The 62,371-nt window shown below is 44.1% G+C and overlaps 1 protein-coding gene across 3 annotated transcripts; it reads right to left on the minus strand.

The window, feature by feature from the left end:
* Window positions 1-16,014: 16,014 nt before the first annotated feature.
* LOC109550730 (liver carboxylesterase-like) lies at window positions 16,015-57,094 on the minus strand. 3 transcript variants are annotated; one of them, XM_073795565.1, is made up of 15 exons: window positions 54,899-57,094; window positions 54,748-54,793; window positions 47,997-48,204; window positions 44,894-45,045; window positions 44,459-44,603; window positions 36,450-36,554; window positions 35,558-35,679; window positions 34,498-34,602; window positions 31,437-31,475; window positions 26,110-26,250; window positions 24,418-24,498; window positions 23,998-24,145; window positions 18,026-18,157; window positions 17,011-17,083; window positions 16,015-16,733 (listed from the first exon to the last, which is right to left on the minus strand). In XM_073795565.1, exons 8-15 carry the CDS (start codon window positions 34,498-34,500, stop codon window positions 16,550-16,552), a joined length of 801 nt encoding a protein of 266 aa, XP_073651666.1. In that variant the 5' UTR covers window positions 34,501-34,602; window positions 35,558-35,679; window positions 36,450-36,554; window positions 44,459-44,603; window positions 44,894-45,045; window positions 47,997-48,204; window positions 54,748-54,793; window positions 54,899-57,094; the 3' UTR covers window positions 16,015-16,549. The 3 variants fall into 3 exon arrangements, with proteins under 3 accessions (XP_073651666.1, XP_073651668.1, XP_073651667.1); XM_073795567.1 differs by lacking the exon at window positions 54,748-54,793 and having other exon boundaries at window positions 47,997-48,201; XM_073795566.1 differs by lacking the exon at window positions 54,748-54,793.
* Window positions 57,095-62,371: the final 5,277 nt, after the last annotated feature.

The raw sequence follows: 62,371 nt of genomic DNA on the forward strand, positions 1-62,371 counted from the left end.
TCACCGAGGGCAGCGGCATGACATGTTCCTCTTTATGTCCACCAGGGGGCGCTCAGTGAATGTTAGTTGAAAAAGGACCAGCCTGACCCCCCCAGAGTCCGGACTCTCAGAATGGAGGCTCCAGCACTCACAACTGATCAACTCTGCCGGAACTCACAGAGTCTGAATTTCTCAAATAGAACGGGCATCCTCAGCATTTGGTCCAAACTAGGGCTAACAGTGGCATCTGTGGCATAGTGAGGCAGAGCCAGCTCCTACCTGTGGCCCTATCTTGGTGGCCTGTGGTTCTGTAACATTCTTGGGCACTGGAAGCATTTCCTGAAGCAGCGACGTGGCCAGACCTTATCTTGCCTTGAGACAGAAGAGTGCTGAACACTTAGACTTCAGTGAAGCAATGCTAGAGTTTACCCTTATGAAAACCATTTCACACACACTCACCAGGCTACAGCCCCTGACTGAAGTCTGTCTTAGATGTCTCATTCTTTTTTAGAGCAGAAAATAAAAATTAGTTCTCAAAAAGTCAGGGAAGAGGGCATTTAGGGAAGAACAAAACTTTCTTTATCCATCTGGTTGATAATGTAATTTTAATGGAAAATATGTTTGTTTACCTTTTTAATCTGTAAGTGTCTTCACAGCATTTACTTTTTGTAATACATTTGATTTTAAATGATGAGAAGGCTGCTCTTCAGTTTCACGGTTCAGTTTAAACTGGAAGATTTGAAGGGAGAGTTTTTATCCAATATGGTCTCAGTTTTTAAAATCATCCATCAATTTCTATGATGTTTTTGTAAAAATCTATCCTGGCAAGAATCAACGTTTCTGTTTGTTTTTTTCTGAAATTAATTCCTGCAAGTAAAATTAAAATATGTTCATTTCAATGCAAGGCTTTGTATAGAATAAGTACGTAATAAATGTGTCAAGTGAATGAAAGAAATACAATGACCTGAGAAGAAGCGGGATAACTTCTGTGTTGTGGATTTGACTGGGCAGGACTCAGCACATTGTTTCATTTTACCCACAAAGATCTATCAGGATCTGTTGGCAAAGAGGGCTCTTTGTTCTCTGTCTTCCATTCAGCAAGCCAGGAATGGGTGTTTGAAAACCAGAAAACTCCTTACTTGATAGCTGGATCAGGGTTGCTTTATCTCTACCTGATGAATAATCTTAGCACCATACTTTATACCCAGAAGGTGTGTAATTGATAATGATATCAATTATCATTATAATGAATTAACAGTTTCTCGATTCTCTGGGACTATGAAGCCGGGGAACCCAATTATCATAAGGGGAAGTTTAGGGGAAAGGAACTCATATGACAGACACTTGAGTTATGCTGTTTAATTTAATCCTTCCAACAACTCTTTCAAAGTATCCTTGTGTTTTAGAGCAGACAGGAAGCTGAGCAGAGGAAATTGTCTAAGGTCATGTAGCTAAGGAACCAGAAAAGGATTTGAACCCAGGTTGGTCTAATGCCACAGCCCAGAGTCTTGCCACTGTACCATTCTCTTTGTAGAGGAACAAGGGGCTGCTGTTTAGAGAGAAAGAATTGAGCTGCACATCCCACAGCAGGGACTCAGAGGAGGCAAGAGAGGGATGGAGCGTCATGCCTGTGGCACCTGAAGTGGGCACCCCCTTGCTTCACCCGAGCCCTAGCCCTGGCATACCCCACTGTCACTGGGGGAACAGGATTTCACCCTGCCCTCTGAGATGCTTCATGTCCTGGCCTCCCTGTACCATCATGGTTCTCAGACATTCCCACAGTGCCCTGGGCAAAAAGTCAGGGGATCCCAATGCTGCCTGTGGCCTGTTTGGGTCATGAAGGGGGGGTGGGCAAATCACTTGCCTTCTGAATCTGAGCCCCATCATGTGTCAGGGCAGTCAATAATGCTTGTCTAAGTCCAACCCACCTGGCAGGATGCGATGAGACTCCATGGAAAGATGTGCATGGAAGTGCTTCGAAAACATCAGAGGCCATAGAAATGTTCCAGATTCCTCAACTTCTTTCCAAACAAGATGTGATAGGGTGAGTTCCTGAGAAATTAATTCGTGTCTGTTTTTTTTGTTGTTTTGCTTTGCTTTTTTTTTTTTTAAATTTGTCAGCATCCACTAACAAAGGATGAAAAGATGATTTGTTCCTTCTCCCTCAAAGGAAAACAGCGACGTGTAGAAGTTTGTATTCAATTCAGCTGCATAAAACAAACAAAAGCCAATAATGATAACAACACCAACACCTAGTGGCCTCAACAAGCTAAGACATTATTTCTCTGTCACGTAAGAAAAGTCTGAAGGGAGCCCATCCAGACAAGGTAGTGGTTCCTGAGTCATCAAGGACCCAGGCTCCTTCTACACTGTTGCTCCACCATCCTTAGCACCCTGCCTCACTGTTCAAGGTGGTTGCTTAAGATCTAGCTGTTATGCCCAGGTTCCAGCTAGCAGAAAGGAAGTCAGGGACCTGAAGCAGCTCCTCATTCCCTTTAAAGATATATTCCTACAGTTTTATATCCACTTCCACTTACAGTCATTGGACAAAATTTGGTTACCTGGCCATCACTGGCTGCAAAGTAGGCTGGGAAATGTCTTAGCTGGATGTCCATGTCCCAGATAATTGCTGGGTTCTTATTACTAAGAGGAAGAGGGTGGATATTGGGGGCAAACCCATTGTCTCTGACCCATCATATCTTGGGTTCTTAAGTTCCAGATTCCTTGTCCAGGTGTCAGGTGTGTGTGTGTGTGTGTGTGTGTGTGTGTACATGCATGCATGTATTAGGAGGAAGGGTGCCAGCAGGGGAAAACACCCAACAGTGTACCATTATCTGAGACCAGTGGACCTCAAATTTTAGTGCAAAACAGAACCACCTGAGAAACTTGCTAAAACTAGTCAGTAGGCAAAGATTCTCGGGCAGAAAACTAGCACTGATCAAAAAGGACAAAACAAACTGGTTTTCATCGAAAATTAAAATTTCTGATCATCAAAAGATACCATAAGAAAATGAAAAGGCAAGCCATAGACTGAAAGGAAATTTTCCTAATAGTTATTTAGGACAAAGGACATATGTCCAGAATTGTGCACTGGTCTCAGACTATCAATAACCAGTGCTGTGGATGGACCAGCCCTTATGGTTCTTATTATGATTGAAGACACCCTTCAGCTATAAGCGTCAGAAAACTTTGAAAAAAAGAGGGTTTTTTTACTTACAAGATCTAGAAATTACACAGCACATCTGGGGCCACACAGAAATTACACAGCACATCTAAAATCAAGGTTAGAGAGAGAGAGAGCATGCATGGGCCTGGGGTTCTGCTTTTACTGGGCTTGGGGGTTGGGGGATCTAGGTTTTCTTGAACTCACTCTTTATTGGTGAATTTAAAATATGCAGGCGGGAATTTTAAAGCACAAGAAGAGAAAAAAAACAAGTAACCCAAAGGTCAGTTGTTGAAATCAACCAAGATCTCTAAATATAAAGGCACCTTGGTGGGGGGAGGCAGCCTGGCCGTTTATCTTGCCGTGGGGCTGGCAGTGTGTTTACTCTAAATAGTTGCCTTCGAAGAGGTTGCCTCTTTTTTTAAATTTATTTAATTTATTTTTTTTTTTTTTTTTTTTTTGGCTGTGTTGGGTCTTCGTTGCTGTGCACGGGATTTTCTCTGGTTGTGGTGCGCGGGGGCTACTCTTCATTGTGGTGCGCGGGCTTCTCACTGAGTTGGCTTCTTTTGTTTGCGGAGCGCGGACTCTAGGCGTGCGGGCTTCAGTAGTTGTGGCACGTGGGTCAGTAGTTGTGGCTTGCAGGCTCTAGAGCGCAGGCTCAGTAGTTGTGGTGCACGGGCTTAGTTGCTCCGTGGCATGTGGGATCTTCCTGGACCAGGGCTTGAACCCGTGTCCCCTGCATTGGCAGGTGGCTTCTTAACCACTGCACCACCAGGGAAGCCGAGGATACCTCTTTGAAACGGATGCCTCAGCGATCAAAGTTTGTCAGGCACTGTGTTACAAAAAAGAAAAAATTGTCAGGGCTTACACTACAAGAATATATAAAAGAACTTCTGAAAATTAATAATTATGAATAATAATTAAAAAGATAATCCAATGTTTCTAAATGGTCAAAAGACTTCAATAGGCACTTCATGAAAGAGCATATAAAAATACCAATAAACATGAAAAAATAGTCAATATCCTTAGTCATCAGGGAAATCTAAATTTAAACCACAATGATCCACTTCTTCATACCCACTAGAATGACTACAGTTTAAAAGCCTGATAATACCAAGTGTTGACAGAAATGTGAAGCAACTGGAACTCTCGTATTCTGCTGGATGGAATCTTAAAGGCTACAACCATTTTAGAAAAGTTTGGTGGACTCTAATAAAGACACAGCAATTCCACTGCTAGGTATCTACCCAAGAGAAATGAAAGCATATTGTCCACAAAAAGACTTATGTAAGAATGCCCATAGCAGCCCCAAACTGGGAACAACCTGAATGTCCATCCAAGAAGAATGGATAACCCAACAGTGGGGCATGCATACCATGGAATACTAGTCAGAGATGTGAAGGAATAAACTATTGATATACACAACAATACGAATGAATTTCAGAAACAGTGGGCTGAGTAAAAGAAGCCAGAACAAAGTATTGATATTTACCATAGGACTCCATTTAAACGAAGTTCATGAATAGATGAAACCAACATGGGATAGAAATCAAACAGTGGTTGTGGGTGGGTGAGAGGTACGGACTTGGGGGGGCCGGGAACTGCTAGGGTGATGTACATGTTCTGTGTCTTGACTGGGGTGTGGGTTACATGGGGTTGTACATCTGTCAAAACTCATCAAACTCTGCAGTGAGGTTTTGCTCATTTTACTGAATGTAAATGTAATTTAATCTCAAAAACTGAGTGTGTTTATGAATTGCCAGCCCTAGTCTCAGAGATTTTGATTCATGGGATCTAGGAAATTGACACTTTTCAGCTTAGGAATTGGCATTTTTATCACCCCCCTTCCTCAGGGTGTCCTGATGCTGGTGGACAGGATAGATATGAGTTCTGGAACTGGAGAGGGAGGCATGAAGGCCGTGTGGCTTGGAAGGGATTGGCTCCCTGAGTTCCAGAGGACCATAAGGTATGGGGTGGAGGTGGGAAGAGGGGCCTGGGTCCACTGCACACAGTGCCCTGCCAGGGGGGCCCTCGGGTGGGTAGGTGCAAGAATGCTCGGGACGTTGGTGCCTACTGCAGGGGCTCTGGGGGAGCAGGCAGGGCCCCATCACAGAGGCCTGTGGTCAGGGGTGAGGGTAGCTGGGAGAATATCTTTGTAGCTGATGGCCAGTGGAAGCACAACCCAGGGCTAGTGTTACCAAACCAAACTTGGGTCTGCTCACCTGCACGCAGTAAAGCCCATCTACTGACACCAGGCTGTGGTGAAGGAAAGTGCAGCGTTTATTTCAGGGTCAAGCAAAGAGTCCAGGGCAGCAAGTGCTTAAAAGACCCAAACTCCCCATGGCTTTCAGGGAAAGGTGTTTAAAGACAGGGTGAGGGAGAGGGAGCTGTGGGGTGTGTGATCAGCTCATGGACATTCTTCTGATTGGTTGGTGGTGAGGTAATCAGGAGTCAACATCATCAATCTTCTGGTTCCAGCTGGTCTGGGGTCTACCTGCTTGTGGGCAGCACGCAGTTAACTATTCCCACCTGATGGGGGGTTTCAGTATCTACAAAACAGCTCAAAGGATTTGGCTCAGAAGATTATCTATAGCCCTTGAAGAGGAATTGAAGGTCCTTGACTTTAATGACTAAACGATTATTTTGTCTTGCTTGCTTTGTTTCTGCATTTTCTCACTTCTCTGATTAAATTTATTCTTTGGGGCTTCCCTGGTGGCGCAGTGGTTGGGAGTCCGCCTGCCGATGCAGGGGACGCGGGTTCGTGCCCCGGTCCGGGAGGATCCCACATGCCGTGGAGCGGCTGGGCCCGTGAGCCATGGCCACTGAGCCTGCGCGTCTGGAGCCTGTGCTCCTCAACGGGAGAGGCCACAGCAGTGAGAGGCCCGCGTACCGAAAAAAAAAAAATTATTCTTTGGAGCTCGGGGGAGGCCAAGGAGGCTAAAGTTTTTCTACAAACAGGAGGCAGGTAGAGGACATGGGGGTTCTGTCCCAGGAAGGCCCCATAGAGTCCTGCTTGGTTACAGTTTCTTCAGTTGAGGAGGAAAAATTACTCCTCAATCCTGAGGAGGAACAGGTGTGGAATAAGAAGGGGAATAACGTTTTAAATAAATAAATAATAGAGAGGTTAATCATAAACTCGGCAGAGGAACTCAGTTTTAGGGAGACTCTGTTTCACTAGGAATCACAGTAATAGTTAGGATATACTGAGCGCTTTGCAAGTGCTAAGAGCTTTATATGCATCTATTCATTTTGTTTTCCCCATATTATAGATGAGAAAACTGAGACATCAGGGGAGTCAGGATTTGAACCCAGATAACCTGGTTCCAGGGCTCACATCCTGACCCTCCGTGCTGGTCTCCGCCTTCCACTGAGCCCCACCCCCACCCCACCTCTGTATCATTGCTTTCCTGGGCATCAGATAAATTGCTGTAGTCATAGGTAGAAATATGGAGCCTCAAAAAATGACTGAGGAAAAGAAAAAGATAACTGAGGTTGGACTCCTCAAAGCCTTGGTGAGTGGGAAGCCACAAGCCGCTGTAGGGCCAGGCAGGTCTTGCAAATGAGTGAAAGGGGCAGGTTGACACATTAGGGAGTGGTGGGGATGGTGGCACGACCACTTTAAAGGGGGCAGCCATTACTGAGATGGTCCCATCGGGGCCATGCAGGAGCACTGGTCCCTGGAGACCCAGAGTTTTAAAGATTTTGATCATTCACATTCCAGTCAAGTGAAATGTGTGTGGGTGTGATGCAGCCCCGGGGGTGAGGACTGCAACGTCTGCTCTCCCCTGCCTCCTGGGTCTCCTGGAGCAGGATGGACGGCAGGCCAGTGACCTTCAGAAGGTCAGGCCTCGGTCTTCTAAGGATGAGGATATTTAACTCCCTAAAAGCCCACCCTCGCCTGCATACTGAACCTGAACTTTCTGAGGCAGCCAGGAGAGTCCCACACTGCCCTCCTGTCTGCGTCCACCCTTCCTTCCTGACAGTCAGTAGCTCCATCCCAGGATCTAACCACCCCCTCCTCAGTACTCCTTTGCCCCCCGCCAGCTTTTCCAAAGGCCCGCACGTCTGCCAAATCTTAGGATTATCTGCCTCCCACTTTGTCCCCCCATGTCCCCCGCTGCCTCCTGCTCCATTTATTGGCTGATACTTTTTTTTGTTCCTTTCTTAAATTCCATTTGCGCCATTGCGTGGCCCAATCTTTCACCTCGTTCCATATCTAGCTGCAGTCTGAGCTTGGGCGTCTGTGGGCTTTGCAGCCAGATATGAAAAGAGGAGAGTTTAGCAGCAGTTTAGATTATATACTAACTTAAAGAAAACCAGGTCTCTGCATCTCCACATACATTTCCTGCCCCCTGCCTCTCCAACTCCAAGTCTTCCAGTTTAATCCAAGAGCTCTGGAGATTTTTTTCTTTCTGGCATAAACAACAGACATTTATTTTCTCACGGTTCTGGAGGCCACAAGTCCAAAATCAAGGTGTTGGCAGGGTTGATTTTTTTCTGACTCCTTTCTCCTTCGTTTGTCGATGGCTGTCTTCTCCTCTGTGCGTGTCTGTGTCCTAATCTTGTCTTATAAGGACACTGGTCATATTGGATGAGGGCCCACCTTCATGACTTCATGTTAACTGAATTATCTCTTTGAAGACTATCTCCAAATACAATCACCTTCTGAGGTGTTGGGGGTTAGATTTGCTTTAACCTCACACATGCTTCTTATAAAACCTCGCTCATCAGTAGGTGTGAGCCGGGGTCTCACGATGCAGGATGTGGGCGTGTGGGTGTTCCAGACCCCCCTACAGGCTGTCACCATCCTCCACCTGACCCTGGGGCCTCCGCCTCCCCCTAAGATGCCTGGCACATTGCACCCCACCCCTGGGCAGATGTGAGGGAAAAAAGCCCATCTCCTTGCTCATAGCAGGACAATTCAGTGGTATGAGCTTTGCCCCAGAGCACCCCAGGGGGAGAGGTCAAGGATAGAGAGTCCCTGACAACACATCAGGGCTGGGCCCCCTCCTTCCCTGTTCTGTTTCCCTCTCGCCTTCAAAAAGTCACGGGCACAGAGTTCTTGTCTCCAGCTTTTAATCAGAGAAGCCTGTGGGCAGAAGAGGGTCAGTGCTGGACTGAGCAAGGAGCAGGGCAATGCCTAAAACAGGTTGACAAGAAACCCCTCTACTCCCAGCACTAAATTCAAGATACTAAAATCCCATTATCATGGTGAAAAAATAGTCTTAATTGTCCAACAATAGAGACTAGGCTTGATAAATTACAGCACACACTTACAATGCATATTACGCCATCGTTAGCAGTGTCATACAGAGTCTGGCAAAATGCTGACATTTGTTGAAGCTGGGGGATGGGTACATTTCATTTTACTATACGCTCTACTTTTATGTATGTTTGAAATTTTCCATAATAAAACGTTTATAAAAAGGTGGATAAAGAAAATGCTGTTGTACTTGGAAATTATTCACTATGTAGTTAAGTGAAAAAAAACTGGCTACAACTGCTAATCCAACTATTTAAAACAATAAATCTATACATACATTTTTAAATATTAAGAAATTGATAATTAAGAGAATTATATTTACAAAACAAATTGAAATGTACATACCCAATGACCCAGCAATTCCACTTCTGGGTAGAGAAACACACATGAGAAAGGAAATGGGTAAACAGCCTAAGTGTCTATTAATAGAAAAATGGCTTTTAAAATGGTACTATATTTGCAAACAAAGCAACTGACAAAGGATTAATGTCCAAAATATACAAGCAGCTCATGCAGTTCAACACCATAAAAGCAAACAACCCAATCAAAAATTGGGCAGAAGACCTAAATAGACATTTCTCCAAAGAAGACATACAGGTGGCCAAGAAGCACATGAAAAGCTGCTCAACATCACTAATTATTAGAGACATGCAAATCAAAACTACAATGAGGTATCATCTCACACCAGTTAGAATGGGCATCATCAGAAAATCTACAAACAGCAAATGCTGGAGAGGGTGTGGAGAAAAGGGAACCCTCCTGCACTGTTGGTGGGAATGTAAATTGATATAGCCACTATGGAGAACTGTACGGAGGTTCCTTAAAGAACTAAAAATAGAATTACCATATGACCCAGCAATCCCACTACTGGGCATATACTCAGAGAAAACCATAATTCAAAAAGACACATGCACCCCAATGTTCACAGCAGCACTATTTACAATAGCCAGCTCATGGAAGCAACCTAAATGCCCATCAACAGAGAAATGGATAAAGAAGTTGTGGTACATATATACAATGGAATATTACTCAACCATAAAAAGGAATGAAATTAGGTCATTTGTAGAGACGTGGATGGACCTAGAGACTGTCATACAGAGTGAAGTAAGTCAGAAAGAGAAAAACAAATATTGTATATTATCACATATATGTGGGATCTAGAAAAATGGTATAGATGACCTTAACTGCCAAGCAGAAATAGAGACACAGATGTACAGAACAAATGTATGGACACCAAGGGGGAAAGGGGTCGGGTGGGAGGAATCGGGAGATTAGGACTGACATATATACACTATTGATACTACGTATAAAGTAGACAACTGATGGGAACATACCATATAACACAGGTAACTCTACTTAATGCACTGTTGTGTCCTAAATGGAGGGAATATATGTATATGTATGGCTGATTCATTTTGCTGTGCAGTAGAAGCTAACACAACATTGTAAAGGAACTATACTCCAATAAAAATTAATTAATAAAAAAAATGGTACTATAATCATTCTTTGAAATATTTGGCAGCAGACAAAAAGAAAATTATCAGAACACTTAAGTGCAGGTACCCTTCTAAATACTTAGGCACATTTACGTAATTCTCACCCTATAAAGAAGGTATTGTCGTCAAGCCATTTTATAGATAAAGAATAGAAAAATTAAGAAACGTGCCCAAAGTTCATTGGGCCAATGGTGATCCTGGGGCTTGAACCCAGGGAGCAGTCATCCTGGCTGCAGAGCCCATGCTCTAAGTCATTATGCTATTTCACCACTTGATGATGAGATGGTCCTATAAATATCAACAAATTTATCAGACCTAACATTTAGTTGCAGCCCTTCACATGGCAGGCACTGTTTTTAATAGGTGACGTGTTATCTCATTTTGTCCTCATGACAACTTTTTTAGGAAGGGAGATACTAACTTCTAAAATCTCCCTTTTACAAAGGAGACAATCAAAGCACTGAGAAGTTAAGTAACCTGCCCAAGGTCACACAGCTAAGAAGCAGTAGAGACAAGATTCAAACCTATGTAATCAGGTTCCAGAGCCCGTGCTCTCAACGCCTCTGTCCTAAGTCAATAAATCACAACAGTATGAGAAATACAGTTCAAACAAATTAAAAAACCCACAAAATAATGTGTTTTCTAGAAGTACATGTGTAAGCATATATTAGAATAAGTACTCAATGTGAAGAAGAAAAATGAAACCACAAAGCTGAATTTGTGATATGAAATATATACTAACTTAAAGAAAACCAGGTCTCTGCATCTCCACATACATAGAGAACTGTCTGGAATGATATTTATTACCCTGATGAGTCGTCATCTGGAAGGCAAGGGCTGGAGCCAGCTCCAGGAGTGGGGCTGGCTGTCTAAGGGGACTTGAGACCTATCTGTAATGTTCTAATTCTTTTTACAAGAAGAGTATATTCGTGTATTATGCATAATTAAAAATTAATAATGCCCCGAATAGTCTACATGGACATATACTAAAATGGTACCAAGGACCATCTCTGGGTGGTGAGATTTTCTTAGTTCTTTTCTATAATTTATAAATTTTCTACCAAGAGAAAATATATGACTTCAGAAATCAAGGCGGGGGAGGAAGGAAGGGAGCAAAAAGAAACAAATGTATCGTTATTGCCTCAAGATGATGCCCCCACCTTCTCCTCCTGGTCGTCTCCCGTTCGTTCTCCCAGACCCACCAGGATGTCCTGGTCCCCAGCCCCTTCCCCCAGAACAGCTTACTCCCCACTCACTGCACTCTGAGCCCCACAGTGGTGCAGATTACCTTGCCCCGTTTTGGATGGATATGTGGGCTTGGCCATGAACTTCTCCAGGGTGGGCCCTCCGTGCTGGCCTCTGACCTCCCTGCAGGCTTCACTCCAAGCCCTGGTCCATGGGCATCAATCAGTGTTGATGGAATTTACATTGTTCAGAGTCCTTCAAAATAGAAGAGGAGAGGATCCTTCATGTCCACCTTTCCCTCCCCACCTGGGACCCCCTCTGAGTTCCAAGGGTCTTCTGACTACCCGTCCCACCCCCATGTGCCTCCAAGGGTGCATTGCCAAGTCCACTGAGCACCTACTATGTGCCAGACACTGTTCTTGACACTGGGATTGGCCCACAGTGACATGCCCAGTAAATGGCAAAGACAAGGATTGACCCCAGCCTTCAGATGCCATATCTGATACTGACCCCAGATCCTCAGACCCCAGACCCATCAGTGATTAAATTCATGGTTTTGTTAGAGTCCCCACAGCACTCACAGTTAATTTCTCCAATGTGGTTATTCTAAAGTCTACAGCAATTTACTTCACAGCCGCCGTTCACTGTTCTTGGGTCTTCCTTGACCGAATAAACACTTAAGGTAACAAGCAGAAGAAATGAGGGAATGTAGGTCAGATTTCATCTGAACCTATAAAGCCAATAAGGGGATTATTATATTACTTCATGGGCTAAGTAAAAAAAATTATGCATTTTAAACTATAATTATAAGGCATCTTTCATGATAAATATATAATGGCTTATGAATGGTTTCCTTCAAATAATGTCCCTGTTTCCAAAGAGATAGAACTTTAATTCACAAGTTTGCTTGTCTGACTTTCTCATGTACACACCCTGCCAATTAACATCTGCAGAAAGCAAGGATTTTTCCGTTAGTAAAGTCCCTGGCCCCATGGAATGTGCATTCTGTTAGGGGAAGTTAGAAAATGACAGGTGCTCAGGAAAAAAATAAAGCTGGGAAGGGGAATGGGGTAAGTTTCTGAGGGGGGGACAATGAGACTTGAAGGAGATGATGGAGGGAGCCACTGACAAAGCATCCCAGGCACAGGGGACCAGAAGTGCAAAGGCCCTGAGGCAGAACATTTTTGACAGTCCTGAGGTACAGGACTAGGCAAATGGACCTGGTGGGAGGGAGTCATGTAGGGCCTTGTAAGCCAACATAAGTACTTTGGTTTCTACTCCAAGAGAAGTGGTGAGCTATTGGAGGGTTTGGAACAGAAGATGAGATGTTCTACCAGGATTAGTCCGGCCGCTGTGTTAGGAACAGACCAAGGTTCTAGCTGCACTCACTTGAATTCTCTTGAAGCCTCTTGAAACATTGTTGTTATTGCTATTAAGTATTATTCATATTAATAACAGTTGTGGAACTTGGCTTCTGTCCAAGACTGAGCTCTGAATAACCATTTTATCTGGGCCCAGAGGGACAGGGAGGTGGCACAAACCTGGAAACCGAGTTTTGGGATTATTCACCATCCTCAAGGTCAGCCAGCATTCAAGGTCACCATAGCAACAGCTCCGACACTTCCGGACACTGAGGTCCACAGCTGTCCTTGCTGCTAACAGTCGCTGGAGGGCCCTGCCTTGGGCTTAGTGTATCGCTTTGTTTTTTCTGTCAGACAAATTTGGAAAATACTGCTTTAATACAAGATGTTCCCATTTTATGGCATCCTAAATATGTCTAATTATCTCCAATTGTACTATGAAATTCTCAAAAAAATCTTCACGAAATGAATTTAACTGTGCCTGACTATAACTTATAAATGCATTGCAAATAGGACTTTTGGTAGTAGGGAAATTGGGGACAAAGTTAATGTCCTAAAAATTCAAACTAAGGCTTTAGAAAGAAGGGGGGGGTCACTGCTTATAGCAGTTTATGCTAACTCCGAATTGTTTTCCCAAGGGCCTGTCATCTGTGAACTTAGAACTACTTTCTAAGATCTGAGCAAAGCAAATCTGATTGTCTTAACTTTTTGAAGCGCTGGTTGGTTGACCAGTAAGACTAAATTGGGATTTCCCGCAGAGTGCAATGAACTAAATTACCACCAGGTGGCAGCAGACATCCATTAAAAGTCAATCCCTTTTTAAACTGTAGTCCTCAGACTTGCAGATATGAACCAAAGAGCTATGGCATTGCGAGGGGGAGTACTTAGAATTCTGGGTAACCATAGCTAAATTATGTTGCTGATTTTTAAAAAACATATCCAGCTTTCAATGTACCTACGACCCCCTGCCCCCCAACCCCTTCCCCCGGGGACTTACTAGATAAATGAACCAGTTCTCAAATGGGTATTATTTTGCACCCCAGGGGACGTTTGGCAATATCTGAAAATATTTTTGGTTGTCACTCTAGGGGAGTGCTACTGGCATAGGGTAGGTGGAGGCCAGGGATGCTGCTAAACACCCTGCAATGCACAGGACGGCTCCCACAACGAAGAATCTTCTGACCCGAAATGTCAGTACTGAGCTTGAGACACCCTGGATTACATAACAAAGTCCTGCTTCTGATGAAGTGAGACTGGGCTCCCTGGGTCTCTACTTTTCTGTAGCCTGGCCCCCTGTCCAGGGAGGAATCACTCAGTGATGCTGCAGCACTGAATTGTGTGAGGACACTGGAAAATAGATCCCATCGCTGCCTGACTGTCTGATCTCCTTGGATCTTTGTCTTTCATTGTTTTGGAAAATTCTCAGCTATCTTTTTTTCAAATATCTTTTCTATCCATTTTTTTTCTCTCTTCTCCTTCTGGGATTCCAGGTACACATATATTGGACATGAGATATTGTCACACATCTCTTGGATCCTCTGTACTCTTGTTCTTTTTTCTCCACTACTTTTTCTTCTTATTTAACTTGGGTAATTTATATGGCCCTCTCTTAAAGTTCACTCATTCTCTCCTCAACTGCCTCAAATCTACTGAGGAACCCATTGGAGTTATTCTTTTTTTGGACAGTCCTATTTTTATTTATTTATTTTAAAAACTTTTATTAAAGTATAGTTGATTTACAAAGTTGTGTTAATTTCTGCTGTACAGCAAAATGACTCACTTATACATATATATATATTCTTTTTCATATTCCTTTCCATTATGGTTTGTCACAGTATATTGAATATAGTTCCCTGTGCTATACAGTAGGACCTTGTTGTTTATCCATCCTATATATAATAGTTTGCATCTGTTTATCCCAAACTCCCAATCCATCCCTCCCCCACTGCCCCTCCCCGTTGGCAACCAAAAATCTGTTCCCGTTGGAGGTATTCTTCATATCTTAACTATTCTTTTTAATTTCTAATATTTCCATTTGCTTCTTTCTTAGAGCTTCTCTCTCTCTCCAGAAATTACCCATCTGCTCTTGTAAGTTTTTCATAGAGTTATTTAGATTCCTACTTTTGTAGTTCTAACACCTGGGTTATCTCTGAATCTGGTACTACTGACTGCTTTGCCCTTTTAGTGTGTTTTTTCCTCTCTCCTTTTTTTGTGTGTGTTTATAATTTTAGATGAAATGCTTGACACCCTGTGCAGGGGGGAAGAAACTGAAGTAAATAGTGTTTATGACTGGGGATGGACATGCCTCTTCTACTAGACTGGGGCTTGTGCGTGCGTGTGTGTGTGTGTGCATGTGACTGTGTGTTGGGGGACTTGAGGCAATTTAGTCAGGAGTTGAGCAGAGCTTGGGTTCTGCTATGGTTCTCTTAAGTGCACCACCTGCTTCAAATTCTTTTTGTACTACCTTGTGCTGAGGGGGAGGGCTTGCTGAAAGGTTTCACTCAGTGTTCCTGTTTTGCCCTCAGTTTGGGGCCTGCCCTGTGCTCCTGCCCCTCAGGGAGTCTCTCTCCACACGTTCTTCCTCCCCCAGTGGTGGATTTCTGCTGCTCAGTACTTACTGCTTGATAACTTGGTGGTGGAATCCAGGGGCGGGTTCTTGTGTCCTGGTCCAGCCGCAATCTTAGGCAGTCCCTTGGTCATGGACACGGGGTTTTCTCAGTGATTCTCCCCTCCCCTGCAGTAAAAGACCTTTAATGATTGGGACCCAGGTTAGTTTCCTGTCCCTTTCCCAGTAGTAGAGGGTTTTTAAATTTTCCTTTCCCTCAGCTTCAATAGGTCTTCCCCAGGGCCCAAAGGGGAATGGGTTTGCTGCCTTTTCCCAGTGGTTAAGGGATTTTGTTTCTTAGGGGGAGAAGTGTCTGGGCAGGGCTTCAAGCCTGCATCCTCTGGTCTTACTACCTGTTCCCAATATTTCTCACAGGTCCCTGACAGAGGTCCATGGAGAAGGGCCTGTAATGAGGCCCTGTACTCTCCTGTGGGTCCGTGGCTCCTGACGATTTTATACTCTCATACTCACCTATGTTTGGCCTTTAGCCCTCGATTCGAATTTTAAGAGTAATTGTACTCACACATATGGTGACTCCATCTTCCATCTGTCTGCAGACGGTAAGCCAGTGTTCACTTCCCATCTCTCCTTCAAAATGCCTGTCTTCCCCGAGATTTCAGGGTAATTGTTTGCCTTGCAACCTCTTTGAATGAGTCAGAGAAAGTCATGATTTTGAGGATAATCCACTTTTTTCTTTCTGTTAAGGTGGGAGTGGCATTCCTTAGAGCTTTCTATATCCCAGGAGCCAGAAGTCACCCCAGGGGTTCTGAAAGAGTCAGTTTTCACGTGACACTTCAGGGACGCACTTCAAGGTGGTCACTGCTTGTACCTGATGTGGTCCAGGATGCAGAAAGGGTTCAGAGGAATTGCTGGAAGAGACGGCCTCAGGGAGGGGCCTGGGAGGATACTGTGTAAGTTGAAGAAAGAATTGTAGACCTGTGGGAGGGTCAGTAAGGGCCACACAACAGTGCCACAGTGTCACCATGGCAAGTCCCCCTCCTTCCCACTCCAGGTACATCCTCGGTCTGTGCCCCCTCCATGTCTACAGGCGGCTCCACATGGAGGAGAGGGACACTGCCCTCTGGTTCCCTCACATCCACTTACTGGAGTTGTTGACGGCCCAGAGACATGGAGCAGATGCAGTGTCCCCCTCAGCCCCTCCCAGGGCCCAGCCTACTGGACTCTTCCTGTCCAGAGGCCAAGCCAGAGCTGCCTGAGTCACCTTCCTGCCAGTGGTGCCCTCTCTCATCCTTCTCTCGCTAATGAGGATGACTTAATTCCAGCCCAAGACAAAGACACTGACTTGGTCTCCAAAAGAACATTTATTTCCAAAATTGAGGCCACAGAAACAGAAATTCCCCCTCCCTGACCTCTGCTACTCCCATCAGATAATTCCCCAGCCTCCACAATAAGATGCCTCTTAGGCCCACAAACACCTTCTATAGAATACCCCTGTCTGGGGTCCCACAAGCCCCCAAGGCCAGCTGAGCCTCCCGTTCACAGCTCAGCATGTTTTAACTGGGGTGGCTTCTTTGCCGCCTCCTTGGACAGGAGCTCGTTCCAGAAAGCCACTTCCTTGTCTTTCAGCTTCTCGGCTGCCTGGGTGGTGACGCCAATCTGAAGGTACCCTTCTTTCTGGTCATATACTGGCCAAGGGGGAAGCCCCTCCCCATTGGGATTCCTGGGAACAGAATCACATAGAAATTCCCCAAAGCTACTGTGTGGCCCCAACAACCCTCAGAGATTGTCAGGGACCCCCTGGCTTCATCTCTGCCAAAGGCTCATACGCCTCCAGAGACAGGAGGCTGACCATCTCCTGGGCAGCCTGTCCACTGATGGAGCTCTCACGTCAGGGGCCACAGGGCGGGGAGTTTGCCCAGCACACGTTGAAGCTCCTCCCACCCAGCAGACACGCCCTGCCCCTTCCCAACCCTGCTCCGTCTGTGCCACCAGCTCACCCGTTCCGAGCAAAGTTGGCCCAAAATTTCATCACCATCTTGCTGAGATTGGTCTCCTCTTCTGAGGCACCATCTGTGGGGAGGAGACAAAGCCATTGCTACTCAAAGTGTGGTTCAGGGGCAGCAGCAGCCCTTGAGAACTTGTTAGAAATTCAGAAACGGGGCCCTTACTCCAGACCTACTGAGTCAAAACCGCATTTTAAGAAGATCTTGGGTAATTCAAGTGCACTTTAAGCTTGACAGTTACTGACCTAGGTCGGGCTCAGTGAAGGGCTGTAGTCATAAACTGGCTGGGTCACAGGGCCACACCCCAGGGTTTCTGCTACAGTAACCCCACCTCCCAGGATACTCTCCTTTGGGTCTTTTTTCAATCTCCTACACCCACACACATTTTCATAGAATCTGAAAAATAACCAAGCTGCAAGGCCCCCAAAGAGTCACCCAACCAGAAAGTGCCCAGAGGCACTGCCATGTACAGCCCTGGGTTGTGTCACACACAAGTTGTCGGTAACTGCTGAGGGTTAAGACATTGAAGACGTCTGTGAACAGTCTTTCTTTAAAATATTATACTCTTAAGTGTATTAAAATATTAAAAGATATGACTTTTAGGTAGATAGATGGATGGTTGGATAGACAGAAACATATTAGTCCTGATTCAAGGTTAAGAGCAATTCTAACCTTACTCTCACGTACCTTCTGATATGCTCTTGTGAGTGCGAAGTGAGTGGTGGCATTCTAGCCCTGAGCAGGGCCCTGCAGGTGACCCACCTCCTGTCTTACTGATGCCCAGATCTGGATTCTTAGAGTGACCATGGAGGAGGGCGCAAGGATACACATTCTCCACCATGCACATTAGAGCAAGAGAAAGGTTAGGACCCTTTGTCCTTCAACCCTGTTATGGTGAATTCAGGAAACTAAGACCTGGAGAGAAGGAGGAACTTGCCCAAGGCCACCAAACCAACACTTGAACGCACATCCCCTAACTCCAAGTCTGTAGTCACCAAAGGGCCATCACCTTTCAAAAATGGAGCCCCGAAGACCGAGAAGAGCTCATCCCCATGGTCCCCCATCACCGTCTTGGGTTTCATGGCTGATGAGAAGCTTGGGCGATACTGGAACTCATACATGTAAGTGGGGGCTCCGGCATCTGGAAGACATGGATTCATGCACAGTTCACTTCAGCAGACGCACACCTGGATGGTATCAAGGGCTCCAGAGGTGGGTGGGAGGGGCGCTGTGAGCAATCAGGAAATTGGGGGCATGCCTGGTCCTGAGTGAACAACAATATTAACAGCAGCTGCCCGTTGTGAGAAGCAACTGTGTGCCAGATCCTGTGTGTCCCTGCAGGAAGCCCCTGGTTATCAGCATAACAGAGAAAAAGACTTTTGGAAAAATTTCATGATTTGATTAAGGGTGCATAGTTGGGGGAGGTAGAATAGGATTTGAGCCAGGTATTCATTGAATGAATAAGTGAAGATTGATTGAATAAATCAATGAATGTTGAAACCTTGGGTAGATCCATTCAAAATAACTACAGGGGCACTAGGTCAACTCACATAAGCCCCTTCTGATGCATTCATACACACACGACGTCTATATGCACACACTTTACACTACCGTATTTCATTGCTAACAGGTTAGTCTTCATTCCCTTGGAGAATACCTGCAGCCTGACAGGTGCCTTCTATTATGCCCATTTTGAGCGTTTCTGGTGTTTTTCACATGTATTCCAGGAAGAGTGAAGTAAATCCACGTTGCTGGTCTGAAAGTGCAGATATTTAAATACAAGCCTATGCAGAAAGGGGAGAGTCTATTCCTTGTGTCTCAGGAAACCACAATTCAGCATTTCCTTTTTCTCTGTCATCTCACAGGTCTTGCTTCCTGCTTGGCCCAGGGAATGTTAAGGTAGTGGCAGAAGGAAGAAGGGGCCGAGGAAGGGTACAGTTCCTCCCTCCTCCTCTCCCCTGCCCCTATGCTCACCACCCCCTCTCTAAGCCCCAGGAAGATGTCAGTTTTCCTGCTGATGCTTCAGCAGCGTCGCCCATCTTGCTCCTTCAGGGCTAACTCACGGGCCACCCGCCCGGGGAGCTCTGTGCTCTGCATTGATCATTATGCCCAGAGCGAGTGACTCTACCCGGGAAGGGTCAGGCCACAAGTCAGATTGGCAGGAAAATATCACACTTTTTCCCTTCCTGGGGACAGAATCACATTTGGAAAATGCAGAAAAAAGGAATAAGAACAAAATGATCACATCTAATCCCACCACTCAGAGAAACCTGTTAATATTTTAGCACTTATGTATACAAAATTAGGATACTATTGTATATGTTATTTCATATGGCTATAATAATTGCTTCATATCATTAAATATTTGCCCACAAAGTAGCTTAACAATATATGCTATCCCCACAGGAGGATGTAGAATAATCTATTTAATTGCCTCTCTCACCTCCCATCATTGCACTGTGGTTTAGCAAGAGGTGTTTTTGGAAGAAGCAATCCTTCTGTGGTCCCATAATCCACTTATTAAACAGTTGTTTCAAGGTCAAGCAGAAATTGCTGTAAGGAGGGGTTTTATCCTTGGCTCTGCCACTCAGAAGTTTTAGAATGGAACTCACAACCCAGCCAGAGAGGAAAGACCTTTTGTGAACGAGAGAACTTAATTATGGCAGCATGCTGCCCAAAATATATTCTCCTTCTTTGTTTCTTTTTGTTTTTTTTTAAGCTTTCTGCCTTAAACCTCTGAGATTTATTAAATTCCTGCAACCACAAGTCTTCAAAATAAAGTAGGCACACAATTGAATAATAACATTTAAGAACAATAAGAAAAGCAGAGGGAAGGAAAGCTAGCAATCAAAAATACACAAATTAAAAGTGTGATTTTTTTTTTTTTTTGGTTAGGAGGGGCTTATGAAATTAGCAGCATTATTTTTTTAATTAATTAACTAATTTATTTTTGGCTGCATTGTGTCTTTGTTGCTGTGTGTGGGTTTTCTTTAGTTGTGGCGAGTGGGGGCTACTCTTTGTTGTGGTGCGCAGGCTTCTCATTGCAGTGGCTTCTCCTGTTGTGGAGCATGGGCTCTAGGTGCAAGGACCTCAGTAGTTGTGGCACGTGGGCTCAGGAGTTGTGGCTCACAGGCTCTAGAGCACAGGCTCAGTAGTTGTGGGGCATGAGCTTAGTTACTCTGCCGCAGGTGGGATCCTCCCAGACCAGGGCTCGAACCTGTGTCCCCTGCATTACCAGGCAGATTCTTAACCACTGCACCACTGGGGAAGTCCCTATTTTTATTTTTTAATCTTAGTATCTCAACTGAGAGAATTAAGAAATCCACACTCTTAGAAAAGGAAACCCCCTGCACTGTGGTGGGAATGTAAACTGATACGGCCACTATGGAGAACAGTATGGAGGTTCCTTAAAAAACTAAAAACAGAACTACCCAGCAATCCCACTACTGGGTATATACCCAGAGAAAACCACAATTCAAAAAGACACATGCACCCCAATGTTGACTGCAGCACTATTTACAATGGCCAGGTCATGGAAGCAACCTAAATGCCCATCGACAGACGAATGGATAAAGAAGACGTGGTACATATATACAATGGAATATTACTCAGCCATAAAAAGGAATGAAATTGGGTCATTTCTTGAGATGTGGATGGATCTAGAGACTGTCATACAGAGTGAAGTAAGTCAGAAAGAGAAAAACAAATACCAGATATTAACGCATATATGTGGAACCTAGAAAAATGGTACAGATGAACCAGTTTGCAGGGCAGAAATTGAGACAGAGATGTAGAGAACAAACATATGGACACCAAGGGGGGAAAGCTGGGGTGGGGGGTGGGGGTGGGGGTGGGGGTGGGGTGTGATGAATTGGGCGATTGGGATTGACATGTATACACTGATGTGTATAAAATTGATGACTAATAAGAACCTGCTGTATTAAAAAAAAAAAAGACTAAAAATAGAACTACCATATCACCCAGCTATTCCACTACTGGGCACATACCCTGAGAAACCATAATTCAAAAAGAGTCATGTACCACAATGTTCACTGCAGCACTATTTACAATAGCCAGGACATGGAAGCAACCTAAATGTCCATCGATAGATGAATGGATAAAGAAGATGTGGCACACATATACAATGGAATATTACTCAGCCATAAAAAACCCGAAATTGAGTTATTTGTAGTGAGGTGGATGGACCTAGAGTCTGTCATACAGAGTGAAGTAAGTCAGAAAGAGAAAAACAAATACCGTATGCTAATGCACATATATGGAATCTAAGAAAAAACAGTACTGATGAACCTAGTGGCAGGGCAGGAATAAAGACACAGACGTAGAGAATGGACTTGAGGACACGGGGTGGGGAAGGGGAAGCTGGGATGAAGTGAGAGAGTAGCACTGACATATATACACTACCAAACGTAAAATAGATAGCTAGTGGGAAGCAGCTGCATAGCACTGGGAGATCAGCTCGATGCTTTGTGACGACCTAGAGGGGTGGGGTAGGGAGGGTGGGAGGGAGGTTCAAGAGGGAGGGGATATGGGGATATATGTATACATATAGCTGATTCACTTTGTTATACAGCAGAAACTAACACACCATTGTAAAGCAATTATACTCCAATAGAGATAAAAAAATTAATGAATCAAAAAAAAAGAAATCCACACTCTTATACACTGGAAAGGAATTTCACAATATGTATCAAGAAATTTAAAATGCTCCTACAGGCCCAGGCTAGTAATTAAACCTCTAATAACCAATTCTAAGAAAATCATCAGAGATTTGGTTAAAGATTTATGCACATGAGGCTGAGCATAATGTTTTTGTAGCACCAAAGTATGGGCACCCTGCCTAAATATCCAATAGGACAGGAAGACTAAAGTGAATTTTAATGCATTATTCCATGAAATAATGGATGTTTTTTATGAGTTTTTGTTGACATTGAGGAAATGCTTACAATATAGGATTCTGTGAACAAAAACATAAGATAAAATTAATATTTAAATTATATGTAAGATATGGAAAGATTAATAGAAGAAAATAGGTCAAAAATTTATAGCACATTCTTCTAGGTGGAGGAATTATGAGTGATATCTAGTTTCTTTATGTGTTTCCATATTTTCAAAATATTTTACAACTGTAAGATGTTAATTTTATATTCAGAAAAGTTCTCTCCTATAAAAAAAAAGGGTAAGACAAGTACAAAAATTTAAAAAGGAAAGAATAATGTTGATAAAATCCGGGAAGTCCAGGCAAAAAAGATCCTGAATGCAGTCATGAGATTCAGATAAAACACAAGTCCAGGATGGCTGGGTCAACAGACAGTGAGGAAGAGGAAACCACATGTATCGAGAGACAAAGCCAAGTTTGTGAAAGAACAGATTTGACCCCAGGCAGCCCCTAGCTGAAGAGTTTCATCAGGACCCTATGGAGGAGGGAGTGGTAACCAGCACCTGTACATGACTGTCCTGAATTTTGGGGACATGGTAGGTGAGCTGTAGCTAATTTTTATTATGCTTTTAAAGTCCCCAATTCTAAAACCCTTCTAGCACAGTTAGAGAGAGTGGTCTGGATCAGAGAACCATTTCCTGCCTTGCAGACTAGGTGAAGGATAGCTCCTAGAAAAGGAAGGGTCTGGTGAGGACCTCAACAAGGCACCCCAAAGGGACACCTCCTGTTCGGGTGAGCTCATGCATCCTTTACCTCACATCCCCCCTACACAGTCTTGGGATATGTTGAAAGGTCCTGTGATAGACCCAGCACACACTGGGATGGAACAAGGCCAGCTGCAGACATCAACATTCTCCAGACCACCTGCCCTACACCTCCCCCTTCTCACTCCTTTCAGCTTTCTTGGTCCCAGACAACACTCCTGGTCTTACTCCTGGCCTCACTCTACCCCCAGCTCCACTGGTTAACAAACTAGTTTGCAACTAGCTCTGATCTTGGAAACCTTCCAAGACCTATCTTCCAAGATTTCCCCTCTAGCCCCACAGACCACCACAATTCAAGTAAGGAGCCCTGTGGCAGAGGCTGTCGGTGCCTCCCCATATCCCCTGCTTCCGGGCACGTCAGCCTGAGTTCCACCTCCTGCATCCACAGCTCTTTGCCTGAGGTCTTTGGCAGCCAGAGACCACTCTGCCCACGTGTGCAACAGGTCAAAGCACCAGGGAATTAACTGCCCTTGGGAACAGCCTTCAACCAATGTCTTGACAAAGTTGGAGGATAAATACCCCAGCTCTCTTGCCACTCTCTTGGGATAACCCTAAGATATGTCTTTCTCAGGACTCCCCAGCTCCAGTTGTCCACAGTGGATGCTTTCTTGACAGTGCAGGGTGGACTGGCTTCCTCTCCATTCATGTCACTTCTCCACTCCTCTACTGGTGTTTCCTGGGATCACCCCCCAAATAAAATATTTGTATTTGGATCCTTTCCTTGGAGTCGCTCCTGGTGGAAACCAAAATAGGACAGTGCCCCCCACTGTCCCCAGGCCATATAGAATGGACCTTGGAGTTTCCACATATCTTTTTTAAAAAAATAAATTTATTTATTTATTTAATATTTTTTGGCTGCGTTGGGTCTTTGCTGCTGCGCGTGGGCTCTCTCTAGCTGCGGCGAGCAGGGGCGTTGTGGTGTGCAGGCCTCTCATTGCAGTGGCCTCTCCTGTTGCGGAGCACGGGCCTTAGGCACGCAGGCCTCAGTAGTCGTGGCACGTGGGCTCAGTAGTTGTGGCTCATGGGCTCTCGAGTGCAGGCTCAGTAGTTGTGGCACACGGACTTAGTTGCTCCACGGCATGTGGGATCTTCCCGGACCAGGGCTCGAACCCGTGCCCCCTGCATTGGCAGGCGGATTCTTAACCACTGTGCAACCAGGGAAGTCCCTCCACATATCTTTCTATGCTGAGCATTAGGAGAGAATACAGTGTGAAGCTGGTGCGGTCAGTGTCCTTCTCCTGTCCACTTTCCATGACTCACCTCTGTGGCGACGGGGCACATTCACAGATGGGACAGCAAACATCCCATCTGCAGTCAAGTCCAGGAACAGGTCTTTCCTTCTGGCAGGGTCGTCCGTCCCTCCTAAATACTTGTCAGCGGCCACTGGAGTCAGTTCCTCAGGGATGTTCTGAAATAGATCAAGAGTGAAAGTGACCACCCAGCCCTACTGAACAGCATGGCTTCTCCAGCCAGGGAGGAAGGCTTGCATTAATGGCGAACCTCTCAAGTTCTGTGCAACCACTTCCGCCCACTCCTGGTGGTGAGGTGGAAAGGCATAAAAATGGGAGTAGAACCCCCCCAGCCCCAGTCTTCATTCTGCCATTAGTTGCTCTGCAGTTGGGGACAAGCCTCTTCCCCTCTTTAGGGCTCAGCCAGTTCCTGTGATTCCTAGACTCTTACAAGGATGGGGTAGGACTTCCACACGAGTGACGTGGCCGTCTTCTGGTCCAGCTTGCCTTCAGAGAATGAGTAGCCCATGAACTGTTAAAACAAAGGTTAAGCAATTGTGAATCATCCGGTAATGGCAAGAAAAACTGAAGTGACCAACACACCAAACCAATGCAGGCTGAAGGTCACTTTGTCATGTCTTGATGGGCATGGGTCTTTGAGGAGTTGGGCAAAATCAATGAATCAAATGGACTTTTATATTTAGACATCAAGGAGTACAAAGAAGATAAAGTAATTGTTAAGGGAAGCTGCCCCAGTCTTTGTGTGTATGTGTATGTATGTATATACATATGTGTGTGTGTATGTATATGCGTACATATATATATATATATTTAGGCTAGAGTCTCCACAGTGGTCATCAAGGCAGAGAGGGAAGGTTTCAGCCAGCCAAGTGTTGAAGTAGAGGGCTCTGGGGCAGATGACACAGACCTCACAAATACCCCGCCTGTGTTAGATAGCAGAGAAAGCCCCAAATTCTGCCATTATGGTTTTGGTCCTTTGGTATAACCTCTGAAATCATTCTGAAGACCTGCAGAACTCTGCACATAACAACTGCATCAAAACTCTGCACTAAGTGACTTCACCAAACTCTAGCACAGCCACAAGCAGCTTAAGGCCCTGTCCCCAGGACGACCCCAGGCCCCCTTAAAAAGCTCTGTGCTGCCAGGAAAATTTACCGTCTGCTCTAGCCAAAACCTGGTGATAGGCAGGTAGGTCCCTGGACCCATTCTTAGAACAGTTACTTTAAAACCTGGTTATTATAAATCCTTTCTCTGCCCTTTGAGATGTAAATCTACCACACAAAACTGTTTCCTCAGGACCTGAGAGCCATCTCTATGAAAAGCAAACATTCAGGGGGTAATTCTTGCTCTCTCTTCCAGTCCCTGTGGAAAGATAAAGGCCTAATTTCAGCAGGAGCCTTGCTTCTACTTACACCACGGCCTCCTGTCATAAAGAGAGAAGAAGTTTGTTTCTTCTCCAGATAAATGCCAGCCAACAAATCTAGGTGGCCCAGTTACACGGATAATCCTCCCCGAGCCCCCGGCCTTGGGTTCAGTTCACAATTGATCTTTTTCCTACAGCAAGGGTGTATCTGAATCAAATCTGTTACCACTTCAACTGGTGTCCGGCTTTGTTTATCTTTGGCAGAAGGGAAAGTACTTCCTAACTTTTAGAAGTCAATTTTAACTCAGGAGGAAGCAGGCTCCTTTGAATCTTTCCAGTTAGATGAATGAGAGTGTGAGGTGTGGGTGGGTGGAATTTATGGAGAAACTATGAAAGCACCAAGCCCAGGGAAGAGGCTGCAGGTCCCAGGCCTCACTCTCCTTAACTCCCAAGCCCCTTCCCCTTTCCAGGCCTTGGGTTTCTCATCTGCCCAATGATTATCTCTACCAGCCCTCCTGGCACTGACATTTCAGGATTCTTGGATGGGAGGACAAGCAGAGAGTGTGTGGGGATGTGGGTCCCCAGGGCCGCACCACCCAGATGACAGCTGGGCCATCGTGGAGAAGGTTTCCACGGAAACGTCAAGGTGTATGAAGGTCCCCGAGGTGCGTGCGTAGAAGGAGGGATCCTGTGACCAGAGATGGGAGGGGTGATGTGACGGGCAAGGGAGGCGAGTCTAAGAGGCCTGCACTTTCTCACCATCGGCAGAATCCAGCCACACTCCTGCTCGTTGATTCCCACGACGTAGGGAACGGGGTGGAAATTCTTTTCAGCCAGAATCTCTTCGGGCGTCTTTGGCAGCAGCGCTCCGTCAAGCACGGTGGGCAGGAAAGGAAAGCTCTGGGGAAGAGGGCAGTGTTGTGTCCATTATGGTTGCCAGGGTCTCCTGCCCGCTAGTCACTTAGTAGCCCTCTTGGTTACCAGATCAACTCTCATGGTATTGCAGGGCTTGTGTTCAGGTGACCCTTACTTACTTGATAATGGCTCCAAAGCCCAAGAGTAGTGATGCTAGCATTTGGATATTCTTTTAGGGTACCTAATTTATGAATTAAACTTTATCATAGGTATGTATGCGTAGGAACTGAAACATAGGATATATAGGGTTTGGTACTCTCTGAGGTTTTGGGCATCCACTGGGGGTCTTGGAACTTATTCCTCGAGGATAATGAGGGACTACTGTATTGACATGGCCACAGATTAGTAGCAACCGACTCACATGTCACCACCTGGGAAGCTGGTTTCCGGTATAGTTATAGTTCATATTTGGTCACAGTGGTCATTATGAGCAGGGTTTTTGGAGCCAGACTGGATTTGAAATCTGGCTTTGTCATTTACTAGCTGGTAACTTGGGAAAGTAGTTTCACCTGTGTGTGCCTCCGTTTCCTCATCTATAAGATGGGTTGTTGTGGGGATTAAATTACTGAACACATGCAAAATGCTGAGCACAGTACCTGGAACCTGGAAAGGGCTGAATAACATTAGATATGATTCATTAGCAGTGCTGTTACAGATCCTGCACTGGACACCAGCCCCATGTGCATATTCCCCTACCTGGATGGCAGGTAGAAGTGGACAATTCCTAGGCTCTGAGATGCTATGGCTCCCGGGACCTGCTTCTGCTCTGCAAGGACCAGTGAATGACAGGCCAGCTCTAGTTGCCAGCAAGAGAGGTTCTGTCGCATGATTCTGATGCAGCAGGACAAGGCCCTGAATCCTAATCCACTATGGCTGACGATAGGGGAGAAGGGACTGGGGTGCCACTACTGCTCACTTCCAAAGGCTGCACAGTTCAGGAAGGGCTGCTGTAGGAGGCCAGCAAGAGTAGCAACTCATTCTGGAAGGAGGACCCAGGAAGACCACACAGAGGAGGTGCCTACCGTTGGCAGTGGGCTTTGGAGAATGAACAGTTTTCTAAAGAGTGGGAACAGCATAAGCAAAGTGACAAAGGTGTCACTTTAGTGCTCATCCCAGGAACCTCAAACCCCAAGGGTCCTGGGCTTGGAGGAATGTTGGGGGTGTGCCCTAGAGACATGGTCACATGTTGGAGCACGTGTTCTGCACATGCCTGCACACAGTAGGGACTCAGATGTATTTTGAATGAATAACTCCATGAGTGAGGGGATTTGTCTTGTAAGGAAGGTCTGTCTTTTAAGACAGAGGCGGCATGTGTTTACAAGGGGAAATCTGTCAGGACCGTGGGACATGGGATGGGGAGGGGCAGTAGAGAGACAACAAGGGTCCAAGTTGATCAAGGTGGCGTCCAGGGCAGTGTCCAGTGGGGACTGACTGATACCAGCAACAGTAAGAGGGACAGTAAACACTGCTGTCCAGAGGGGCTGCTAGTGGCTGCTCTGTGTGGGCCTCATGTATCACCTTGCTCAGGTCAAAAAACCCAGAGGAGGGAATTCCCTGGCGATCCAGTGGTTGGGACTCCACGCTTTCACTGCCCAGGGCGAGGGTTCGATCCCGGCTGGGGAACTAAGATCCCACAAGACGCGCAGCGCGGCTGAAACCAAAACCAAACCAAACCAACAAACAAAAAACTCAGGCCTGCTTCACTCCTCTTCTCCTCACGCCCCACACGCTGTGCATCAGCACATCCCATCAGCTATTACTTCAACAACATCCATGGACCTGGAGGTTCTCATACTAAATGAAGTAAGTCACATAGAGAAAGACAAATACCATATGATATTGCTTATATGTGGAATCTAAAAAATGATACAAATGAACTTATTTACGAAACAGAAACAGACTCACAGACATAGAAAACAAACTTATGGTTACCAAAGGGGAAAGGGTGGGGGGAAATTAGGAGTTTGGAATTAACAGATACACATTACTGCATATAAAATAGATACACAACAAGGATTTACTGTATAGCACAGAGAACTATATTCAATATCTTGTAATTACCTATAATGGAAAATAATCTGAAAAAGAATATTTATATATATCACTGAATCACTTTGCTGTACACCTGAAACTAACACAATATTGTAAATCAACTATACTTCCATAAAATATATCTCTATATATCTATATCTATATCTATCTATCTATCTATCTATCTATCTATCTATCTATCTATCTATCTCCAGGCCCAAACCTCTTCTCTCCACCCACTCTGCTATAGCCTTAGTCCAAGCTGCCATGATCCCGGGCCTGGATTATTCCAGCACAGAGGCTCCCCAGCTGGTCTCCCTGTGCCTGCCCTGCCCCTTCCCTACATCATCCTTAACACAGCAAAGTGCCCTTTGCAAAATCTAAGATCCTGTCACTCCTCTATTCAAAATCCTCCCAAGACTTCCTATCTCACTTGGAATCAAAATCCAAGTCCTTTAAAGGACCACCCCCACCTTCCACTCTTTTTTTAGCCTCAAGCCTGTTCTCTCCCCTCACACCAGCCACACTGGTGTGGCTGTCCACACCAGTCTCATGTCCCTTGCTGTTTCCTCTGCCTGGAACACTCTTCCTCCAATTTCCTGACAACTGGCTTCCTCCCCTCCTCCAGAACTTGGCTCAAATGTCACCTCTGCATCCAGCTATTCCCTGACCCTGCTCTGCAAATTCAAACCACTGGCAAATTATCCCCATTTCCCTTCACCAAACACACCATCATCAAACATACTACATATTTTGTTTGCTTGTCTATTGTCTGCCACCCTCACTACGAGGGGGCAGGGGATTGTGTCTGCATGGCCTCCACTGCTATATCCCCAGCTTATAAATCAGGTCCTGGCACAGTAAAGTGCTAATTAAATCTTTGTTGGAAAAAGAACAAATCTTTGTTGGAAAAGCTGGAGTATAACCATCCCAGACTTCAGACAATACTACAAAGCTACTCTAATCAAAACAGTGAGGTATTGGCACAAAAACAGACATATGGATCAATGGAACAAAATAGAGAGCCCAGAAATAAACCCATACACCTACAGTTGATCCTCTTTGACAAAGGAGGCAAGAAAATACAATGGAGAAAAGACAGTCTCTTCAGCAAGTGGTGCTGGGAAAGCTGGAGAGCCGCATGTAAATCAGTGAAGTTGGAACACACTCTCACCGCATACACAAAAATAAACTCAAAATGGCTTAAAGACCTAAATATAAGACATGACACGATAAAACTCCTAAAAAAGAACATAGGTAAAACATTCTCTGATGTAAAGTGAAACAAAATTTTCTTAGATCAGTCTCCCAAGGCAATAGAAATAAAAGCAAAAATGAACAAATGGGACCTAATCAAACTTATAAGCTTTTGTACTGCAAAGGAAACCATAAACAAAACAAGAAGACAACCTATGGACTGGGAGAAAATATTTGCAAACGATGTGACCAACAAGGGCTTAATTTCCAAAATATACAAACAGCTCATACAACTCAATAACAACAACAAAAAAAAACCCAATCAAAAAAAAAAAAAAAATGGGCAGAAGACCCAAATAGACATTTCTCCAAAGAAGACATACAGATGGCCAATAGGCACATGAAAAGAGGCTCAACATCACTAATTATTAGAGAAATGCACATCAAAACTACAGTAGGGTACCACTTCACACTGATCAGAATGGCCATCATTAAAAAGTCTACAAACAACAAGCGCTGGAGAGGGTATGGAGAAAAGGGAACCCTCCTACACTGTTGGTGGGGATGTAAATTGGTGCAGCTACTATGGAGAACATTTCCTTAAAAAACTAGAAATAGCATTGCCATATGATCCAGCAATCCCACTCCTGGGCGTATATCCAGAGAAAACTCTATTTTGAAAAGATACATGCACCTCAATGTTCATGCAGCACTATTTACAATAGCCAAGGCATGGAAGCAACCTAAATATCCATTGACAGAGGAATAAATAAAGAAGATGTGATATACATATATATAGATAAATAGATAGATAGATAGATAGATACACAATGGAATATTACCCAGCCATTAAAAAGAATGAAATAATGCCATTTGCAGCAACATGGATGGACCCAGAGATTATCATACTAAGTGAAGTCTGAAAGAGAAAGACAAATACTATATGATATCACTTATATGTGGAATCTAAAATATGACACAGATAAACTTATTTACAAAACAGAAATACAGACATAGGAAACAAACTTATGTTTACCAAAGGGGAAAGGGGGTGGGGGAGGGATATATTAGGAGTTTGGGATTAGCAGATACAAGCAACCATATATAAACTAGACAAACAACAAGGTCCTACCGTATAGCAGAGGGAGCTATATTCAATATCCATAATGGAAAAGAATATGAAAAAGAATATGTATATGTATGTATAACTGAATCACTTTGCTGCACACCAGAAACCAACACAATATTGTAAATCAGCTATACTTCAAAAAAAAAGTCTTTGTTGAATGACTGAATGAATCTCATTTAATCCTCTCTACACCTTTTAAGGTAAGTGTTACTCTCCCCAGGGAGAGAGCAGAGAGGGCAGGACATAAGATGTTGCATCAGAACCTGGCAAAGCATTGGAAGGTGGGAGGGGAGGAAGGAGATGGGAGGCTGCTGTTTGAGTTTTCTGCGTGGCTGGGAGGAGGGTAGTGTCCTCAGGACTGAGATTCATGACTCCTTTCCTCACAGCCCTGCAAATAGTGCAATTTGCACAGCCAGTCACCCCTGCAGCCTCCCAGGAGATCTGAGCTCCTCGTGACGGCTCCTGAAGAGCCCCCATTGTCCAGTTCTCTCCACTCCTCACAGTGGACGTTTCTAGTCCAGCCTTCCCCTAACAGGGCATTTTTAGGAATGTAAACAAGATGAGGGGGTAGGTGGGTCCAGGGGACACAGGGTTGATGACAGAGAGCACTGGACTGGGAGTTGGGGGAACAGGTTCTGTGTGCTATGATTGGTCTTCCTCCCTGTGCTATCCAGGCAATACTCTGTCCCTCTCTTGGCCTCAGCAGGGTAAATGCAAGGAGTTACTATGATTTCACAAGAGAGAATTCTTTCATTCATATGCAACTGGAGCTTAAAGACTTAAAACCTATAATCAAGAAACCAAAGGTCCTTACCTCTCTGGGGTCTCCATGTAAATCAAGAGCGAAAAATTTCTGTGAAGACAAAGGCAGAGGCTGTGGGTGAAAAGGCTTCCTGAGAGCAAAGCTGATCCGGTGAGCTGTGCGTCAAAGGTATCAAGTCCTCCCTCCTGGTGCCACCCTGGCTGGGCTGAAAGGAAGTGGGCAGGGCACCAGCTCCCCTGGGCATGAGTACAGGGTGCAGGTATGGGACGGGGGAGGGGAGCTCTGGAGAGGACTGCTGCTTGTGCCTGCCCTGCCCTGCACCCATTTCCTCTTCTTGTTCCTCCAGGCGAAAACATCCCTATTTTCCTTTGGGGGACTCCCTCTTCCCCAGTCTCACTCCACGATTCCAGGCATCTATATGTGACCTGAGGTGCACCATCTCCCTGAAGACAGGGATAACTTCAGGGATGGACATGTGCCCATGTCAGTTCAATAGAGTTTACCCAAAACTTTTGCTGGAATTATTGGGAAAGAGGGTTTCTAAGCAGATAGGATGTAAGTCTAGAATACTGCTGTTGTCTAACCTCCCCAGGGGACAAATCTGCTTGAGAGTGAAGCCAACGCAGAGAGGTAAAAAGCTGAGGGATAGAGACAGAGTCTTAATGATATCATATGTGCATCTGGATCCGGACATGCCTGAAGCCATCAACTCCTGGACTTTTCAGTTAGTTACCTGAAGATTCTGTTACAACATATCCCTTTCTCTTCTCAAGTCACTTCGAGATGAGTTTTCTCCTCCTGCATTAGAAAATCCTGACTCATACAAGCTCACTGAAATTCACCCCACTCCACGCTTCTCTTTGTTGTGAGTTCACCAAGATTGTGCTGATTTTATTGTGACACTGCAGCTAACAGTCCTGACCAGTATGCAGGAAGTCCCAGTAAGGGTCCCTCCGTTATGGGTTGTAGCCCCGCAATCCAGGTGTGTGTGTGTGCACGTGCACACCCACGTGTGTTATTGGGGAGAGAGGATAATCATGGAAACACTTCCACATGATCTCAGAAGATCTCAGAAGGATAACATGGGCTCTTAGGTTCTCTGGATTCTCCCAAAGTCACCGACTCTCCCTTTATAAGTGGATCTCTTGTGCCACATGGGGAATTGCTGAAATAAATTTACCTCTTTCCAGGCATCAGAAAACAGTTGTGTTTTTATCTTTGAGCACATTGGTCACCTTATTTGAGCCTGAGAAACCAGGATCCAAGGCTACGTTGGACTTGACCCATGGAAATAGAGCAGAGTCCAGTGCTGGAGGCTGGCCGCTGGGGGTCCAGGAGCATCCTCAGGGGTCCAGGGTCCAGACTCTCCCCTTATAAGCGGATCTTATAAGTGGTGATCTCTGGGTATCTGTTGTGCTGTAGCTTCCTGTGATGACCCACTACCATAGCCATCCACCAATCCTGAAATGTCACCTTCTCTGTGAAGCATCCCTGCTTACTATAATGAATGCGTCCCCTCTCTGTATTTCCACCACACTTAATCCACTAAGTATATGGGCGTGTTTCTCCTTGAATAGTTCCTTATGAGCAGGGACTATATCCAGTTATGTCTGCATCACCCACGCTGTTACCCACCCCCATACACTTAGCAAGAGAGATGGTTGGGTGGATGGAATTAGTCAATACTTGGAGTATTGAATTGGGGAGATAAGTGGATAGATGGATGATAGCTAGCAAATTAGGTGATGGATGGATCACTGATTTTAGAGAGATGGATGATGAAATACAGATATATGAATGATTGATAACAGATGAATGAATGTTATAGATAAATTGATATTAGATTGATGAAAAGATACTGATGAATTGGATTCACTGGTGGATGGACAGATGTATAATAAGATGATGAATGAATGGATGGATGAATAGATGGATGGATGGTTGGATGGATGAATGGGGAGATATACGATTATGTGAGAATCACTACTGAGGCAGACGTGCAGAAAATCTAGAAAATTGGGCCACCACTGGATTATAATTGAGGTGGTTTCTAAATTAACCAAGACAATTGTGACAACCTTTCTGAAAAGCTTTGTTCTAAATAACCCCATTTCCCAAAAGTCAGGATGGTAATCACCTCTGAGAATGTGTAATGTTTAATTTCTTAAAAATCTATCAGATTCCACTTACATGAATGAATCTAGGATGGGCAAATTCATACACAGAAAGTACATTAGAGGCTTCCAGAGACTGGGGGGAAGGGGAGAAGGTAGAGTTATGTTTAAAGAGGTAGGGATTTTTTGTTTGGGATGATGAAAATTTTTGGAAATAGTGGTGATGGTTGCACAGTACTATGAATGAAATTAATGCCATTGAATTGTACACTTAAAATGATTAAAATGGTAAATTGTATGTGACACATATATTTACAATAAAGAAAATAGTTATATATAAAAAAGCTATCAGAAAACAATATTGGAAAAAGTAAGTTTTGATAGATATGAGGAGTTATTACACAGTTGTTCCTTACGTTATTATTACTATTTTTAAAATAAATTTATTTATTTTTGGCTGCGTTTTGTCTTCGTCGTTGAGCACGGGCTTTCTCTAGTTGCTGTGAGCAGGGGCTACTCTTCCTTGCAGTGCATGGGCTTCTTATTGCGGTGGCTTCTCTTGCTGCGGAGCACGGGCTCTAGGCGTGCGGGCTTCAGTAGTTGTGGCACGTGGGCTCAGTAGTTATGGCTCACGAGCTCTAGAGCGCAGGCTCAGTAGTTGTGGTGCATGGGCTTAGTTGCTCCGTGGCATGTGGGATCTTCCTGGACCAGGGATTGAACCCATGTCCCCTGCATTGGCAGGCGGATTCTTAACCACTGTGCCACCAGGGAAGCCCCATTACGTTATTTTTTGTCTTTGCTAACATCTGAGATATTCCATAACAAAAAAGAAAGAAGGAAATTCCCCATTCAGATCCAGAGCTCTGACACTGCTCTTGAGAGGTGAGAAACTGTCCCAGGTAGTTTTTCCAGGGCAAGGGGACAGCTGAAATGATGAAGCCTGGGGCCATGTTTATAGGACGGGGAGCTTGTGTGGCTATGAGACTGGATGTACTCACCATCTTCAGCGTTATCTCCAAGAGCTCGTCCTCTGTCTTCTGGCGCAGGCAGTGAACAAGGACAGCCGAGGTGGTGCTTTTACACCCAGCAAAGACAGCAATTTTCTGCAGAGATCACAGGTGACAGCAGAATTCAAGAGCCCTGTCTCCTCCCTCCATCAATAAAGAGGTGTTCTGTTCCAACCTCAATTTCTAAAGTCAACACATGGTAGCAGAAGATACTCTAGACCAGTATGTCCGGGATCCCAGACGTGTCAATTATACTCCTCAGCCTCTGCTGCCTTATCTCTGTTCAAGTGGACATAATGATCTCAAAGCTGAACATCTAAAGAGAGGCAGCATGGAGTGGGGCTTGAGAGCATGGAATCCAGAATCCCACTAATTTCAAATCTCAGCTCATCCAATTAATAGCCTTTTGGCCTCAGGCTAGACACTTGCAAAGTACAGCCAGAGGGGAAGATGCAGAAGGAGGAAAGTCAGGCTCCATGATGGCGGGACCACGGAGAGCGCACATGGGCTGCCCAGAGCCTGGTCCGGTGTCTGACATACAATCAATGCTCAGTATGTATTTGGTGAAAAATTAAATAAAAAGGCACATGAAGAAGTAGAGTGGAGAGAGAGAGAGAGAGAGAGAGAGCGAGAGAGCGAGAGAGCGAGAGCACACAAGAATATGAGTCTTGGATTCTTTATTCTGTCAATTTCTGGTCCTGTGTGACAGCAAAATCCAGCACCATTTCTGCCACCTTTGTTTCCTTTAAATAAACTCCCCCTTCTTGACTTAAGCCTGATCAATGGGCTTCTGCTGTTAATAGCCAAAGAATTCTGAAAAACAGTCTCAACAATTTTTTAAATTCTTGGTGTCTTATCTCCTCCCCTCCTGCTTACCAGTCAGTCCCTTTAAGTCTGGCTGCTGCCCCCACCCGTCCACCTAACCAGCTCTCACAGCCCGATGAAATCGCTCCACATCAGTGACTCCAGCGCACACTCCTCAGCAGAGCCTCCCTGTTGCTCACCCTTCCTTGGCTTCCTAACACTCTCCAAATAAAGACAAAGTCCTCACCAGGTCCTCTGCAGCATGGCCCTGCCGATGGCTCCATCCTCACTTCACTCCAGGTTCCGTCTGCTCTTTCTGCTCTGGCCACAGCAGCTTTTCTCGCTCTCTCTCAGTTGAGATACCTGCTCCTGCCACAGGACATTTGCACAGGCTGTTCCCTCTTCCTGGATATTCTTTTCTTACCAAGTAATTTACTGCTCATCCTTCTCATCTCAACTCGTTGATCACTTTTTTTCATGAAGCCTTTCCTGAAAACCTCCCCCTGTCCACTGGACTAAGCACTCCTTTTGGATTCTGTTATGACATCAGGTATCTCTCCTCTATTGCTATTGTCACAATTGATATTTTATAAATTGTGCAATTATGTAATCATTAATCTCTTCCATGAGAATAGAAGCTAGATGTCAGGCTGTACCAAAACTATCTGTTGAATGAATGAATGAAGCAATGAATGAATTCTCAGGAACCCACCCCAGTCACAAGCCCCCAGGGAGGAACCACTCCAGGCCCACATGGTACAAATGAGTTCACCAGACCTCAGACCCTGAGAGAGGCAAGACACAATGACAGTCCACCAGACACATCCAGCCCAGCACCCCTCCCTTAGGAAATATGGTCAGTGGACCGTGCATGGGGCTGGCAGTCCAGAGTCATGAGTCTGAGTCCGGCTCTGCTCTGATCACTTGCTGACCCTGGCAAGTGCTTCTGCTCTCTGCCCCAGTTTGCTCAGCAGTAGAAGGTGGAGGTGGGATGAGGTGTGTCCTTGCCCTCCCTGATCAGCCACCCTCACTTCTGTGATTCTTTGAGGATGTCAACTGGCTCCCACAGCAAGAAAGACCCCTGACAACTCTAGGAGAGCAGAGCAAAGGGTGTGGGGACAGTCCAGTGTGAGACCTACCTTAGCTGCAGCCTTCACGTCCTTCTTGACCAGGATAGAAGTGAGGGCCACACCACTCTCAGAGATGGCCCGGTGGAAGAGATTCTTGGCCAGGGGAGATAACACCTGGGAGGAGGGTGGCGAGAAAGGGAGTTTATGCTCACGGGGAGGGGTCTTCAAGAGTTACCCCCATCCACAGCCCTGTCCTGGGCTGTTCCCCTGGAGACCATGGGGCCTGGCTCCTGCAAGAAAACCTCAGCTGGAAGGAGCCAGGAGCAGAGTGAAGGACAAAACAGGAAGTGTGTGGCACACACTGATTATAACAATCAAAGTATCTGAAAGGCAGCTCAGCAATTCCTAGCAACACTTTAAAGCACAGTTCTGATTCCCCATTTCCATTACTCAGAATTTATCCTGGACTTCCCTGGTGGTGCAGTGGTTAAGAATCTGCCTGCCAATGCAGGAGACATGCGTTCGAGCCCTATTCCGGGAAGATCCCACATGCCGTGGAGCAACTAAGTCCGTGTGCCACAACTACTGAGCCTGCCCTCTAGAGCCCGTGAGCCACAACTATTGAGCCCGTGTGCCACAACTACTGACGCGCACACCTAGAGCCCGTGGTCCACAACAAGAGAAGCCACCGCAATGAGAAGCCTGCGCACCCCAACGAAGAGTAGCCCCTGCTTGCTGCAACTAGAGAAAAGCCCGCGCACAGCAACAAAGACCCAACGCAGCCAAAATAAATAAATAAATTAATTAATTAAAAAAAAAGAATTTATCCTATGGAAAATGAACACGGAGGTACACAACAGTTTCTAAGAATGCTCATGTTTTTTATAGTAGTAAAAATTGGAAATAACCCAAGGTTCCAATATTATGAGATTTGGTAAATAAACTATTTTTCATTCTTACAATGGAATACTTCTTGACTATACACATAAAAAATATGAAAGAGTGCTTAATGGTTAGAGAAATATATGTTGTTTTATAATGCTAAGGAAAGTTTGTGTTTAAAAATTCTAGCTAGATTGATAAATACGTAGATAGATGGATAGATACACAGATAGATAGGGTGGGTCATGGAAAAAAACACTAGAAAAATACAGATCAAAATGTTCATGGTGAGAGCAGAAGCAAGAAGAACTTCAATCCTGCAGCCTATGGAACAAAAACCACATTCACAGAAAGATAGACAAGATGAAAAGGCAGAGGGCTATGTACCAGATGAAGGAACAAGATAAAACACCAGAAAAACAGCTAAATGAAATGGAGATAGGCAATCTTCCAGAAAAAGAATTCAGAATAATGATAGTGAAGATGATCCAGGACCACAGAAAGAGAATGGAGGCAAAGATCAAGAAGATGCAAGAAATGTTTAACAAAGATATAGAAGAATTAAAGAACAAACAAACAGAGATGAACAATACAATAACTGAAATGAAAAATACACTAGAAGGAATCAGTAGCAGAATAACTGAGGTAGAAGAACGGATAAGTGACCTGGAAGACAGAATGGTGGAATTCACTGCTGCAGAACAGAATAAAGAAAAAAGAATGAAAAGAAATGAAGACAGCCTAAGAGACCTCTGGGACAACATTAACCGCAACAACATTCACATTATAGGGGTCCCAGAAGAAGAAGAGAGAGAGAAAGGACCCGAGAAGATATTTGAAGAGATTATAGTCAAAAACTTCCATAACATGGGAAAGGAAATAGCCACCCAAGTCCAGGAAGCGCAGAGAGTCCCATACAGGATAAACCCAAGGAGAAAGACGCTGAGACACATAGTAATCAAATTGGCAAAAATTAAAGACAAAGAAAAATTATTGAAAGCAGCAAGGGAAAAATGACAAATAACATTCAAGGGAACTCCCATAAGGTTAACAGCTGATTTCTCAGCAGAAACCCTACAAGCCAGAGGGAGTGGCATGATATACTTAAAGTGATGAAAGGGAAGAAACTACAACCAAGATTACTCTACCCAGCAAGGATCTCATTCAGATTCGATGGAGAAATCAAAAGCTTTGGAGACAAGCAAAAGCTAAGAGAATTCAGCACCACCAAGCCAGCTCTACAACAAATGCTAAAGGAACTTCTCTAAGTGGGAAACACAAGAGAAGAAAAGGACCTACAAAAAAAAACCCCAAAACAATTAAGAAAATGGTAATAGGAACATACATATTGATAATTACCTTAAGCGTGAATGGATTAAATGCTCCAAGCAAAAGACACAGGCTTGCTGAATGGATACAAAAAGAAGACCCATATATATGCTGTCTACAAGAGACCCACTTCAGACCTAGGGACACATACAGACTGAAAGTGAGGGGATGGAAAAAGATATTCCATGCAAATGGAAATCAAAAGAAAGCTGGAGTAGCAATACTCATATCAGATAAAATAGACTTTAAAATAAAGAATGTTACAAGAGACAAGGAAGGACAGTACATAATGATCAAGGGATCAATCCAAGAAGAAGATATAAGAATTACAAATATATATGCACCCAACACAGGAGCACCTCAATACAAAAGGCAACTGATAATAGTTCTAAAAGAGGAAATTGATAGTAACACAATAATAGTGGGGAATTTAACACCTCACTTACACCAATGAACAGATCATCCAAACAGAAAATTAATAAGGAAACACAAGCTTTAAATGACACAATAGACCAGATAGATTTAATTGATATTTATAAGACATTCCATCCAAAAACAGATACACTTTCTTCTCAAGTGCTCACGGAACATTCTCCAGGATAGATCACATCTTGGGTCACAAATGAAGGCTAAGTAAGTTTAAGAAAATTGAAATCATATCAACCATCTTTTCTGACCACAATACTATGAGATTAGAAAACAATTACAGGGAAAAAAACGTAAAAAGCACAAACACATGGAAGCTAAACAATACGTTACTGTGTAACCAAGAGATCACTGAAGAAATCAAAGAGGAAATAAAAAAATACCTAGAGACAAATGACAATGAAAACATAACGATCCAAAACCTATGGGATGCAGCAAAAGCAGTTCTAAGAGGGAAGTTTATAGCTATACAGGCCTACCTCAAGAAACAAGAAAAATCTCAAATAAACAATCTAACGTTACCCCTAAAGGAACTAGAGAAAGAAAAACAAACAAAACCCAAAGTTAGCAGAAGGAAAGAAATCATAAAGATCAGAGCAGAAATAAATGAAATAGAAACAAAGAAAACAATAGCAAAGATCAATAAAACTAAAAGCTGGTTCTTTGAGAAGATAAACAAAATTGATAAACCATTAGCCAGACTCATCAAGAAAAAGAGGGAGAGGACTCAAATCAATAAAATTAGAAATGAAAAAGGAGAAGCTACAACAGACAATGCAGAAATACAAAGCAACCTAAGAGACTACTACAAGCAACTCTATGCCAATAAAATGGACAACCTGGAAGAAATGGACAAATTCTTAGAAAGGTATAACCTTCCAAGACTGAACCAGGAAGAAATAGAAGATATGAACAGACCAATCACAAGTCATGAAATTGAAACTGTGACTAAAAATCTTCCAACAAACAGAAGTCCAGGACCAGATGGCTTCACAGGTGAATTCTATCAAACATTTAGAGAAGAGCTAACACCCATCTTTCTCAAACTCTTCCAAAAAATTGTAGAGGAAGGAAAACTCCCAAACTCATTCTATGAGGCCACCATCACCCTGATATCAAAACCAGACAAAGATAATACTACAAAAAAAGAAAATTACAGACCAATATCACAGATGAATATAGATGTAAAAATCCTCAACAAAATACTAGCAAACAGAATCCAGCAACACATTAAAAGGATCATATACCATGATCAAGTGGGATTTATCCCAGAGATGCAAGGGTTCTTCAATATACGCAAATCAATCAATGTGATACACCATATTAACAAACTGAAGAATAAAAACCATACGATAATTTCAATAGATGCAGAAAAAGCTTTTGACAAAATTCAACACCATTTATGATAAAAACTCTCCAGAAAGTGGGCATAGAGGGAACCTACCTCAACATAATAAAGGCCATATATGACAAACCCACAGCAAACATCATTCTCTATGGTGAAAAACTGAAAGCATTTCCTCCAAGATCAGGAACAAGACAAGGATGTCCACTCTCACCATTATTATTCAACATAGCTTTGGAAGTCCTAGCCATGGCAATCAGAGAAGTAAAGAAATAAAAGGAATACAAATTGGAAAAGAAGAAGTAAAACTGCTACTGTTTGCAGATGACATGATACTATATACATAGAGAATCCTAAAAATGCCACCAGAAAACTACTAGAGCTAATCAATGAATTTGGTAAACTTGCAGGATACAAAATTAATGCACAGAAATCTCTTGCATTCCTATACACTAATGATGAAAAATCTGAAAGAAAAATTAAGGAAACACTCCCATTTACCATTGCAGCAAAAGGAATAAAATACCTAGGAATAAAACTACCTAGGGAGACAAAAGACCTGTATGCAGAAAACTTAAGACACTGATGAAAGAAATTAAAGATGATACCAACAGATGGAGAGATATACCATGTTCTTGGATTGGAAGAATCAATATTGTGAAAATGACTATCCTACCCAAAGCAATCTACAGATTCAATGCAATCCCTATCAAATTACCAATGGCATGTTTTACAGAACTAGAACAAAAACTCTTAAAATTTGTATGGAGACACAAAAGACCCCAAACAGCCAAAGCAGTCTTGAGGAAAAAAACAGAGCTGGACAAATCAGACTCCCTGAATTCAGACTATACTACAAAGCTACAGTAATCAAGACAATATGGTACTGGCACAAAAACAGAAATATAGATCAATGGAACAGGATAGAAAGCCCAGAGATAAACCCACACACTTATGGTCAACTAATCTATGACAAAGGAGGCAAGGATATAGAATGGAGAAAAGACAGTCTCTTCAATAAGTGGTGCTGGGAAAACTGGACAGCTACATGTAAAAGAATGAAATTAGAACACTCCCTAACACCATACACAAAAATAAACTCAAAATGGATTAGAGACCTAAATGTAAGACCGGACACTATAAAACTCTTAGAGGAAAACAGAGGAAGAACACTCTTTGACATAAATTGCAGCAAGATTTTTTTTGATCCACCTCCTAGAGTAATGGAAATAAAAACAAAAATAAACAAACGGGACCTAATGAAACTTCAAAGCTTTTGCACAGCAAAGGAAACCATAAACAAGATGAAAAGACAACTCTCAGAATGGGAGAAAATATTTGCAAATGAATCATCGGACAAAGGATTAATCTCCAAAATATATAAACAGCTCAGGCAGCTCAATATTAAAAAAAAAAAGACCCATTCCAAAAATGGGCAGAAGACCTAAACAGACATTTCTCCAAAGAAGACATACAGATGGCCAACAAGCACATGAAAAGCTGCTCAACATCACTAATTATTAGAGAAATGCAAATCAAAACTACAATGAGGTATCATCTCACACCAGTTAGAATGCGCATCATCAGAAAATCTACAAACAGCAAATGCTGGAGAGGGTGTGGAGAAAAGGGAACCCTCTTGCACTGTTGGTGGAAATGTAAATTGATATAGCCACCATGGAGAACAGTATGGAGGTTCCTTAAAGAACTAAAAATAGAATTACCATATGACCCAGCAATCCCACTACTGGGCATATACTCACAGAAAACCGTAATTCAAATAGACACATGCACCCCAATGTTCATTGCAGCACTATTTACAATAGCCAGGTCATGGAAGCAACCTAAATGCCCATTGACAGATGAATGGATAAAGAAGATGTGGTACATATATACAATGGAATATTACTCAGCCATAAAAAGGAATGAACTTGGGTCAGCACACTCTGCATGCAACAGCCCTTGGTTAGAAGCTTATTTCAGCTTCACCTTAGTTACCTTTTGTGAGGTGAAATAAACTTCTCACGTGAATGATGACCATGTCAAGAAGCACATGCCCTGGGTGGTACCTCTTCTTAATAGGCCTTTCCACTGCCTCCTCTGCTCCCCAAATCTCACCCATCCTCCAAAGCCCAGCCTAAAAGCCACCTCCTCTAAGAAGTCTTCAATCATCTGATGAATATGATTTGAAAACCTACTAGGTGCCAGGGACTGTGGTAAGGATTAAGGATGAGAGTGGACATGACAATTCATAATGCATGGCCCTGAATTTAAAGAGTTCACATAGCAAGAAAGTGAGAATGGCTAAAATAATAGTATAATGATTTTGTTAATAAAAAAATCAAAGAACTCATACATGAACTATGTGTCAAGTACTGCTCTAAGCATTTAAAAATAAACCATCCACAAGATAGGGACTACTATTGTCCCATTTCACAGACAGGAAAACCGAGGCCCTTAACCACCCTGAGGTCATGCAGCTAATAGGTGGTGGAGGCAGGACTTGAACCCAGGCAGTCTGGCTCCAGACTCCACACGTCGAGCTGCCCAGCACACGGCAGCCAATGGCCACGGTGCAGTAGGCCGGCTGTTGGGGCAGGAGTAATTTCTTCCCTTCAACTCTAACTAATGCATCAGCAAGACTTGCCTCGTGTGCTGTGTCAGACACTGACATAAATCTTGATATTCATCATTGAACACTTGTGTGTGATTATCCCTGATTTGAGGAAACAGAGCCAGGTCTCTCAGCTAGTAAAAGGCAGAACCAGGATTTACACCCAGATCCTGCAGTTCCAGAGCCTGTGTCCATAGTAGAGGTTCTCCAGCTTCAAGTTCCTGGAGCCCCTGCTCCTCCTACATCTCTGATCCCTGCCTACCTCCGGGCAGAGGGACTGAGTGTGCAGTCACCTCTGAGTCCAGGCTGAGCCAAGGGCTGGCCAGCAGTGATTTGCTGAAGAAGCTAGTCCAGCTCTGTGCAACCCAGATGCTAAGATCCTCGAAGGCAGGGGCTGTGTGGTCATGGTTTTATGTTCCTCCTTTCTCTTAACCCCCAATTCTAGCTATGCATATGGGGGCGCTGAGTATGTACTAGGGGAATGAATGAATGCATGAATGAATGAATTAACAATTGTCCCCACCTCTTTGAGCCCAGCATATGCAGGGCCACCTTCTAGTCACAAGTTCACAGATGCCCTCCTCCATATCTGGGCACCATGCCAGGGGTGTTCCTGGGAGATGGCTGGGTGCTCACACCCCGCCTGTCTCTACCCCACTGACCCCTCCTTTCCCAGCAGACCAGCCCCACCCTCCAGCCTGAGTCTGGAAGGCTGCCCCATCTCTGGGCTTCCATTTATTCTGCAAATGCTGACTCACTGGGTCATCAGCTTGTGTCAAAGTAAATTAGGAAGTGAAATTATCTACAGTAAAATCTTGATAGTTGGCAAAGGCAAAGGAAAGGACTTCTCTGTTGCTCCAGGCTCTGCATCCTCCACCTGTGACACTGAGACACTGAAAGTTTGTCAGAGAAGGTCTCTGTGTGCTGAGGAAAGGCCACACACAGGCTCCACTTGCTAGTGTGTGTGTGTGTGTCAAAGAGCGTGACTTGAGATCAGGAGACCCGTGCTCTAGTCCTGCAACCCTACTCTGCGACCTCGCCTTCCTCTCACTGGGCTTCAGTTTCTCTATCTGTAACGGAACGGTTGGGTTGTTGGCTTATCTCCAAGATTCCTTCCAGCTCTGACTTTATTGGAAATTATGTCTTAGCCACCCTGGGTATCAGATTCCTAATCTAACAACTAAGAGTAATCCTTCTTGTCCATCTATTAGCATGAGAGACCTTAGAAAAATTAAAATGTTCATTACAGATGTATAGCAAACTCCCCCAGAGGCCCTATGTCTGTCACTATGGGAAACTGAGGTGTGGAAAACCTGTGTTTCCTGATGTCAGGTTTGGCTGTGGTGGTAAAGAAAGCCCTGGGGCCCCTGGGGAACAGCCTGGGGCCCCTGGAACAGCCTTGGTCCAAGACGCCCCAACCCAACACTGCCTTCATCCCCCTCCAGTCTACACCAGCCTTGACCATGTGTTCCCACTGCTTACCGGCAGCCTGCTTCTCTTCCTCAAGTCAGCAGGAGTGTAAATATTTAGGTAAAGACAGTCTTCGGAAAACCTGAGATTAATGTTCTCCTTTCTGTTGGTAAAGAGCTCTGAGATCACTTGCCCCGCCACTGGGTCTTGGGAGCACCTGGGAGAGGCAAGGAGAGAAATGATTTCTTGAAGTTCAATCAGAGCTGACCAAGGAGATGTCTCCTGTGGTCAGGCCAGGTCTTGGACCGGGAGAATTAAGCCTGTAAATAGAGTTGTTCTTACCAGATTCCAGACACTGGAATGCGTAGGAGGCTACCTGGGGGATCACGATGGAGGGACCTGGGGCTCACCAAGGTCTCCCGGGAGAGTGAATAGTGAGAAGGCCTGGCACCGTCCCCTTCCAGGAGCCTTCAGGATGCCTTGTGTCAAGAAGAGGATGCTGCTTACATGCCTGGGAAAGGATCATTTTCTGCATGTCCTGGTCGCGGCTGACTCTCTGCTGGGCTCTGCATAGTGAGTGTGGGGTGACCACGTTCCTCTAGCAGGTAAACCAGGTGTTCCAGTCCATGGGATACTTCCAAAAACCATGAGAAGTCACTCTATTGGTAGACATTTAAGGCATGCAACAGGTCAAGGACAAAATATTTGTGGTGCAACATTAGGAGAATTTTATTCTAGTCGTGCCTCAGCCACTTATGTGCTGGGTGACCTTGGGTGAATTCCTTCTCGGCTCTGGGCCCCAGTCTGCCATGTCTAAGTGAGGGGAGTGATTTCTGTAAGGGTCTTGCAGCACTGACATGCTAAGATTCTATCATCAACCCATCTGGTCAAGTGCTATTTGTTGCCCAAATAATGGATCTTAAAGATCCAACAGAGATAATTGGTAATATTTAATCTTCAGATCAGCTCCATGATATAGGTTCTACTATTATCCCCATTTTACATTTGAGAAAACTGAGCCACAGAGAGGTTACAGAACCTGCCCAAGGTCACACAGCCAGGAAGAGCCATACTATGTAGTGTTTATGTTTCTGAGGACATTATAAGCAACATTTGCAGATTTCCAGAAAGCAGGCATGACTGCTCCCAGTATGTCAATGAGGTAACTGGGGCACTGAGGTGTTTGGATGAAACAGCTGTCAAGTGGCAGAGTCAGAGCTGCAAAGACAGCCTCTTGATTTCCATCGTGGGGGAACTTTCCCCAGATCACCAAGGCAAAGGGCATATTATTCATAAAAGAAGAAATTCAAAAATTAAAAAAGGGAAAGAGAGTTCAACATCCCTAGTATTCAGATAATTGCAGAATAAATTTTAAAATTATATAATTATGATGATAATTATTATTATTTTGCCTATCCAATAGTCAAAACAATTTTTTAATAATCCCAAGCATTGGCAAGGGTCTGGTGAATGAAAGTTTTCATATATTAATGGAAGGAGTGTAGTTAGAACATTTCTGGAAGGAAATTTAACAAAAGGTTATACTCTTTTCCTCAGAAATGTCATTTCTTGGAACTTATCCCAAAATACTGTGAATGTGCATAAAGGTTTGGCTACATGATGTTCATCACGGTGCTAATTATATTATCAGAAACATCAAGAACAACTTAACGATCCCAAATAAGAGATTGGGTAAATAAATTATTATTCAGTACCCAGTGTAATATCATGTCAGGCTGTGATATTTAATGACATATAACGATGTTCATGATACATTTATAAATGAGCAAAGCAGGCATTCAAAGTATCTGTATCCTGTGATATAATAAGAAATATATTTTTGGTCTTCTTCCCATTTCTGGCAAAGAGCTCTGAAAACCCTTGGAATTTCCTAAGTGATGGGAGTGATAAATGTGTCTTTTGTTGTGTTAATGAGGTGATTCTGGACCTTACCTAAGGATGGGAGCTGATTATCAAGAGAACCACATGTGATTCCAGGTTTGGAACGTTCAGATCCACCCCCCTGACCTCTGGGGAAGGGAAAGGGGCTGGAGGTTGAATCAATCACCAGCGGTCAATGATTTCATCAATCCTGCCCATGGACCGAAGCCCAAAAGGCTAGAGTTAAGAGAGCCTCCAGGTTGGTGAACCAGAACTCTTCCAAGTGCCAACGTGCTGGGACCAAAACTCCACAGGACAGGAGCTCCTTTGTGCCTCATGTTATGTATCTCTTCATCTGGCTGGTGATTCATATCCTTTAATATTCTTCATAATAAACCAGTAATCTAGTGAGTAAACTAGCATCCTGAGTTTTATGAGTTGCTTTAGCAAATTAATGGAACCCAAGGAGGGGGTCATGGGAACCTGTGACTTACAGCCATTTGATCAGAAGCAGAGGTAACAACTTTGGACTTGAGATATCATCTGAAACGGAGGGCAGTATTGTGGGACTGAGCCTTTAACCCATATAATATGATGCTGTCTCCAGGTGGTTAGTGTCAGAATTGAGTTGAATTGTAGGACACCCAGCTGGTGTCAGAGAATTGCGTGTTGGTGTGGAAAAAAGAAAATAAACATTGGAATTGTGTGCAGAATCTTATGTGGTTACATTTTAAGGGATAAAATATGCAATTGGTAAGAGACTACAAAAACAGAATCTAAAATACGAATGGCAGTTCTCTCTAGGTGGTAGAAGTATATATAATTTTCATTTTCTTATCTTTACTTCCTCACATTTCTGTAATAAGTATGTATTACACTTGCAATCAGGAAATAAAAACAGTGAATATTATAAAGAAAAGAAAGAAGGGAGAGTTGGAGGGAGGAAGGGAGGATTGGCAAGAGTAGAGGAGAGAAAAGAAAGAAAAGGAGAGGAGAGGAGAGAAGAGGAAAGGAAAGGACAAGAAAAGAAAAGAAAAAAGCAGGAAGAGGCAGGCCCCTAGAAATTCCCAGAAATGCCTTGCTGAGATGAAAAAGGTCTGAATCCATGCATGTAGATATCCCAGGTGTCCTGGGGGATGACTTCAACATCTTTGCCCAACATGGCCAGAGTGACCAGGATACACCAACCAGTGCTCTGCTCCTTACTAGGTAACAGTCACACCTGGGAGTTGGGAACTTGACTGGTCAACACCCCAAAGACTCCCCACCTACACATCTGGCCCACCTCACTCCCCAACTACAACAAAGTTCAAGACAGGAGAATAAATAGAATCATTACTTCTGATCCCCCTCACCTGCTCAACTCTTCATTTTATTCCAAAGCACTTATCCTACTCTAACATATTACATAACCTATTGCTTTGCATATTGTTCAGTGTGTCTCTCCCTGCTAGAATGCAAGCTGCATGAGGGTGGGATCTTTGTTCTGTTCACTAATGGATCCCAGGAAACTAGAACACGCCTGGCACACAGGAGGTGCTCCATAAATATTTGTTGAATAAATGGCTCTAGAATGCTGTGAGAGTTCTGAAATGTTTGTAAGGATCTACAATATCTTAGGATTCCAGAACAAAGTATGAGCCACTCAGAGGATCGCCTTGGCTCCTTCCTGCATCCCTTTGAGGCTAACATCCCCACTGGAAGATGCCAAAGTCACACCTTGACTTACATGGGAGGGTAAGAGGTGGTATTCTTCACGAAGATCCATGGTTCTGCAGGCTGCGGCGGAGCAAACCTCAAGGATCCACGAGGGGGCTTGGCAAAAGGGACTCCCAGGAAAACAGCCACAGGATGTGCAAAACCTTCTAAGCTGACGTATTTCCCCAGGACTCTGCCTTGCGCGGTGTCCACAACAGGCAGTGAGGGCGGTTGCCCTGCTGGACATTGAGAGGAAATGAGAACATGTCAGTGGTGAAGGTGTGAACTGGATTCTGGGTGAATTTTGTTACTTTTGCCACGTGATCTTGAATGTCTCTTCAACTCTCTAAGCCTCAGTTTCTTCTTACGTAAGAGAGAGTGAAGCTAACTGTCCTTCCTAACTCACAGCGCTATCTGAAGGAGAGAATTGGAATTGGAGGTATAACAGCATCAAATAAGACATAAATGCAAAAAGAAGAGCCACTGGGAATGAAGAAGGCATTCAGTTTCCACACTTAGGAGCATCTAGAAACAATCACTGGACGCTGGTGCCGAGCTGCACGCTGGATGAGAGGATGAACAAGAGCAGGTTGCTCTTCTCAGAAATCTGGCCTTACGTGGAGGATGAGCCACATACATACCTGACCCTACTGCTGGGAAGAAAGTGGTCCGTGTCCTGAGAGACGTACCAAGTAAGGTGCCATAGCAGACAGAAGAGGGAGCGAGGCCTTCTGACTGGTGGCTTCATGGAGGCAGTGACCTTGGAGCTGGGACTTGCAGTAGTGGAAGGAGTGACAAGGGGAGGTGGAAGAGGGTGCTTAAAGGTATAAACAGAGATGAGATTGTGCAGAGGTGAGGCTCTGCGACAGCAAAGTGCAAGACCTGCCTGAGGAAGAGCGATTGGCCCATTTGGGTCAGGAAGAGTAATGGGGGAGGAACATAACCCTGGATGAGACAGGTTCATGTCTGGGAGGGTCTCAAATGCCAGCCAGTGATTCAGCCTTTATTTAGTGGGTAAATGAGCAGCAGTGAACCATACTGGAGTAAAAGAGAGTGACACAATCAGCTTGAAGAGGCCCCTTCTGCTGGCTCTGAGCACGGTCATCCAGAGGGAGCGAGATGGGCCCAGATTCTATCTGTCCCCTTCTCGTGGAGCAGACAGTTCTTTCTCACTGAGCTGAAATGCGTCTCCCTGAAGCTGCCACATCAGTCCTGGTCCTACCTGCTCTGGGACATCCTGCACCTTCATGTGACAGGCAGCCTTAGTGACCCATGTTCATACCCATCCCTCAAGTCTTCTCTTGTCCGTCCTCAACAGCTTCAGTTTGTTTAAGCATCCTAACAGGAAACAATTTCCAGCCTCTCATCCTCCCAATTGTTCCCCTTTAGATATAGACACAAGGTCAACCTCTCTCTCAAAGTATGTGGCCAGAATAGAAAAGAATAACCCAGATTTGGTCTTATGGACAAATCCGATGATAACCTTCAAGAGAGATGAAGTGGACAGATGTCCAAATGGCAAGGGTGAAAAAGTGGGCGATTGGCTGAGAGGTATAGGCAATACTGGTAACAGCAGCAGTTACCACTTGTGTTATATGTAATGTTTGTATACTGAGCACTTACTATGTGCTACATGGGCATTCCAGTTCCTTTAAACTAATCTTCACAAAAGCCTTGCTAGGTAGACATTAATATGTCCATTTTACAGATGAGGGAACTGATGAAATGGATGCCTCCATTTAGAAAGTATGGACTTTCTAAAGGTAGAACTGGCATGGCCCTGCCAGGGGGTAAACAGCAGTGAGGGAATAATCTGCCCCTAATTTGGTTCTTACTCTGCTCTTACCCTCAGTTCCAGGCCTCTCACAGTGTCATAGGCCCAGGAAGAAGAGAAAACCCAGTGGAGCCTGGGCTGTCAGTGCACAGACAGCCAGAGCACTGGCTCTGGACTCAGGAGTTAGAGATAGAATTCAGAGCATGATTTTCCGGTTGACCTTGGGCATGTACATTTCCCTCTCTGAGTCTCAGTTTCCCCACCTATAAAATGGCACAGATGCATTCTGAGGTCCCTTGCCGCACCCTTGTATTAACCAGGTCTTTTATGTTCTGTATTCTGATGCCTTGACATCTGGGGCCTTGCTGATTCTGGAGGGACTGCCCCTCCCAGAGTTCGCCAATCCCTAATGATAGGAATGAACTTCCCCATCAAGCGTGCCAGAGCCTGTACCCCAACTACCTTCTCTACCAGGCCCTCCACATCTGGCCACTATCATCCTGCCCTAATCACTCCAGGCCAAGTACCTGACAACTGTGGGAACTCCCTAAGCCCCAGAGCCCATTGCAACTGGCTAGTTTGCCAATCCCAAACCTGCTTATTCTGCTTCACGTCTACCTTCCCCCCAGCAACCAAGATAAAGGTTCTTGCGCCCAATTCCTCGTTCCTTCCTCTGCCTCCTGATGCACCCGGTGCCTCACCTGTGGCCCACCATGGTGGTGTCACGCCCCCTCCTCTGGGGAGCTGTGAGTAACAAACTATCTTTTCAGTGGCAGTTGGCTCCTGATCCGTGGCCTTACCACACCTCAGACTGTCTATTAATATACTATATCTTAAAACAACCTCTTTATTTATGAATTACTTTATTTTTCTTTCTCCATTCCAGGCACTCTTTAGAAACAACAACCCATTTCAATCTTACAACAGCCCAGTGAGGTAGATACAGTTGTCACCCCCATTTTAGAAATGCAAAACTGAGGCACAGAAAAGGGACATCCCTTGCCGAAGAACACACAGCTACTAAGTGCTGAGCTGGATGCGAACCCACACACTCTGACTCCAGAGTGGATATCAATATTCTGCTAACCCACTTTTGGCAATATCTGGACTAATAATCAAGGGGTTGCCTTGATACACGGGGCTTGCCAAAGTCCTCAACTGCCAGGGGCGAGGTTAGCTGGCTGCCCTCCTGCACGTGGCATAGCCCGGTTACCTTCCTCTCTGTCTCCTGTCACTGGGGCTGTCTGGGCAGAGACTCAGAGTCCTGACAGCACGTGCTACTGCAGAACCCGGCCTGTCACTCCTTTGCCCTGTACGCATCTCCTCTACCTTGTCCCCCAGGAAGATTTCCAAAGATGCTCCCGCTATTTGCATTTCAGAAGGACTCACCCCAAGCCGTGAAAGTGGCGAGGGAGGTCAGGACCAGAAGAAGAAGCCACATCGTGGAAGGACAGCAACTTCTGGGCCTGCAGGTCTCTGTGCCCATAGAGGGCCTTAGGAGTCCACCCCCCAGTTCCTGCCCCCCTCCAGCTCCCACCCCCAGCTCTGCCCCCGCCACCCAATAGCCTGATGAAGAGACAACAGAAAAGCTCTTCCCCTTCCCAAAGATGCAATGGGCGGCTGTTGGCGCCTCCAAGCCCCGCCCTCCCAGAGTTTACCCTCTTTTATCAAAAGAGTCTGGATTAAACTCTCTGATTACAGATAGCCACCTACTCATTCAACAACTTGTTTCATAAGTGTTTTTCCCTTCCTGGACTCTAACCTTAGTGTGCTGTGGGCTACCCAAGGCAGACACAAGCAGACAGAGGCCTTTAGACAAGGGGAGGCTTTGGCCTGGGGTCCTCAGAACAACTTGAAAACTTTCAGAGCAACTCCTAGCTCCACAGCTGCCCAGCTGGAGAACTTAGGGCAAATCTCTTAGCTTCCCTGAGCTTCTATTTCATAGAGTTCCATGCTTTCCACTTTGGAAGCATCTTAAATTTCATCCCATTTCCCTTTTGATGCCTGGATTAACTTTTCAATATTCCTGCCAATTAACTCAGCCTCCTGTTGCACACCTCCAGGGTCAGGGAATTCATTACCTCTCCACGCAGGGATCTTTGGACAGAATGTTCTTATAGTAAAGGAACTCCATCTCTTCATAATCCCTCGCTCTAACCATCCATCCTTCCATTTATTCATTATTCCCTTTATTTATTCATTCTTCAAACATTTATCAAATGCCTGCCTCTGTGCTAGGTAGTATGGATACAAAGATAAATTTAAGACATGTTCTAGTGCCCAGAGGAGCTCACCATGTAATAGATAAGATAGATGGGGGAAGGGGTGGCTTGCTATGCAATGTGAAAGCACCAAAATAAAGGGATACAAAGTGCTCTGGGTATACCTGGAAGAGTGTCATTTACCTGATGGGGATGCAAGGAGGATGCTTAAAGCCTGTTTCATTGAATCATTAAGTGTCCAAAAGAGAATTCTCCAAATACACTGTGATATTGATACTTAGCTGGCTAAGACAATACTACACATTCACTCAAACTAGAGATGCATACCTCTACATACGGACAAGGGAATACAGTCATGATCCATTGTGAAGGAAAATAAAACAGGTTATAAAATAGTTATGGCTGCTTCGGGACACAGTTCGGCAGTTCGTCAAAAATTAAACTCAGAAAAAATTAAAAAATTAAACTTAGAATTACCGTATTTCATAGCAATTTCACTCCTAGGTATATACCCAAGCTAATTGAAAATATGTCCACACAAAAACTTGTACTCAAATAGCAGCATTCTTCAAAAAAGTCGAAAGTGGAAACAACCAAAATGTCCATCAACTGATGAATGGACAAAGAGATATGATCTAACCACACAATGGAATATTATTCAGACATAAAAAGAAATGAAGTACGGATACTTGCTACAATGTGAAGGAACCTTAAAAACAGTATGCTAATGGAAAAAGCCAGACACAAAAGGCCAGATATTGTATGATTCTATTTATGAGATGTTCACAATAAGCAAATCCATAGAGACAGAACGTAGATTAGAGGTTTCTATGGGCTGGGGACGAGGGGAATAAGGAATGACTCCTAATGGGTATAAGGTTTCTTTTAGGTGTGATGAAAATTTTCTGAGATTGGATACTGGTGATGGTTAAACAACTTTGTGAATATACTAATATCACTAAACTGTACACTTTAAAAAGGTGAATGTTATGGTATGTGTATTGTATTTCAAAAAATAAATATTTTAAAAATCCCATCATGTATAATATCCCATGTTAAAAAACAAAGTTCTACTTCGTAAATTTGAAAATCTAATTGGCTTTTCAAATGATTCACGAACCAAGCGGCATCCCATCTAGCAAGCAGAAAAGAAAAGGTTTTAAAGGCAGAGAAGAAGTAGGACAAGGAAGTCATAAACAAACAAAAATGATGATTTCAGGCAGGGTTACCTTCTTTGAGGGGATAAGAGGGTCTATTAGGCATACTACCTCACTGGTGCTGACCAGGAAATTCCAGACTGACTGGTTGAGATTACATTCCTGGGGAAGGTTGAAACTACAATTAAGTTAGGTACTAAATCTTCATTTGGTGACGAGGGCTTAGCACAAGTGACTGCATTTGGGGTCTGTTGTTTCTTTTCTTTTTTTTAACATTTCCCCTCTTTTGATCAAATTCTTGGCTTAACTGAGAGATGCGATCAAAATCTAAGGCATCAGCACCACTCTCAGCTACCGGTCACTTTTGTGGATCCTTTGTGTGGTGTCCATAGCTCATCGTGTTTTTGTCTAATCCCCGTGACGGTCACAGGTCATGGCTTCAGGTTCATAATACTTAAGTGGTTATTCTCTTTCCTTCTTTTCTTTTTTTTAACATCTTTATTGGAGTATAATTGCTTTACAATGGTGTGTTAGTTTCTGCTTTATAACAAAGTGAATCAGTTATACATGTACATATGTTCCCATATGTCTTCCCTCTTGCGTCTCCCTCCCTCCCACCCTCCCTATCCCACCCCTCTAGGTGGTCACAAACCACTGAGCTGATCTCCCTGTGCTATGCGGCTGCTTCCCACTAGCTATCTATTTTACGTTTGGTAGTGTATATATGTCCATGCCACTCTCTCACTTTGTCACAGTTTACCCTTCCCCCTCCCCATATCCTCAAGTCCATTCTCTAGTAGGTCTGTGTCTTTATCTTAGTGAGATCATTTGCGTGGTCGTTAGCAGCTGGGAACGCGTATGAACGCGTATTTAAAACCTTTGGGAGAATACAATGCACCACAGAAATGATTATGATTGTAATTAGCAAGATAATTCTCAATGTTTGGAGTGCACTCTAGAGCCATGGTCCCTAAGACCCAAACCAATCAAAATCAAATAAGTCCAAGAAAGACTTATTGAAGAAGTCACTTTTTTAAGCCAAGTGGCTTGCTCAGTGATCTTATATAACTGTTCTTATGTAACTAAGTTACTTCCCCAGAAATATTAATCCAAGTGCAGCAAGTGGTGTTGGCCAAAGCACAGTTACCTCCTTGCTCAGCTAAAAGATAATCAAGGGCTATCCTATTATCAAAAACAACTTTGGCCAGAGTCTCAGAATTTTTCTGAGCTATTGCTTTAGTGGCAGATTCCATAATACTTTCAAGAGTTAAGAAGAGGTTCCTAATCACAGCCTCATTTACATTTACTCCTAACCAGGGAAGTAGGGCCTTCCTTCAAAGGAAGCAAATCTTGAAAATTGAATGCCTCCTGGTAATTCCCATTTAAGTTTTTGGCTCAGGATTGGAAAGGTGACAGCCATGGAGGCCAGTAAAAGGGTCCGTAGACCACACAGGCAGTTTTATTCTGGTTACCCTTTCCTCATGTACTTTTCTTTGCATAGAGCCTGGACACAAGGTTTCCCAAGTTTGGGGCTGTTAACCAGAGATAAGGAAATGGACCAGGGTGACCCTGGCATCATGGACAGATAAGAGTTTTTTAAACGACAAATCCAGCAGTCTGAAAACTTACCCCCTTTAGCAATGGTCTTGGAGATATGGATAATGGCATCATCTTTCTAGGCCAATGCCAGAGTAAAGGAAAGAAAGAGAAGAAAAAAAAGGTTTCATATTTAGTTAAAGTATGAAGTCCCAATCCGACATCTTTGGTGGAAGAAGTCTACCTTGATGTCAGCTGCTTCTCTCCAGTCAATTTGATGTGGTGGCCTCCAGCATTTGTACAGGACCAGATGACAGGTGGAGCCTTTTTCAGCTCTGGGTTATATATCTAAGGTTCAAGTTCCTGAAGTTTGGCTGCCGTCTGGGTAGTAGGAGGAAGACCTGGATCCTTCCAAGGAGATCCAAGGGCAGTCTTTGTTCTTAGTGATTCTAAATCAGAAGGGTGGGAGATAATTAGAAACATTAGTTTGGAGATTTGTAGCCAGATATTTGAGGAAACTAGAAGAATTCAAGATCCAGTCCAATTAACAGGTATATAGCAAAACCTCAAAGGCAATTATCAGGATTATGCAAAAATAATTTTTCTCTCTACAACCATCCACATTTCTTATTTTCCAAGGATAATCACAGTAAAACTTAATTTGTTTGTATTAAATTTGGCTTGATTATTTACATAAGTGCAGCAAGAATAGTTGACCATATACGTTCTTTTTGAGACTGCTTCACTGGCACTTTTCATAAGGAATCTCAGACTGAACTATTAAAAAGCCTCTAAGGCCAAGAACTCACCATCAGTTTTTACTTGCAATACCTACAGTTTGGATAAATTCCTCTCTTCTTGAGGTTCCTGGGTCTGCCAGGAAGTTACCTGCCTTACTCACCTGGTAAGGTTGCTGGGAACCCTGTAAGCAAGGTACCAGGCTGATTTTTTCAAGCAGTTCCTTAAAGTTGTCTGGTCAATTTGAGCCTTTATACATCTCTCTTTTTTTTTTAAAATGGAGCTGGGAATTTTTTTATTTATTTTATTTTATTATTTATTTTTGTTGCACCGGCTCTTAGTTGTGGCAGGTGGACTCCTTAGTTGCAACCCGCGGGCTCCTTAGTTGCAGCTCACTGGCTCAGTTGCAGCACATGTGCTCTTTAGTTGCAGCTTGAGGGCTCCTTAGTTGCAGCACGTGTGCTCCTTAGTTGTGGCCAGCAGGCTCCTTAGTGTGGCATGCAAACTCTTAGTTGTGGCATGCATGGGGGATCTAGTTCCCTGACCAGGGATCGAACCCACGTCCCCTGCATTGGAAGGTGGATTCTTAACCACTGTGCCACCAGGGAAGTCCCTACATCTCTTTTAAATATGACATTCTACTCAAAACTTTGGTAATATATGACTTCCCTGGTGGTCCAGTGGGTAAAACTCCACACTCTCAAGGCAGAGGGCCCAGGTTCGATCCCTGATTGGGGAACTAGATCCTGCATGCATGCCTCAACTAAGAGTTCACATGCTGCAACTAAAGCCTGCATGCCTCAACTAAGACCTGGTGCAGTCAAAATAAATAAGTAAATTAATTAATAAAAAAACTTTGATAATCTATCCAATGTTATTGTGTTCTGTTACAAGGAGAACAGACTCTTATTGAACTTACTGAAACAGCAAACTATATTGGCATGAAAAGAATACTCAAGAGTTTCTGAAGTTTGAAGGGATTGGGTAGGGAGAAAAAGTAAAGGTTTCGTCTTTGTTCACTAAGGTATAACTGATTTAACTTGTCAATAGCTTCAAGAGAAAGAAAACAGGTTTCCTTAAATCTGGAAAAACAAAACATAAGAGAACCAGCAACGTTTCAAACAAAAAGTCATCACCAAAAATTATAATGATCTTTATCAGTTCATTTAGTCCTATGTAATTAATTATTGTTGATCTCGATCTTTTGTTAGCAATTCTATGAATCTAGTTTTTCCTTAGAGTTCTGAAAATTCTTACCCAGTTTTGTGGTATGATCTGAAAGTTATCAGGAATCTGTATTCTAGAGTACCTGTCAGGATCCTTTCTATGAATTTCTCTGAAGATGAAACACTTTTGTAGGAACGCTTTTGCAAAAGCATCAGAGTAAAACAATAACTACCTGTAAATAACAAAAGACTTAAAATAGCCATGGTTAAAGATCTGATTAGAGTTCATTACAATGCAATTGATAAGGAAATTTGGTTATTTCTGTGACACACACAACATTTTAAGATAATAACTGGAATTACAAGTGATAACATACTAGGACATCTCAGATTTTAGGAATTTCATGCAATTTCTGGAACACTTATAATACATACCAACATAAATGCAACATTAAAAAGTTTAGGGGCTTCCCTGGTGGCGCAGTGGTTGGGAGTCTGCCTGCCGATGCAGGGGACACGGGTTCGTAGCCCGGTCCGGGAGGATCCCACAGGCCGCGGAGCGGCTGGGCCCGTGAGCCATGGCCGCTGAGCCTGCGCGTCCGGAGCCTGTGCTCCACAATGGGAGAGGCCACAGTGGTGAGAGGCCTGCGTACCGCAAAAAAAAAAAAAAGAGTGCAGCTCTCTCCTCCAAGATCCACCCCGGCTAAAGTTCCCCACATGTGCTCTGCTTCTGCCAGTCCCAGAATTGGATTGAATCTGGGGAATCCAATCACCTGATCACAACAGAGCACCAGAAGGCCTGTGGCAGCACCAACACAACGTGATTTCTGTCCAGAGATTTGAGTGTCAAAAGGAAAATTTTCCTGAAGTTCAAGGAAGTGACTGTAGTAACAGTGATGAAGACAACGCCTGGTCACCTACCTAGTGGTCATGACGGTGGACAAGGTTGTCCCACCCTTATGTTACTAGCTGACCATCAGTAGTCAGCTTTTCCCACTGAGTAACTTATTTTCAGGAAAATCATTTTGTAAGGGAGTGGCCAAGATGGCGGAGTAGGAAGACCCTGAGCTCACCTCCTCCAACAGGCACACCAAACAGAGCGATTATCAATGAGAATGACCCGCAGACTAGCAGAAAAGGTCTTCCACAGCTAAGATACAGAGAAGGAAACACAATATGAGAGGACGGACAGAGAAGACCCACACCCCCTGTGTAGGTGACCCACAAATGGGAGGATAATCACAGTTGAAGAGGTTCTCCCCAAGGAGTGAGGAGTCTGAGCCCCGTATCAGGCCCCCCAACCTGGGGAATCTGCACGAGGAAGACCAGCCCCCAGAATCTCTGGCTTTGAAGGCCAGCATACAGGAGAGCTGGAGGGCTGTGGGAAAGGGTGCACATAAAATATCACATACTCCTAGACCCAGCACAGAGGCAGTAACTTCAAAGGAGCCTGGATCTGACCCACTAGCTAATCTTGGAGAGCCTCCTGAAGAGGCAGGAGGCAACAGGGATACCCCCTACAGAAAAAGATGACAGCATAAGCCATTACGGGAGCTTGCTCTACCACAAGGACCCAGGCACTGGCAAGTGCCATTTTGGAGCACTTCCTCTAGCCTATTAGCACTGAATCTTAACTGGCCCCTAGCTAGTTGGCACGAGTCCAAGGACCCCCTGGATTGAGCCACCAGCCACTCTGGGACATAGCCCTGACCATCAGCAGGCCGAGGACCCAGCCTCACCCACCAACAGGACAGCACCAGCCATGAAACCACCCAGCCTCAGCAGCCAGCCACACTGGCACATGGCCCTGCCACCAATGGGCTGGGACCAGCCCTGGGACGGCTCTGCCCCCAGGACCCACTGGCAGCGACCGGGGCCAGGGACCAGCCCCACCTACCCGTGGACTCACAGTAGTTGGCCCTGCCAAAATAGAAGGACCCATGCACCCACCACAGGTGGCACCACTAGAGCCTATAATTTTGGTGATCAGAGGGGAGTGTGCTGCTGGGCCCCATAGGACAACCCCTACATGAGGCCACTTCTCCAAGACTGGGAAATGTAACTGACCTATCCAATACACAGAAATAAAAACTGAGTTAGGCAAAATGAGGCAATGGAAAAATATGTCACAATGAAGGAACAAGATAAAACCCTGGAAGAAGAACTAAGCAAAGTGGAGACAAGCAATCTACTCAATAAAGACTTCAAGGTAATGAATATAAAGATGCTCAACAAACTCAGGAGACGAATGGATGAACACAGTGAGAAGTATAACAAAGAGCTAGAAAATATAAAGACAAGTAGAACTGAAGAATATAATAACTGAAATTAAAAATACGCTAGAAGGAATCAGCAGTAAAATAGGTGATACAGAGGAACAAATCAGTGAACCGCAGGACAGAGCAGTGGGGCTCATTGAAGCACAACAGGAAAAAAAAAGAATTAAAAAAATTACAATAGTTTAAAAGACCTCTGGGACAGCATCAAGTATACTAACATTTGCAATACAGGGGTCCCAGAAGGAGAAGACAGAGAGAAAGGGGCAGAAAACTTATTTGAAGAAATGATAGCTGAAAACTTTCCTAACATGGGAAAGGAAACAGACATCCGGGTCTAGGAAGTACAGAGTATCCCAAACAAGATCAAATCAAAGTGGTCCACACCAAGACACACTGTAATTAAAATTGCAAAAGTTAATGATAGAGACTATTAAAAGCACCAAGGATAAAGCAACTAGTTATGTACAAGGAAATTTCCATAAGTCTATCAGCTGACTTTTCAGCAGAAACTCTGCATGCCAGAAGGGAGTGGCATGATATATTTAACGTCATGAAAGGAAGAACCTACAGTCAAGAATACTCTACCTGGCAAGGCTATCATTCAGGTTTGAAGGCAAGACAAAGAGTTTTATAGATAAGCAAAACCTAAAAGACTTCAGCACCAGAAAACTGGCTTTACAATAAATGCTAAAGGGACTTCTCTAAGAAGAAATGAAAAGACCACAGCTAGAGATATGAAAATTACAAAAGAAAAAATCTCACTGCTAAAGGTAAATATATACTCACAGTAGTAGATCAGCTCCTCCACAACAAAGGGTCACATTGAGATGGGTAGGAGAGGCAGAGTTGCAGTCTTCCCCAAACCCCATCCCCAGTATGGTGACCCACAAGCAGGAGGGATCTCACAAATGTACTGCTTATCCCTGAGGAGTCAGGGGTTTGTGCCCCACATCAGGCATGCTAACTCTTGGGACCTGCACTGGAGAGACAGCTCCCAGGATGCCTGGTTTTGAAAACCAACAGGGCTTATGTTCAGGAGAACCACAGGCCTATAGGGAATGGAGATTTCTTTCTTTAAGAGCTTGTACACAGACTCATTTGCCCTGGGACCAAGCACAAAAGCAGCAGTTTGAAAACTGCCTAGACCATATGTGAAGAAGATTTATTTGTTAATCCTAAAGCATCTGCTGGAGGGGCAGGAACCTATTAGGACACTCTCTGGGGACACCGGCACTGGTGGGCACCCTTTCTGCTTCTCCTTCTACCTTGCTAGCATCGGCTTGGCAGACATCTTTTTTGCACTCTCCCTCTGACCTGTTAGCACCAGGGGGCATGTCTGGCATCTGAGACTCTCCCTTGGCCCCAATCAAAGCTGGCCAAGCAAGTACCTCAGCCCTACCACTTCTACAGCCCCACCAAAGCCAGTTGGGTGAGTGCCCTGCACCTGTACTGTTCCCACGGTCTCACCAAACCTGACTGGGCAAATACACTGCCCCTGCATTACTCCTGTGGCCCCACCAAAGCCAGCACACACATGCAGCCCACAATGGGGATACCCACTGAGTGGTTCACTCTGGTGGCAAGGGGTATTATATTTCTGGATCCCAGGGATCTGAAAAAATCAGAAAGTTCTTGACACCCTCAAAAACTGGGACCTAGCTAGAAAAAATCAGGCTGCTTAGACAATCACAAATGATTAGGAGATGACCAAGAGCTAGGTCAAGGTTAATGATAAGTCTTGATCTCCTACTCAAGTCTGCTCCTTGAAGACTGTTTTGCCTAATACATAGAAACAAACACAGAGAGCCAAGCAAAATGAGGAGACAGAAGAATATTTTCCAAATGAAAGAACAAGATAAAACCCCAGAAAAAACCTTAATGAAACAGAGATGGGTAATTTACCTGATAAAAATGTAAAAGTAATGGTCATGAAGATGCTCATGAAACTTGGGAGAGGATGGATGAACACAGCAGAACTTCAACAAAGAGTAAATAGGAGAAAGTACCACACAAATCACAGAGCTGCAGAATACAATAACTGAACTGAAAAATACACTGGAGGGGTTCAGCAGCAGAATAGAAGAAGCACCGAAAAGAATCAGTGATCTGGAAGACAGGGCAGTGGAACTCAACAAAACAGAGCAGCAAAGAGAAAAAAAGAACTTTAAAAAGTGAAGATAGGGGCTTCCCTGGTGGCTTGAGTTGAGAGTCCACCTGCCGATGCAGGGGACACGGGTTTGTGCCCCGGTCTGGGAAGATCCCACATGCTGCGGAGTGGCTGGGCCCGTGAGCCATGGCCACTGGGCCTGCGCGTCTGGAGCCTGTGCTCCGCAACGGGAGAGGCCACAACAGTGAGAGGCTCGTGTACCATAAAAAAATTAAAAAATAAAAAAAGTGAAGATAACTTAAGGGACCTATAGGACAACAGCATGCAGAATAACATTCACATTATAGGGGTGAAGAGAAAAAGAGACTCATTTCACATCTAAAGATGCACACAGACTGAAAGTGAGGAGATGGGCAATCTCTGTATTTTTTGGTTTCCTACCACATGGAGATCAGCTCGGTGCTTTGTGACCGCCTGGAGGGGTGGGATAGGGAGAGTGGGAGGGAGGGAGATGCAAGAGGGAAGAGATATGGGGACATATGTGTATGTATAACTGATTCACTTTGTTATAAAGCAGAAACTAACACACCATTGTAAAGCAATTATACTCTAACAAAGATGTTTAAAAAAGTTATATTTACATCTTACAATAGTCTATTAAGTCTTCAATAGCATTATGTCTAGAAAACCAATGTACATACCTTAATTTAAAAATGCTTTATTGCTAAAAATACACTAACAATCATCTGAGCCTTCAGCAAGTCATAACCTTTTTGCTGGTGGAGCGCCTTGCCTCGATGTTGATGGCTGCTGACTGATCAGGGTGGTGGTTGCTGAATGCTGGATTGACTACAGCAATTTTTAAAGATAAGACAACAATGCAGTCTGTGCACTGACTGATCGAATGATTTCTCTGTAGCATGCAATTCTGTTTGATGGCATTTTACCCACAGTTTGACTTCTTTCAAAATTGGAGTCAATTCTCCCAAACCCTGCTGCTGCTTTACCAATTAAATTTATGTACAATAGTATCATAAATCCTTGTTGTCATTTTAACAATCTTCACAACATCTTTACCAGGAGTAGAGTCCATCTCAAGAAGTCACTCTTTTGCTCATCCATAAGAAGCAACTCCTCATCCATTAAAGTTCTATCACGAGATGGCAGCAATTCAGTCACATCTTAAGTCTTCACTTCTAATTCTAGCTTCTTGCTATTTCCATCACATCTGCAGTTACTTCCTCCAGTGAAGTCTTGAGCCCTTCAAAGTCATCCATGAGGGCTGGAATCAACTTCTAAACTCTTGTTAGTGTTGATATTTTGACCTCTTCCCATGAATCATGAATGTTCTTAATGGCATCTAGAATGATGAATACTTTCCAGAAGGTTTTCAATGTGCTTTGCCCAGATCCATCAGAGGAATCACT

The sequence above is a fragment of the Tursiops truncatus genome, chromosome 19, assembly GCF_011762595.2.
Source record: "Tursiops truncatus isolate mTurTru1 chromosome 19, mTurTru1.mat.Y, whole genome shotgun sequence".
NCBI classification, from domain to species: Eukaryota; Metazoa; Chordata; class Mammalia; order Artiodactyla; family Delphinidae; genus Tursiops; species Tursiops truncatus.

Bases quoted from the DNA above. Each gene is read 5' to 3' on its own strand.
- LOC109550730 (XM_073795567.1), bottom strand. The intron at 26,251-31,436 runs GTAAGGACCTTT...CCTCTTCCCCAG, and splicing joins TACATGGAGACCCCAGAGAG to AGCTTTCCTTTCCTGCCCAC. The intron at 18,158-23,997 runs GTGAGTCATGGA...CATGTCTTCCAG, and splicing joins TGTGCCCCGTCGCCACAGAG to ATGCCGGAGCCCCCACTTAC.